At 32.7% G+C, this 72,089-nt stretch overlaps 5 protein-coding genes across 8 annotated transcripts; all 5 read right to left on the bottom strand.

The window, feature by feature from the left end:
• Positions 1-19,290: 19,290 nt before the first annotated feature.
• LOC105344338 (synaptotagmin-4) lies at positions 19,291-30,804 on the bottom strand. Its single transcript, XM_011452096.4, has 4 exons — positions 30,497-30,804; positions 28,323-29,119; positions 21,366-21,489; positions 19,291-20,211 (listed from the first exon to the last, which is right to left on the bottom strand). The coding sequence occupies exons 1-4, from the start codon at positions 30,540-30,542 to the stop codon at positions 19,904-19,906; spliced, it is 1,275 nt and encodes a 424-aa protein (XP_011450398.3). The 5' UTR covers positions 30,543-30,804; the 3' UTR covers positions 19,291-19,903.
• Positions 30,805-36,385: 5,581 nt separating this feature from the next.
• LOC117688915 (uncharacterized) lies at positions 36,386-39,548 on the bottom strand. The gene is made up of 8 exons (XM_034467877.2): positions 39,418-39,548; positions 38,624-38,731; positions 38,210-38,335; positions 37,707-38,108; positions 37,493-37,600; positions 37,212-37,379; positions 36,861-37,058; positions 36,386-36,547 (listed from the first exon to the last, which is right to left on the bottom strand). The coding sequence occupies exons 1-8, from the start codon at positions 39,520-39,522 to the stop codon at positions 36,386-36,388; spliced, it is 1,377 nt and encodes a 458-aa protein (XP_034323768.2). The 5' UTR covers positions 39,523-39,548.
• A 4,386-nt stretch (positions 39,549-43,934) lies between these two features.
• LOC105344339 (lysM and putative peptidoglycan-binding domain-containing protein 3) lies at positions 43,935-46,178 on the bottom strand. Its single transcript, XM_011452097.4, has 2 exons — positions 45,694-46,178; positions 43,935-45,549 (listed from the first exon to the last, which is right to left on the bottom strand). Exons 1-2 carry the CDS (start codon positions 45,970-45,972, stop codon positions 44,968-44,970), a joined length of 861 nt encoding a protein of 286 aa, XP_011450399.2. The 5' UTR covers positions 45,973-46,178; the 3' UTR covers positions 43,935-44,967.
• Positions 46,179-50,776: 4,598 nt separating this feature from the next.
• On the bottom strand, positions 50,777-53,498 carry LOC136276365 (NFX1-type zinc finger-containing protein 1 homolog). The gene is made up of 2 exons (XM_066088247.1): positions 51,386-53,498; positions 50,777-51,288 (listed from the first exon to the last, which is right to left on the bottom strand). Exons 1-2 carry the CDS (start codon positions 53,496-53,498, stop codon positions 50,777-50,779), a joined length of 2,625 nt encoding a protein of 874 aa, XP_065944319.1.
• A 111-nt stretch (positions 53,499-53,609) lies between these two features.
• On the bottom strand, positions 53,610-61,207 carry LOC109617512 (NFX1-type zinc finger-containing protein 1). Of its 4 annotated transcripts, none has more exons than XM_066088015.1 (4): positions 61,075-61,143; positions 60,790-60,859; positions 60,557-60,666; positions 53,610-57,818 (listed from the first exon to the last, which is right to left on the bottom strand). In XM_066088015.1, exon 4 carries the CDS (start codon positions 57,804-57,806, stop codon positions 53,610-53,612), a length of 4,197 nt encoding a protein of 1,398 aa, XP_065944087.1. In that variant the 5' UTR covers positions 57,807-57,818; positions 60,557-60,666; positions 60,790-60,859; positions 61,075-61,143. The 4 variants fall into 4 exon arrangements, with proteins under 4 accessions (XP_065944087.1, XP_065944086.1, XP_034323770.2 ...); XM_066088014.1 differs by having other exon boundaries at positions 61,052-61,141; XM_034467879.2 differs by lacking the exon at positions 60,790-60,859 and having other exon boundaries at positions 61,052-61,207.
• Between the last annotated feature and the right edge of the window lie 10,882 nt (positions 61,208-72,089).

The raw sequence follows: 72,089 nt of genomic DNA, 5'->3' as shown, positions 1-72,089 counted from the left end.
AAAGTAATATACGGTTAATTAATGAAGTATAATTTCAACATCTAAATCGAAGTGTATTAAGTCCAATCATCAGTGACGTATTGTGTGGCGCAAGCGGGATTTGCATTATTATACCAAATGAAAAAAAAATGTAAACATAAATAATAAGAAATCATTCTCTGAATATTACGAGGTAATCAAGTACGATCGGACGTGATCAAATCTATCATTTAGCCCTTCATGCTTTAATGGATTAGATTAACCCGACCGTATTTGAATGATCACCACGTAATACTCAAAGAATGATTCCCTATCACTAAAATAAGGTGTTCCAGAATGGAGTGTATAAAATCTGATTACAAAGTGCACTGGCAGAAAGCCGGTAAGTTCAAACATTTCTGTTTTTAATTCCTGATATATCATTTACAAATTTTAAAAAATGTAAATTATCAATGATTTAATTGAACAATTGGTAAAAATTATATAAACATGAATAATGGGAAATCATTCTCTGAATATTACATGTGTATATGATTAAAGAAATATTTAAATAAATCCAACACCTCAATCAGACGGACAATTTTCAATAATATTAGTAAATCTAATACCTCAATGACATTATCTAGTTTGTAATTTGGGTTTAATGACATTTCAATTTTATGTGGCTAGAAAAATTGTGGTGACTTTTTTTTTCAGTTTGATAAGAGCTGCCATGTAGTGCTTGGTCTATACTTGTAAAATTATCAAAGTAATGAGTTCCTTGAAGGAAAAGATGGAAAGAGTGAAAGAAAGGGTGAAAAGATAAAATCTTCATCAGAGGTAAAATGTCAAGGCCTTCTTTTCCTACTTTTATGAAGCCTCCAAGGAATAGCAATCCTTTGATGGAAGTGACTTTGGCTAAAAATATTGATGTTTGTATAATTAATCAACAACGGCCAAGGTTGGTCTTTACATTAGTGATACACCGAGAAATATCCTGTTCCGTGAGAAGATACATGATTAAAAGCCCCTCTCTCTCTCTCTCTCTCTCTCTCTCTCTCTCTCTCTCCCTCTCTCTCTCTCTCTCTCTCTCTCTCTCTCTCTCTCTCTCCTTTATTTTATAGTGATTTGCAAGCGATATATAGTTACTGAGAACACTTTAGACACACACACACAGAGAGAGAGAGAGAGAGAGAGAGTAAAGTATACTTAGGTTTGGTTTTGTGGTTATCACAATGTCAATCGTTAGAAAAGTATTTCATTTATGGAGAAACTCCAGAAAAAGACTGCAACACATCACATTTGATAAATGACGATATGTATCAAAATATACTGATGCATATATTGCATTGGTATTTTTTTTTTTTAAATTGTTGTAGAAGTTGTAGAATTGCATTAAACTGGTTGGATAGGGATTATATTTTGTCGAATAGTCGTTTTACACAATGGGATTTTAAAATTAAAATTGATACATTTGTATTTTTCTTACATAATACTGTTCGTGAATATCTATTTTCTGACTTTTATATACAGGTGCATAATTGTCATGAATGCTCGTAATTTGGTTGCCTACTGTGAAATATGTCAATTTAAAGTTTAGCATCGAAGGAGAAAGTTGTCCTTGTTTTTCAATCGATCAGGATTACATGAAAAGATATCTTAACTCTTTTTTTACGCTTTTTATATTTTGCTAACCAAAAATAGACATGATTGATACAGATAAAAAAATATTTAAACGCTACGATTATGTTTAATAAATCAAAACGATATTTATTTCTACATTTCTAGGTACATATATGTCGTATACCACGGTCCCAAGTCTTGGGGCCCTATAGAAATAAAGTATTATAGCAATAAAAACAGAAATAAAAACCAAATTGAAATATGCAGACTTCCTGGATAATATCGTTTAATTGGTAAATTAGTATTAGCTGGATGTTTTGAGGGAAAACAGTCAAATTACTTGTTTTTTCAATAATACTAATGTTAACACCTTGCTAATGTTTCATAACTATATTAGGTGTGTTTTATTTCATTTATATACATATATGTATTTTACAACTTGTATGCGAGGGGTTTTCATCTCTTACATCGATTAGACTTCATAAAAATATCTGCAAAATGGATTTGATCTTTTACGTAAATGATGCAGATACTTGACAGCTAACATTCTCTCTCTCTCTCTCTCTCTCTCTCTCTCTCTCTCTCTCTCTCTCTCTCTCTCTCTCTCTGCGCATGTGTGTGATATGATGAATGATGTTTATATCTTAATACAGATAAAAATGTTTATTTTTCTGAAACATACAAATTGTTTCATCTTTTACTTCCTGTTGCCACTCTCAGCCCGCATTTCTTACTAACTTTACATTTTTCAGCTGATGTAAGGAAATAAACCAAGACGCCAAATTTAGCAACCATCCATTAAAATCTTTATTTATGGTGAGCAGGAATGGGACCAGTGCGTTTCTGCACGCGAACGATCAGCGGACAAATGTTCTGTTCCGTTTCGGCTACGTCATTACTCTATTGCGTGACCACTGTGCAAATGGAATTGGATACTGAATGGTTTTCTTTGCTGCAACTTAATGTACAATACGTATTTTTCAGAGAATCTTCTAGAGATTACAACTAGACTTTTGTATGTACACTGCATGCAATTCCTAATTTAGATTTTGTAGGCTTGGAAAATATCACGAAACCCATTAAAATTCTTGAAGAAAAAGTCTACTATGCATTAGAAATTCAATATTTATATAAAAAAAAATTGCTATATGATTTTAAAAGCATATAAAAAAGTCCTGTTTTCAGCAATCAATTGTAGAGAGCTTTATAAAAAAACCTTCGTTGATCACGTTTCTTAAAAGGTAGCGAGTGAGCTATGTGTGTTTGAATATTATTCTAATGTACACTGCGCATGCGTTACAAAACATTCAATTTGGCTCGAGCGTTCACACTGAATTCACGATAGGCGGTAAATTAATAAATAATTTTCATGGTCAAAGTTAATTTGTTATTGAAAACATTGGCTGCAGACTAGAAAAATAAACCGCCAATTCATAGCAAGGAAGATCTATCGGAAAGTAACGCCATTTGAAGACATTCAGTCATGTTTTTTTCACATCAAAACAGCTTCTCTTTATAAAAATTCCAAATCACAATGGTTAAATGCCTCTGATTTAAAAACGATTCATGTCATATAGCAGTACAAAATCAAAGCCAGAATTTTGCACAAAATCCGAACATTTATGTAATGGTCACAATTGCCATCCGTATGGTGAATGCTTTCAGGGTTTAACTACTTCGGTTCCCATTTGTTGGATTTTCTTGAAATGTTTTGTGTGGTTGCTTCTTTTACTTTATGAATAACAAGTCGGTTTAATTGGTTGGATAAATATAGCACTGCCAGAGGTTTTGTTGTCTCTGATTTTGAATGACCGAGCGGGGGGTAGATATGACGTAACGAGACAATATAGGATAATTCTCCTCTGTACATGAAGGTCGTTAATGTCCTAAAGTGCATAAAATCACGATTCTTTGTGGATATGAAACTTATTAATAACAGAGAGAGAGAGAGAGAGCATGCATGCTGTATCTGTTATTGTAACTAATTTTGTACCCGTATTTTGACCTCTCCCCAGTGACTGTCTATGTATAGAGCACTATCCGTCATTGCTGCTGAGGTTATGATTTTTGCTTTTCCATCTTTTCCTTCCTTCTAGAATTTTTGATTTTATTAGTAGTAAATGGATCCAGTTAAAACTCGTCAAAACTAGTTGAATTCGATAAATCAATTGCATGACATGACCAAATATTATTAAGCATTTAACGTTTCAAGTACATGTTCTCGCTCCTCCAAACCTTTGCTATTTATCGCATCATTACTCTATTTACATGAATAAGTTTACCAACAAATTCACCATCAAGATTTACCTAATTCACCTTGAAAATTTAAATATGATATTTACAGTCATAAACTGTTATTTAAAAAAGAGATATTACTGATATTTAAACTTTAAAATTTGAATATTTCCAAAATATTTGTACAAATACTTCCGTAATTTATATATTCAGAAATGACCAAGACGATTCATTTTTATTCAATAAGACACAGAATACTGTGGTTTCATTAATATTCAAGGGCATCAATTTTCGTGGATAAAGTGAAATATACAGTTTCAAGGATACGTAAATTCGTGGCCAATGACCCTATCAATACAAAATGTTAATAAAAGTTGCACTTCAATGAACATTTAATTTCGTGGATCAACTTAACAACGAAATCCACGAAAATTGGTATTCAACCACAGTAGACTATATAATACGTCGTTACTATGTTTTAGAAATAAAACTGTGTTTACAATGCCTGCAACATTGAAACCTGTGTGTATATGTATAAATAAATATATATATATATATATATATATATATATATATATATATATATATATATATATATATATATATATATATATATATATATATATATATATATCACTTTATATATATATATATCACTTTAGAGCGATCGGCGACAGTAGCAACACCTTCTTTAAGAATGTGAACAATTGTTTATAATGTAGCTGTTCTTCTTTATAGTTTCTTAAGTAGTTTAGTAGTAGCTTTAGATTTTGTTTTCTTTGTTTTGTACTCATGTAATTTATTTTTTGGTCCTGAAGAAGGGACTGGTTGTCCCGAAAATTTGACAATTTCTATTGTTCGTGTCGTTAGCCATTTTTAGTGCTTTTTATATTCAGTTTACTGGCTTAGTATCTATATATTAGATCCGACACTTTAAAGATGCCTAGTGTTGTTGATTCTATTCAGTGCTTTTTATATATATATATATATATATATATATATATATATATATATATATATATATATATATATATATATATATATATATATATATATATATATATATTAAAAAATAAATATACGAATAAATAAATGATAAAAATAAAGCATGAATTTGTTCTTGACCATTTTAAATCTATATTAATCTCATTTTAAAAAATGTTTTGTATTTAAATATTATAAAATTATATAAATGTTTAGTCTAAAATATTTAGAACTTTTCTTAACTTCATACATGCAAAAGTTTATTGGTAAAAAATATCGATAAATGTAAGGTAAATCTAAGAGTATAAGGAAATATCAATCACATTACATTGACTTTTACACATACTAAGTTATATATGCTACATGGAAATGGTAATATTGTCATGTTGTAAATTCTGAATTTACTGGGTGGGTGTAAATACAAAATTTTTACGTCATGACATTACATGTATTTCTAGTTAAAAAATGTTTTGCTAGCGCTCTTCATGACTTACAGAGACCTTGGTCACTCAAAATAGCAATGCTTGTAACGTGATTTTTTAAATAAGATATCATCATCATGAATGATCCATCAGTAATTGTATATTTTGTTATTGCATATATTTTAAAGTATTATCTTAACGTTAAATATGTAGTTGAGGTAAGATTACATGTATTTCGTGGCCAAACTATTGCCTTTGAAACAGGTCATTATCTCCAAAAAAAAATGTTCTCAGAGATATGTTTTATTTCCAAGCTTATAATTATGAGAACAAAATTGCAGTCTCTGCTTTTATCATTTATACATAAATGCGTGGTTCAAGCAAATATCAATTATATTTACACATTAGAATGGCAGATTCCAGAAATTCTGCACCATTTATGCACTTCTGTCGTTAGTATAGACGGTATTATTTTAAAGTACTCAAAAGCGCATGTTGCAGATGATATGCACTATCAATTTTATAATTAAAGTATTCCAGTTTTTCTCTCATCTCACCTATGCCATAAAGCCCCACAATTACTACACATTAAGATTTTATGTTCTTTAGGAGTAGATCCTTCTAAAGATATCCATGCCTTTGATACAGTCAGGTGATGTAAAAAAAAAAATAATTAAATGAAAAGTCCAATACATTTTGAAAGAAAACAGTTAACTGATTATATCGTTTGTGCAAACTTTGTTGAATTTAGTTCGACATGTTTACCAATGCTATGTTATTCTTCATAGCCAATTAGCTATCACATACTGTATACTGGTGCATTTAAAACGAGAAAGGAAGTGACGCAGTGGACAGCGTGATTTGCGATCATTTTCATATCATCAAAAACATTTGATAGACATCTGAAGAAAATATCAGGCGAGACAATGAGACAGAGCTCGTCAGTTTATACCTCTGCAAATCATGAAAACCAAAATTTCCATTATCCCATGCTTAACGTAAAGTGCAACAAAGGAGAAGTGCATTCATCAAAGTCATATGGTTCTTCAAAATTTGTTTATGTATAGAAGCGAGGATAGACATTATGTAGAGGTGTTATATTTCCTGCGTACTGAATAAATCTTCCCCTGTCGCATTACTTCTTAAAATGGTTGGCATTATCGTCTTTCAATCGTCTGCAAAAGCGCTGACGTTTCGCTGCCACAGAATAGCAAAATGTTAGCAGAGCTTCAGATTATAATTATGTATAAATGTCAAGGAGACAATGAATTTTAAAATAAAACAACATATATTAGTTGTGAGCGGTTTATGACTTTAAAACTCAAGATTCTTACAAATCTAGAGCTGTTCCACAGCTTCTGTTGCCATAATTCCACATTTATTTAGTTAACTAAAGAAGCAGTAGCAATAGTAGTATTGATTCATTGAGTAGTATAAGTAAAGTGAAGTTGTAGTAGGTACTTTTGCTTTGTATTATAAAAAAAAAACGTAACTTCCAACCCATTGACCCTTTTTGAAAAATTAGTATTTGATTCAGGAATCAGTGTTGCAGGCATTGTAAGCACTAGCTTCGCTGTTGTTTTTTCTAATGGGGTCACATCTTTTATTGCCATTATTGACAATAATAACTACATAATAAGTATATTGATTAGGCTCTTTGAAATGTTGGACCATTTTAAAGATCTAATCTTTTTATCTTTATCGATACTAGTAACAAAATGATTGCTATGGAATTAATTTCTTTCAAGAATTATATTTAAATAGAAGAAGTAAAGCCATCAGACATCCATATTTTGGATTAGACAAATACATTAACATTTGGCATTTGAAGTTTATATCAAACACGTCTGTTTAACAGAATATCCAAATTTATTCACGAAAGTCAATTTTGAATGGAGATACATGTGCCTCGCACCCCAACAATTCTATCTTTTTATTGTATCTTATTTCGGGTGCTATAAAAGACTCCTTCTACGATGATACTGCCTACAAAGGTAAAAAAAAAATAAAACTTTGTTATGGAAAACATTCAACGATGCATTGACATATTATGCTCTGATTACTTTATCTTGTTAAATATTTATTTGTTAAGCACTAAGATATCAAGCATCTGCCTTTCCTTTAAGAAATGTAAATGTACACTATGAGTTTAACAATTTTATCATTGCTTGAACGTATATTTATAAAATGTTTCGTTCTAATATGATTTGGAATGAAAAGGGGAAACATGTCCCTTATTCCTAATTAAAGTATTTCTTCCATACAAAACATTTTGATAAGATATCTCAATATGTCCTTTTAGAGATTTTTAAAATAATTAAAAAGGCATTAACTTTAATTTATGGTACCCTAGAACGTTCACACATATTTTACAATCAACTTTCTGTATTGAAAAGAGTCTTTCATACAAATTTCGAATTATTTGTCGGAAGGATATATTATATCGAAATTCTAATTAAAATCATGTTGGTTTTTTTTTCTTCAAATAAACGTAAAATCTTAGGAATAGTTATTTAAAAATAGCCGAAATTTGGTACAACTGGTAAACTTAAGTGGTCATTATTGCGCAGATTCCAGACAAAAATGTTCCCAATAAGATATGTCAACGTCGATCTTAGCCAATGTATTTTGTAAGCCCATAAGCAATACATGCCTTATCACGAGTCTTGCTATGGATTTTCTTCAGAATGTCTAGCTATCGTTATTAAGCATAATTATCTTAAGGAGAAAAAATGTGAATCGATTAGACGTTAAAACAGGTCTGCCTTAAATTGTATACCCCTGTTTATGTCATCTTTGTATCAATTCCTCAAAGGGACGTAAAGCTTAGCTAACTGTCGCATTTTCTTAAAACTGGCTTCTGGAAGTACAAAAAAACAAGTGCGCAATGATTGCTTTGACATGAAAGATAAAAAAATGTCGCGTGTCAACGTATCAAAAAACCAGCACACTTATGGTGAAGCCATGCTTTCAGACCTAATATCCGTCATCTTGGCGACGTTTGAATTACACAATCATATTTATACACCCCCGTCCTATTATAAACCACTCATTTAATAAATCATATCATCATATTTTAAAGTATAGAAATTTCTTGAAGATATTTTTTTATCATGAAGATCCGTCTAATGGCTATCGTTTTCTTCTTATTTGAATAAAGTCAGTAAATGTTGAAGCATTTTAAATATTAGGGATCATAAAGCAAACTATACGATTTTGGTGTGTACTTTGCGAAGGACAGTTGTGCATCCTTAAACATTTGAATTTGATATATGGTAAAGATTTCCAGTTAACAAAAAGCCATTCGGCAACATCGCTAGCTTCTGTAGTAACTGTCCTCTTAAAAGTCATATTCCTGTTACAGTTTACACGTAATTACAGTTTAAAAGTTGTTATACACTGTGCAAATGAAGAGTAACATTTTAAGAAATGTTAATTCTTCATGAGAAACCTCATTTAGTCTGCTGAAAATAAAGATATCATAAAGAAACTGCAACATGATTAAGAATTTAAACCAAGTCTTGTTGTTTTCATCTTTCCTGTGTCACCCATACTGGACCATCAAGAAGAAAATGCATAGCTCTCGAGTTTTTCATCCTCACGTATTATGGACAAAGAGGATTGTGTGACTGCCTCAGTGCCTTGTCACCTACGGTATATGCCTGTATTATTCTTTTAAATTTCACACAAATCTACAATGCGCACTTACAAGTCATAGGTTTTAAATAATAATAATAATAAAATCGTATCATACCTGTTAGCACTTGTTTACTTATATCAAATAAATAACACTGTCAAACCAATGAGAAATAAACAATCAAGTCAAAACTCTATAGGAAGAAAGATTTATCGAGAAAAGGTTAGAAACACAATATAGTCTACAGTTTCCATAAAAGTAAATCATTACTTATTCACAAAATATTTCGTAAAACATTTTGTTTATCAAATCAACTGCTCCTTCGGAAATTCTAAACAGCAATGACAAAGAGAATTTGATTAATAAACGGTCCATATCATATAACAGTGCAAGATCAAAGCCCGAATCAACACCATTTATGCAATAACGCAATTGTCATCCACATGGCGAATACACTCAGGATTTAACTACCTCGATTCGCATTTGTTGGATTTTCTTTAATCGTTTTGTGTTATGTTTTTTGGGGTCTTTATGAATGACAAGTAAGTTTTATTGGTCGGATAAATATAACACTGCCAGAGGTTTAGTTGTTTCTGGTTTTGAATGACCGGGCGGGGGTAGATATGACGTAATTAGACAACATATGACAACTCCTTGCTATCTGTTATGTTTGTTAATATTCTTAAGTGTATGAAATCATTCTTTGATAATACATGCATGAAACTGGATCTTGATATCAAACTTGTCCTAACCTTTTAAAACCAAGAACAACTTCCATTGTTTAAAATATTATCAGCTATTCAGGCGAAGTTACTTTGGTTTCATAAATACAGCTTTGATTTTGCAACTCGATCCTACAACGATATCCATGAAAATTGGTATTTTACGAATATTGATGAAACCATAGTATGATATTTGCTCCTTTTACTTCTTCCTAAACAACGTGTGTTTTCAAACGACTGTACAAAAGTCATTAGCTGAAGACGGTTTTCTTAGATAGATCCTGGATCTTTGGATGCTAGTAGATATGTTACCTTATTTACCAAAACTGGCTTTAGATGAATAATAAAATAAATATATGAAAACATCTTCTTACAGAATGATATTCCGTTTGTTTTTAAAATCAAATGCAAAACTGTGTCTGCTTTGCCTGCAATGGACAATAAATCAAGTATCAAAGAACATTTTCTTTCTCAACTGACTTTTCGTATACATGGTGTTATGGTATAACAAAGACGGTACAACCTCCCAAAATATCCGTTTTGCTCAGCGTACGGATCATTCTGGCTTATATGTGCATGTTATCCAAACATTTTAGCTACTCAAAATAGCAATGCATGTCGTGTAAATTGTCTAAGTAAGACAACATTATGATGTTATGGAAAGTATGAACGTGTAAATCACAGCGATTCATCATTGATAATATTTGTACAGATAATCATGACAATTTGTGGAAGTCATGAAGTTTACAGTATCTCGTGAACACGAAATTACCTCAGAAACAAGTCATCATCTCATGGAACCAAAATCGTGTCATTTTAGTTTAACTTTAAATGTAAATATTAATGATTTAAGTTTACTCGGGCGGGTAGTGAAACCATGCAGTGGACTTTTTTAAAAATCTTTTTTTACACAAACGCGAGGTGAAATAATTAGATTAATACCACATTTGCATATAAAATGACAAAAATGCCAGTATTTCTACACATGTTGTGCACTTATATCATTGGCAACGTCCATATGTTTTAAAAGTACACCTAAAAGCTTGCTGCAAACAATGCACTGTCAATTTTATGTAGTATTCCTCGGTTATTGATGTTTAATGCTCTCTCATCTTTGCCATAAAGCCTCACAATGATTAGACATTACGATTTTATGTTCTTTGAAAAACTATCTTTCTTGCTAAAAAACAGTTGTCTAGAAACAGTTGTGTTCAATTCCCTGGAGAGGTTTGAATAATGAAGGCACGATAATACATAAGTGCATTCATTTTTGATTTGAAACTGAAATGTTAGTTCTTCAGGTGCAAGCTTAGTGAAGTTTAAGTCTTAGAAAGTCCTGTTGAGGCGGACTAACAGTATGATTGGCCTTCGAACAGAATTTGAGAACACTTTAATCAGTATGACATAGTCATTTGAAAAATCTAATTTTGTTGCATAGAAAGTGTGGGTTGCTGATATTTATTTGGTTTATTTATAAATATAAACGACTTTAAAATTGAAAGATATTCAAGAGGAAAACAATATCTATTACCTTAAAAACACAAACCACGAAACTATCTCGCCGTAATGGATAGGGATAAAAAGAAGCTGGTGTTTACTTTGTTTCTACAGAGGCGGCTACTATACCAACATTACACAGCGAGTTTGAATCCGCCGTTGGGTGTGGAAGATTGAAGGTCCACGGTTTATATGATAAATCATTGCTCTTTGGCTAGCAAAGGCCAATGTCTAAATTGTCCTTTCTTACAAAACACTGAAACAAAATTCCTTCATAAAGCAAATCACATACATGTATATTGGTTTTTTAACATGAAACTTGATATAAAACGACAATAATTTTATTCTAAGCCAAACAAATTATTAATCTCGTTTGTTACATGCTATTCGTTTATTTAATAAATGTTAAAATAAATGTATTCTATTTTCCTAAATTAAGTACCAATATACTGGTACATTTAACACGAAAAAGGAATTCAGTGACGCAATGAGTAATGCGATCTGCATAATAATATTTTTCTTTTCACATTTTGTCTCATCTTTTAAAACATACATATTACATACGCAACTGAAGAAAATACTATCAAGCACGATAATATGACAGCTCGTCAGCTTATTTCTTTTGTGATTTATGAAAACCAAAGTTTCCATTAGTCAATTTCACAAGCAAAGTACAACAAATGAAGGCAAGTACGTCCATCAAAGTCATTTAGTTCTAAAACAAGTATTCATGTAATGTATTTATAAAAGCGATCAGGGATAGACATAATATGGAGGTGTTATATTTCCTGCGAACTGAGGACGTTTTCCTCTGTTGCATTACTTCTTTAAATGGGTGGCATTATCGCCTCTCAATCGTCTATAAAACGTCGTCATTGAGCTGCCTCAGAATAACACACTGACCTTAATTGACCTTAATTGAACTGAAACCAAGTTAGTGGAGCACAGTTTATCGATTGTATATGATGTAAAAAAAATTATGATTTGAGAGAAAATTGGGTTATGAGAGAGTCTGGGCTAATCATACCCCAATTTTTCTTATAAATTTAGACTTCGTTAGAAGCACCTTTGTTTTCGGAATACTGAGAAGGAAAAAGTGAAGAATTAGTGGTGATAAAACACTGCCATGCGTTCATTTCATACCATTTACTGTGGTTTAATTAATTTTCAAGGGTATCAATTTTCGAGGATAAAGTGAAATTCACAGTTTCAAGGATACGTAAATTAGTGGCCAATGACCATACCAATACAAAATGTTAATAGAAATTGCACTTCAGTTATAGTCTGTCCCAAGATATTTTTGCCGCATATTTTCTTAAATTATTCAATATTTATAAATACCTCTTGGTTCAGACAATGTTCATTCAATAGTATGAAAAAATCCCAAGATTTCCCCTTTGAAACGCCCCCTCTAGCTTGTCGGGTATCAGTACACGGCTAAAAATAAAAAGTCTACGAGGTTTTTCCATTGCCAAGGAAATGAAGACGCCCGGATGATAACGTTGAAAAATTGCGCGAGGGGTCCCGAGTATTTCCGAATGGAGAAAAGATGTCAACATTCCCCATTATAAATCTCCGTAGGAAATCTGTTTTCGTTCCTGTGAATTTTTACGAGGGAAAAATGATAATGTGTGAATGAAGTTATCTTGGGAATTTTCCCTTTCATCGATTTTAATTGCACTTCAGTCACAGGTATGTGTATTTTTATTAAAAATCGTTCAAATATGCAGCATAAATATCTTGGGACAGACTATAACACTTAATTTCGTGGATCAACTGAATAGCGAAATCAACGAAAATTGGTATTCAACGAATATCGATGAAACCACAGTAGTGGTAGCAGTTGTAGAGAAATTAATAGTACAGCATATAATTATACCAACAGAATCAGTTGTACTCGATATTCTTGCCTTGTATTATCATTTGTCAGAGTAAATGTATAATATAAGGCTCACTTTTGACTTGCATTCAATATGTTGACCCCTCCCTCCCTCCAAAAAGAATTGAAAGTCCCCAAAAAGTATAATTAAAGATCAGTGTTGTGTATGTAAGAACACATGTACTTAATTGTACATAATGCTTCGGTGTTATTAATTTTAAAGTAGATCACATCCTAAGTCTTTATTTGCCATTATTGGCATTGATAATCACATAACGCGTATTGATTGGCCTCTTTGAAACGTTTGACTATCAAAAAGATTTAATCATTACTATCTTTATCGTATCGATTACATAATGTCTGCATTAGCATTGATTTTTTCAACAGAATTGTATTTAATGGAGAAATCAAAACAGACAGCGATCCATATTTTTAGATTATACAAATACGATAACATTAGCCATTTCGACTAAATGTCAGTTTCAAGTTCAGATTAAATCCGTCTGTCTTGTAGAATATTCAAATATTCACAAAGGTCATTTTTCGCATGCAAATAAATGTGACTGTATCTATAGCCTCATGTTGTATCTTCCAGTTCAAGCATTCAGATAGTGAAATTCTGACGCAGTGAAACTACTCTGTTTACGAGAATTTTACATACTGCTGATTATAAATCAATGTTATTAAAGGTATTTAACGATGTATCAACATATTATATAATACATTGATAACGTTATCAACATTATGTAAATGAATCTCTTTATTCCATTGTACATGTTTGGTACGGATTTACCTATAACCAGAATGTTTGAACTATAAAATGATGTATTCTAATAGCAAACAATATTGTCAATTTTCCGAGAATAAAGAAGAGAAAATGGACTGTACTTTCTATCAAAACAATTTTTTCACTTGAGATATGAAACAAAAAGATCTCAATTTTGGGTCACGAAGAAATTCTATAAATCAATAATTAAATATAGACGTCAAGTTTAAGACCCTATACAAGGCACTTTAATAAGAACTTTCTCATATATTTTACCCTCAACGATTTTGAATAAATGTAACGTAATTTTATTTATTATGTTTTATTTATAATCGAACTCAAATCAAATACTTTTAAAAGAGCTTAAATATAAATAAGAGTCGGTATCGATGATGTCAGCTCTAATATTTTCTGACGTTAACAAATATTAAGATATTCTTTTTACCAAGGTATGGTATAGCCGATGCATTTCATTAGCCAATCCTTGAAACCAACAAATGATTCATGCCTTCTCAGAAGTCTTGCTTCGGATCTCCTTCAGAATGTCTAGCTAGCTTTATAAAGCATATCTAAAGGAGAAACAATAATGTGAATCGATGGGACGTTAAAAGATTTTTTTTAAATTGTTGATGACATCTTTGTATCAATTCCTCAAAGAAACGTAGAGTCAGGCTAAATGTCGCATTTTCTTTCTTAAATATTGCTTCTGGAAGTAAAAACAAAAACAGAATGCAATGATTGCTTTGACATGAAAGATAAAATAATCTCGTGTCACGTACCAAGAAGCCAGAAAACATCTTCGATTTTCTTTTTTCGGTCCATGCATCTAGCCCCAATACCCGTCATCTTGGCGACGTTTGAAATTAAAAAATCATATTCATGCAAAAAAAAAAAAATAATAAAAAAATGAAAACCTCACTTTTTTTAATGTCATCATGGGTACAAGAGGCCCAAGGGCAACATAGCTACATAGCTATAAGTATATTTAATTCTAAAATGAAATTTTAGAATATCTGATTAATTTTCTTCTTCATATGGATGGGTTTAAAAAAAGAATCTACATGCACTATTCACATGTATAAAGTCATAACATGAACTGTAGCATTAAAGATCTTGAGAAGAAGATACGTTTAAAGGTTTCCTGATGTATTTCTATGTTGACTTTAGTTTATTATTTCTCTTAGGACCCCCATTTTTTGGTCCAGTCGGAGAAGGTGACACGTTTCGAACAATTCAAAATTTACACAATAAAAATAAGCTCTACTACAGTTGCTCGTAATATTTACTAAAAAATATACCCATCATATTTTCACATCTTTTTTTTATCATCGACTCGATATTTTTTTTCTTTACAGAGAAATTGGGCGCACAAGAATGTAGGAATCATCGAAACGAATTAAATTGGGATTTAAATGTATATAACCACGAAATACTATCTAAACATGTTTAAACAAAAATTGATAACTCAAACTATATTATGGTGAGAGTTTACGTACATGTCCATTCCGACTAAAAAAAATCTCACAAGCTATCTTAAAGGACAATAAGGGATAAACCGATAAATACTAGTAGTTATACTGGAAATGTTAGTGGATATATATTTTAATCCAGCTGTATTGTATATCATAAAAACTTAGTAATAAGGACAGAAAATAGTGTTCATACGACATAAATCAAAAACGACAAATTGAAATATACCAGTACTTTATGAGTCAACATAATGTAATATCAACAAACATTTAAACAATTTTTTCTTTTTATTTTTGGGAGTTGATTTTAATCAACTCTCCTATGCAGTTACTCTGACAAACCGAAAGTGAAACAATGTTTGGATCTAAGCACAAATCATCACCGCTGACAAAACTTAGTTCTTGAAAATAATCGATAAATTTCATGTAATGTGTGATGAAGCATTGTTTTTCAAGGAAACGTATTTTGGATACCTTGAAAATAGTCAGATTTTAAATGGTACGAGCAATTTAGAAATTTTTGTAGCCGTATGTATTCCTACGCAAGAGTTCAATATAGTCTTGGTCAACCAGACACTCGGCTGTCTCCGTAAATCTCCGACCAGCAGAGAGTCTCTCTTTTGATTGTCGGAGATTATCGGAGACAGCCGAGGCTCTGGTTAAACAAGACTAGAGTTCGATATTGCTTGGATCCATACAATAAAAAAATCAATCAATAAAATCAACTCCCGTCAGTACATCAGTACTTTGATTTAAAAAGGAATCACCAGGGGGATTTGAATACAAAACACTGCGTGATTGTATTCACTTAATAAATCCAGAACAAAGCCAGTGAGTCATGCGAAATAAATAATGATAATGATAAATGATAATGATAAATTATTTTGTTTAGCATCATACATGTATTTTTTAACGACAAAAACAAACAAGTAAAATATATATCTCTGAATCTTTTTTAAACGCTGTCAACTCTAAACTTTTCTGACGCATTTTTCTAATCTTATAGAATTTTTTTTACCTCGTTGTAAACTTTAATACAATGAAAATATATACTTGGAATTTTCATTTCAGAATTGTCTTCGACTACTTAGAACTGTCCATTTATGATTTGCTTTGTTTGGAACGAGAACCAGGAAAGCTTATAGGATTTTGTTTTAAATTTATTGAAATATCTTAAATTAGTTCTTGCAAAGCAACCTCTATGACGTTTTTGTTCAATGAAGCACAATTGAGAAGTTAAGATAGAGGTTTAATATTTTTCATCACAAATCAATGTCTTTGATTAATTGTAAACATGCCCAAGGATTGTCTGTTCTGTCCTGTTTTTAAGTTGCATCCTATTCATAATTTTCTACAGAGATTGGTTAGATAACAATATGATATTTGATGTGCATTGCATCATGCAAAATTAATTACCCTGGATCAAAGTGGAGGTGTGCTAATTTAAATGCCACAAGCGACGTTTATGGATGTGAATTTTTCTTTTAATTATCTCAGTTTGTTTGATCTTGAAGTTGAAGGATTGAAAGTTAACATTAAATTGACATTTTCTGCTTGTCAAAAAAAAATTGAAAAATAAAAATCTTGATGATGATATCTTCCGAGTGTTTTTCTAACCGAAATAACTTGTATAGTTAACTGTTAGTATGAATTACTTAATAGTTTTACTACTTTATTAAAATGAATTTTTTCTTTAGAATTTAAACATCTGCTTTCAGAATGTGTTTTTCATGTATTATCATATATAATTTATGTGTAAACTATAAAATACATGTACCTCTTTTTTCCCCATGTCTTTCTCAGTATTTCATTATCATTTAAGCATTGAATCATTATTTTTTGAAAGATGTGGTCTCATAACTGCAACGGTGTGTGCATACAAATTAAATAAAGCGCGCTAGCGCGTTATGAAAATTTGTTTCACACACCCTTGAGTTATGAGACCACATATTTCAACAAAAAAAAAATAATGATCCAATGTTTACATTTACGTTTTTCAACATTATTTTGTTCCTTTTCCGCAATTATGATATTTTTTTTAAATCTCTGCCTTATTTAAGGAGTAATGCGCAATTAACGGAAGAGCCATTGGGACAGCCAAATTATGCTGACAAAAATAGTGCATAGCGCTTTAAATTCTAATAGCATAATTTTATTTTTCATTCTGTAATATGACTTTTGGTATACACTGTACTATGATATTAATCAATTGAATTCATTAAACTGTTGAAAAAATATTTTCATCAATGAAATATTAACCAGCGTAAGTATAGTATAAGGTCGTAATCCGGTTTGAAGTCGCGAGGAGAGTATTTCGAGAAATACTGAAGGACATTTGAATGTATAAATACGCATCACATCACATATGGATGTGATGTGAGTGGGGCTTGTGAAAAATGATTTAAAGGGCATAAAACGCCTCCAAATAAATAGGTACTTTTTTCATTGTTTAACAAATACTGTTTGCGGCATATTGTTTTAGATTTTCGACTATCCCGTATTGATGGCATGTAGCGGAAGTATGCCTGTGCTGATTAATTAATTAAAAAAAACGTAATACACAATCAAAGTTGCCTATAATAAATATTATTGAGATATTTTAATTCTTTATTGTGAGGATTTTTTTTCGCTAACCAGAAGGGCAAAAGTGTCTTATTGAAACCAAAATAGTTCTAGTAAGCATTGAATACTCATCAATGTCAGATGCCAGGTAAAATTACAAAGTTTAATACGATTAACTTATTCCTGTTGCCAACTCTCATTAATAAGATTTTATTACAATAATCCGTTTAGTTCTGACTGTGTTAGTGCATTCCTGATTTAGACTGACTTTGACACATTCCGTTGAAGCATACAAGTCAGAGGATCTGTGCTAAAATTGTATAAAATGACCTAATATTGTACAATACATGCATACTCTAAGAGAGAGAGAGAGAGAGAGAGAGAGAGAGAGAGAGAGAGAGTACCCAACATCCATTCATGAATCAATGCTAAAAACTAAATTTTTTTTTCGGTTTACTAGTAACTATTGTATACTTCATCTGTACACATATTAGTGAACATGTCTTATGTAAGGATAATGCAAATACAACCATTATAATTAGAAGTACTGCTACTTCATTTTTAACTACTTCTTCAGCAAGAGCAGGAAATTCCCCCACTTATTGTTGTACTAACAAGCATGTATGCTGTTTTGGTATCTTAACTGGCTTTAGTATCTAGAGACTATATAATTTGTTTGAAATGTCGATCCAGATGAATTATAGAACATGCTTTGCAGTCAGACTTTTCTCTAGTGTTCTAGATTGCCTATAAAAATATGTCTGAATTCCTCATAGACACGCCGAGACTGTACTACGCATTAAATAGTCTCTGACGGTGGAATAGTTATCCAACAGAAATTATTTAATCTATAACAAGCAGAGCCTTAGAGGGTTCCCAAATGACCTCTCTCCTCTAATTTTATTCTATCTACAAAGAACAATCATAATGATAGACCTGTTTTTACGAAATACCAATAAGGTAACACCTTTAAACATGTTTTAATATATCTACATACAATGAATAAACATTAATGACAGCATTTTTCAAATTAATCTAATAATTTGCATGGTTCTCTTAATTCCTTTGTATCAAGATATTATCCCAATCAAAAAAAAAATGTCATATTAAAATAAAATGCCATATTAAAATCTTTAGAAATATTCAAGAAGGAAAATTCATATTAATTTCAATCATACTTCTCTGTAACTTACTTTTCTTTTTGACCATTTTATTATGTTTCAACTCAAATATAAAGATTGCTGTCGAATAATTGGTATTACCAAGAGATTATTTAAGTAAATCCTTCATAGTCAATGTTGTTAAAAAGCATGAATTTATATCTCTCAAAATAAAATCATGGTATTGGAAAAATACAAGTTAAAAGTTTATTTTACGTAACTTAAAAACTTGTTATGATTTAAATGGTTCGGTTTACCCTCCTCCAATACAATATTAAAAAACCAGTACTTATACAAATGTCTTAGATTATATAAAGTCCTTCAACAATTAACAGTTTGTGTGTTTTGAAGGGGAAAAAAAACAACAACACAGAAACAAAGCATCTCAAAGTTTTATTTTTATTTTTTACATTTACGAAAATACTGATAAACGATATACAAACATTAAATCTGATTGTTCTGCGTCGCTTTATCATATATTTTTTTTATGTAGATACTTCACGAACGAAAACGTTTTAACTTGTCCTATTATCTGCACTGAATTGTGGTGTTTGTATTTATGTTTACATATTGTGTTCATAAGTTTCATAAATAAAAAAACAAACAAGTTAATATGCCGCTCAATTTTTAAAATTCCATTGTAGAACATTGAATTTTTTGGGTGGATTTTTGCCTTCTAAGTTTGAATATATAGCTCTGTTTCAGTTATACATTAAATATCGACCATTTTATCTACATCTGCGAATTATAAGTTCTAGTTTAAAAGATACAATTTCCAAATCTTTGTTTTACAAAAATGGCATAATAATTATGTACATCATGTTAACTTACTCAGACATTATTTTAAATAATGGCAGTTTTAATATTGGCTATCATAACAAATAAAACAACGTTTATCTTTGGTCTTTTGAGTTTATTTAATTCAATTTTGAACCTTTCCCTAATTTCACTCTATTCTGTTTCAATTCCCTTTTACAGGCTATTCCGTTTTATTCCCTTAATTTATGCCACTCTGCAATTTGCTTCCTTGGACAGTTCATGACCTCGTTCCAATGATGTAATTCCTGACCGGAACTCTTTCCGCCGATCTCCAGTCGACCTATCACTTCGTTTTTGGTCATTCTGTCCCAGTCCATGACGAGGAATTCCATGCTGATGTTCTGTAAGCCCTCGTTATAGGGAATGTCAAAAAGAAACGACTCGTTGAACACTGGATTCAGAGTCCGTTTTTTGACGTGCGTCTTCTTTTTGGCAATTCTCTGATTATTGTACAGCAAATATATTTTTACAATAGGATCTGAAACACAAAACAAAGATAAACTATAGTAAAAACAAATAAGGACCCTCCTTATTAAAATGTCATTTATTAATTTAAAACACATTGGTAAATTGGTGAATTCTACAAGTTATTGTTTTATGCATCAAAAGTATAAGCAATTGTTAAGTTAACATTTATTTTGTTGTTTCATACAAACAAATAGAGAACCAAACCTATTCAGTGATTGATCGAAAACAGCAACACATAACCAAATGTTATAATTCTTCTAACATCAAGATCAATGAGAGTAAGAGATAGTTAGGTTTTCATCAGAGAGCTTTTCATGTGGAGTAATTTCCCAGGCCAGCTTAAGAGTTTTATCCTGTTTCCTTTGTGTTCTTTTATCAATTCAGTTGGGGTTACCTTTAACTGGGCAGAATTGACTGCGTTGGGTATGTTACACTTCTGACATTTAGGATTTTGATTTGTTTAATAGTAACATTTGCTTTTTATCATGTTTGATTAAATTCTAACAGAAAGCTCTTTTTCGTCAGAGGATCAGATGAATTTCTCAATTCCATACAGTTCGTTGATCCTGAACTCTTCCGGTTTCTGTGCATCGATTTTGTGAAAACGATGAAAAAAACCCAGCATCATCCATACAACATACAATTCTTTATAAGAATGGTTATGTTCCCCATAAGATCAGAGGTTGCTTTGTATCCTTGATGCAGCCCCTTCTAATGTGATCAAATATTTGTAAGATAATGTAGCAATGTATATATGATTGAACATACGTTTTTAGTTATTGTTCTCACTTGTTGGTTGATGACTTTTATTCTTTAAGAGCTTGGAAGAATGATTCATAGGATTATAACTGAACAGTTTCTGAGGGGTTGCAAAAACTATTTCCCGAAAGGTCGTAAATCGCTATATACGTTTTGCGTACCACGAGGAACAATTGCTTCTATACTCGTCTAATAAAATGTGTGAGTGCACTAGTATTCCTTAAAGAATAATTCGCTTCCTATTTTCAAAATTCTCAGATGGCTTAAAAACGACACAACCAAATCATACTACGTGTGCGGGGGCGGAAGCAGTGATGAGATACGTGTAGCTGTGAAAAACGAAAAGGCGTTCGTTAAGTCATCCCTTTCGAGACTATTATATTTCCTCCATTTATTAACACCCACCTGAAAGTCCTGTGATGTCCATTTTTGGCAGATTCCGGGCTTTGAGGACCACCACGGTCAGTCTGTTAGCGGCCGGCTGGTAACACAGAGAGACCAACAGCTCCCCACGACCTTGGGCTCTGAACTACAAGTATAAAGCAATAAAATCTACTTTGAAATATCGTCAGTGAGAAAAATTTCAGTTGACAGATTATATGCTGTTATCTGGGCTTATTTCTAACTGTTCTTCAAACAGCAAAATTGAAAGCCAAACATCCTAAACTCTACTCCAGTAAGGATAAAATTAAATAAAATTTCTCAATTACATGCACTTTTAATCAGTGTAATCTCTCGACATTTTGCAATACTGTGTTTCATTTGCTTTAGTCCCTTTGATTCAACAGAATGCATTTACATTGCTCTTTCCTAATTTCATTTTCATTTGGATACTAAAAGACTAGAGACACCCACGGATATTTGAAGTAGAATTAAATCCTTATATTCCAAGCTTATTATTAGGTTTCCCATCGTATGGAAACTGTTACAATTTACCCCGAAGGCTGACGGTTTTCCAGTTTGCTTCCGTAATACCAGTCACTAATTCAGATTACGGTACTCAATGTCAAAGATCCTTGAATAACATCTGGTGAATCATTCTTACCAGCAGACATTTTACTTATTTGACAAAGACACCGTAGGACATCGTTATAGTTTCCCGTTTTTATGAAGTTGATGCGACTTTAATCGTCTTTGACAGAATACGGTGCTTCCAATCATCTGGCAAACCAGCATCATCCTGTCAGAGTTAACCAATCTAACGAGATTTTTATTCAAATTAGCTTGCTCCTAGTCGCTTGACCGGGAGTCGTGTAGCTATTTGCATTTGTTTTTTGCATTACACGGCAAAATTTATTGCTTTGTATATTATCAAGAGAAATATGGTGGACGTACAACCCCACAAAGAAAATCAATAGACAACCCCCCCCCCCCATTATATATATATATATATATATATAAATATATATATATATATATATATATATATATATATATATATATATATATATATATATATATATTGTTTGAGGTTTGAGTAGTACAAAATCGGGAATCAAGCAAAAGCATTTCTGTATTAACAATAAAAAATAAAAGGATTTAGATGCAGCACTATGTCTGCTATCTTTAGTACTTTTAATTTCTAAAGAAAGCTTAATGGCGCCTCATAAAACGCCACATTCAGAGAGAAGAGCACTGGGATTAGACTTTTTATCGAGCTTTCATTCCTGAGCGCCATCATGGGATAAACTTGAGATTCACTTGAAACCGTGCGTTAAGTCGTTGAATGGAGTTTATCAGCTTTGCTTTTCCTCCTTATTTGTGGACAAACCTCTGTTGGTGCCACATACAACGATTAATCGGAACTCAGCGTTTCCGCTGCTCCGTTATAAATCACGAAAGCAGCGCCATTAATTACCATTACGGCTCGTGAACACTAGTCTTAACGTGTTCTAGACAATTAGAAAAAGGAAATTACAATTAGATCGTTGCACCCAGAACTTTTAATGAAACAAGATAGCAGAGTCCAAGTTTGCGCAATTGTCATTCATTCCATTAGAGGAGTTTTAAACCTTAGCTTATCTGATTAAATGATATAAAAAATCTCATTTAATTGAGGTCCATCCAAATTTAGTGTTGTTTACCTGAAATTGCAAAAGTCAGTCAGTGTTTGTTGGACTGAAGAAGAAATTAAAGGATAAAAAGTGTGTTTACCGTTTATTTATAAGTACTTTTATACTTTTTATGATTTTTTTCCTGAGCTTTAACTTATGTTGTTTTCTAAAAGAGTAAGGTCTTCACAGAGTCATTAGTAAGAATCACGTGATCACCTCAGTATTTTTTTATATAGTTGAGCCTTGAATTAATAATCATCTTTTTCCGTGCTACCAAGAATAAATCACAGTGTACTGAGTTCGTACCTATTAGCTTTTACCTTAATGAATGACAGGCATGACGCGGATGTTACATTAATAAATACACGAAGAGAAAGAGAGTCCACGCATAGACAGAAATGTCTCTCTAAACCGTCAGATACATTAGAATCCTGCATGAGTTTCACATTAGTAGCTTCGTTTAGGAAAAATAAAATCCAATTCCCTCAATTATTGATCAGTTAATAGCCCCAATGCCTGTTCGTATGCTTACAAATTCCCAAGTACAGCGCGACAACGTCGGGATTTTTCAAATAAAGTGTACTTTATTGGGGTTTCTTCGTAAATCTGGCCATTATAGCAACGACGCGACAGATTGGTTATAACCCGTCATGTTTACTGGATGGCTCTTCAGCAATGCGATGATTCCAGCAGCAGACACGATACGATAATTTCCCCAAATGTGTCACGTTACATTGCTATACTTGTGTAATTATAATCATACAGTCCTGCAACAAAATTCTTTTTTTATTTATTCATAATCATAATAAATTATTTTAAAAAGGTGTTGAAAAAATTAGGAAATTATTTATTATTGATATTGTGTCTTCCAATAGATTTCAAAATCCCATAACCTCTCAACAGACCAGTTATATACCTCTCCTCATGGTCCAAACAAAGCATTCCATATTGTAAATCAACATAATAATCTCTTGTGCGCCATGATGTCTAGTATTTTAGTGACTGAAAAGGGGTTTTGGCAGCCAACAATTCCTCTTGAGATTCCCAATTTAATAGAAGCGGTTCCACTTCCAACGAAGTCATGAATTAATTTTGGAAACTTACGTCGCATCTGTTTTCCAAAGAAACATAAAATGTCCATTAAGACAAGAATTTCCTCTTGCTAATATGTTCTTTACTTGCATGATAGCAGACTAAAAATATACATAAACGGCAGAAGCAACGAAGCCACCTACAGGAATGGCCTAAATAAAAAAAAAACGGCCTTCAAGATTTCAGCACACTAGAGATCAGACAGAGAAAAGAAAGTTCGGAATACTTGTCCAATCACATATCATTCTTCTTACTCAAACAAAAAAAAAAATTAAAAGTTATTCTTGAACTAATGTATACCAAAATAGCTTCCTATTTGGACTGAACTTAATACGAGTAACAGATTCAACAATATCTCTATTGATCGTGACTTTTGTTTGACACTGGATAGTTAGTCTCAATCAGCAAATGTTATCAAAATCATTCACCCGGTGTTTATTTTATTATAACAAGAAGTAAGAAAAAATCTTAAAGATATAGATATGTTTTTAAAAAATAATGGCAGGTTGAGTTGGTAATGATTGTTCACAATCATTTGTCTTGATGTTAGCTTTTTTTTTTTAGAAATCAAACACTTTCCTCAATTACCAGATGGTTTTATACACGCATTACTTATCTGCCATAAACATTGTTTATTACACCTTTTCATTACCTTTGAATTTACAAGTATTAATATATTACCAAAAATTCGATTTGATTTTTTTTTTTTAAAGAAATGTTTTGATTAACGGCTTTGTGTGCACAGTGAAAGTTTGCGTAGTTCAAGTTTATGTAAATGGAGAACAAAAGATTATTGTGGAAAATGATCGAGGATGTATTCCTTGTTCAATAAAATGTGTTTATCCTGATAAATCTAGACAATACTGATGCCCTGTTATTGTGTGCACTACAAACAAGAGGGTGCGTATGATGACGTCATGCTTCTATGGATATCTCGAATTTCTCTGGACTCTGGATGAAATAATAACAACCTGCAACTTGACGGAGGCATTGAACTGGGGTAGCGTGGAATACAGAAATGAAATTAATAATACATAATTAATTGCGGTTGTTATGACTATTTCATTGTAATCTATAATCATTAAAGACGCCTTTGCTATAATAGCAATAAAATTAATTCTAAAAAAATTAATAATGATAACGTTACATGTAGACAACAAAACATTTTTTTTTACATAAGAATTAATTACTATCAAGAATATCAATTATTTACATTTTTGTAAAAACCTTGTGTCGACATTTTTATTGTCAAAGTAAACGAAAAAAAAATCCATTTCCGTTATGCGTCTTGGGTTAAATTCAAAATAAACCGTTCCTAAATCGGAATTAACCAATGGACTAGGGAATCTTGTTTCAGCGTTCAAATCACGTTTTCAAACGGTTCTTGGATAACCAGGGAAAGTAATATCTTCAAACGACTCGTTAACACAATAAGAACTATTGAAAATACAGCATAGTATTATTAGAGATTTTTTTAAAAATTTCACAGTGAATTGTTATTGACATTGGCTTGTTCATTTTTACAACGTCTGCGTGTCAAAACGCATGATAAGCTCTTCATTGTGCCAACTTGCAAAATGTTAATGCTTTTATGGATACATTCTAAAAATTAATAGAATAAATTTACACAATTAGCTTGATATAAAGTACGCGATTTGATGTACAGATATCAACACTGTAGAATTTTATCTTGAGCCCTATACATTTATATAAAATGCCAAAAAATGTTTTGAATTCCTTTCGAACTATTTTTTTCTACATAAAAAAACTAGATGTAAATTAATATAAGAGCTTTCCATGATCTACAATCTTGCCACGCATATATATTACAATGACGTCAAAGAAACCATGTCCTATTCATCCAATATGGTAACTTCAAGGTATAATTTATAAATATTCTATCTAGCAATGGTTTACTCGTCAAACACATATCGGACATACATGAAACTTACGATGACCATTAGGACAGCCTCGTAAATTCATGTAAACTTGTCTGTTTAATTTTATATTTCGGTTATGCATCATTGTAATAATTTCGTTCACAACTTTGCAAGTTGATGTGGGTGTTTTTCTTATTTCGTATGGCTCGTCCTATGTATCTACATGTCTCGCATAACCATGTCGACGTTGTGACACCACGGAAATGCCAACAGAAAGACGTTCTTGAGAAACCGGCAAAGTTTTTCAATTTCTTTCCGTGCAATGGCCTTTTCTCCGCTCTAGTTACCTTGATCTGTAGCCGTTATATTGGGTATTAACTTCCGTTCAAGATTCTGCGGCGATGAATCTGTAGGCGAGAACGCCCATCAGACCCCGCCTACATCGCTCTTAGCCTACTAGACCTTCTGATAACTTTTCGAATGTTTCATTTATAGAGTAGCAAAGATTTTTTGGGCAGTTGTCATTTCCGAAGCATTTCTAAATATATCCCTATATTACCGTTAGGAATCCAGACGACAGCACTTCCAAGTTACATAAGAGAAATTGGGCGCATGAGATGTTAATTCGACAGGAATGTGGGCGCATAGGAAGAGTGAAAATTTCATCAATTATTCGTGCACATTTTTTAAAAACTATTATCGTTATTTGGTTATATCGACATTTAGTTTTAACAAAATATGGGTCTGAATATAGCAACTGTGAACACGAGGTAATGAATTCAAAATCCTACTTATTTACAGTTGTTTTTGAATAATTTCATTGTCTTCTTTTAAACGGATTTAGAACGAGTAAAGATTACAATATTCCAACATATAATATGCTGCTATTTAAAAAAATGTGGAGAGATGACTTAGATATGAATATAACTTAGTTCAGATTATTTACAAAATGTTTTAAATGCTTCTTTTGATCAACCATTTAGAAAATAACGGACGGCATACAGGATACGTCTTGGATTTTTAACACGCTTTAATAGTGTTCTGGGTTCGATTCTTCTAGTGTTTCCTTTCAAAATTCTTTACCTATTTATATCTATATTTTGAATTTGATTTTTGACAAAAAAATATTGGTATTGTCAGCTTCAGAGGTTTGGCACATGCATGAAATTTTCAAATGAGTGTTTTATTTCAGAATATAAAGGTGTTTAGCTTTTGCTTTCTGACACGTACGTATACAGCTGTACATGTAAATAATGGTTTCACAGGAAACGAATGGGTGTTGTGTTTGTAAACGACAACTTAAAGGCTAGGGAAAGCTTTCAGTTTTTTAATAGAAGGGAATATACTTCAACTTCCAAGAAAATAATCCCCGGTATATTAATCGCCCACTTTGAAATTTGATGCGAGTCCATGTCTAACTAAGCTCCCAGTTCTTTCTTTCCTTCTGTGCTTATTTCTTATTTCAAGGAAAACTGCCAGTTATTAATCTCAGTCTGCAGGTGCTGACTGTAATTAATTTTTCCTCTTTCCTTCTGTATTCTAACTCTGCATTAAGACCACAGAAGAAACTGTCAGTTGGTATTGCAATAACCGTAAGGTTGCATTGTGCGTCTGCATTATTTATCAATTTTTTTTTTCATTTATTTCGAAGAGAAAGAGATGATTTTTGTCCAACAACATCCTTATTGCTCCGAGTTCTTTATTATTATCTCCTAATCAATCCCTGGCGTTTAGTGGGAGTGTAGTCTAATAATTTGACATGAATCTGATGAATAAGCCAGATTTGTATAGAAAACGTCGATATCAGATCAATAGTGCTGTAATTGAGTCTGCCTGGGTCGATTCCTTCATCTGCTTCGAAAGATTTACCCTTAATTGTGATGTTTATATTAAGATTCTGTTATTTCAAGAAAACTTTCGGCAGCTAAGAACAGACTATAATAGCTCTCGGTAGCATTCTATAATTAAGAAAAGGCATAAAATTCCTAGCAACTGAAGCTAACTTCTGTCAGATGACATTTCCCGTGAGATCGCTGTGATAAAGTTACGCTTATTCAGGATGCATGAGAGAACCCTTGGTGTATAATTGGATTCCTTATCAAAATCACAATGTGGCAATATTTTCAACTGTTAGATAAGCAACACGAGATCATAATATTTGCAAAAAATCCGATGCAGAGATATTGCGGAATTTTCCATTTTATTGATCACAAAATTCTGCTTATCTTCAGCAGCTTAGAATAATTCCATTAAAAACGAGCATGAACTGGTTAATACTCAACAAGAAAATAGATTCATTTATAATGCATATTGATTTTGCAATTCCTATAACTCACCTTTAAGTGTCTTGGATTTATTTCTTTGAAAAGCAAAAGCTCTTTTTGGTCTGCGCTGACATCTGTCAGGGGATACACCACTTCTCCGATGATTTCATCGCGGGAAAATCGGTCAAAACTCAAGATAACAAAGTGAAGAGTGATTCCCGGAATTTGATTCTTGCTGATACCATAGAAAGTAAAAGTCTCGTCATAAGAAGGGTGTTGGGTTTTGCGCAGTACTCTAGTTTTGCATTTGTGTTTCTTGTCCGGCAGAAGTTGTAGCTTTATGTATGGGTCGCACCCTCCTAAGCTTGGATCTCGTGGTGGTAAGTCGCTCGCTCGGACAATTGTAACGAGAAGGGCTGTATTGTGTTCGTCATACTCCACAGAAAAGTATAACATTCCAAGTCTCTGTTTCTCGTCAATTTGCTTCTCACGTTGACTCACATCCTTCTCGCTCGGCGTAGTAACAGCCTCTTTTTCATTTTCACAAAAAGCTTGATCAGGGTATGATGATCTTTGGCCGTTCTCTGGAGGCATATTATACCCTTGGTCGGACGAACGATCCAGTATGCTATCTTGTGGTGGTAATATTGGACTAGTTGCTCTATGTTGTTTCAGTGGCGTGCTTTTGACTGACGAACTAGTCCTGCGTCCATTTGTTGATTCTTTGAGTCCCTTCTTTATAGCGTAAGACAGTCTTGTTTGTACGTTCCTTGCTCGTCTCCTTTGATAGCACCTGTACGCTATGATGCTTATTCCGATAAGAAACACGATGGACCCAATGCAGATCCCTGCCACAGCCCCTGCTGTAACTAAAACAAAAACGCCAAAATTCAAAGGTTTTTTTTTTTAACCTGTTCATGTAAACAGCAAGTAACATATTTTATTTATATATCATATAATTGTACTAAATATAGTGCATTGTAATTGCAGGTTTGGGGATTATTTTAATTTTCTTCTTTATCATGTATTAAACTTTATATAATTTTTTTACCTTTTTATTTTGTTTCTATGAGAAACTTGTAGGCAGATGAAAACGCGTTGATAAGTTAATGCAATTGAATTATGAATGTTATCCAAAATATATCGCGACATTATTTTAACAATTATTTTTAACACAAAAAACTAATTTATTAAATGTGTGATTCTGGGGATTTTTTTTATTCTGCAGTGGGTAGAAAACCGTTTACTATATTGTAAATATTGACATTCAAGTATACACTACTAAATTATAGATATGCTTTTAAGGACTTCGATCATATAATGTGCTTTTTAAAATTAAAAAACATTCTTCTTTCAAATTTTTGAATGTTTAATTAGTCTGAGTTTCGATACAATCGATCAGTGACTATTATTTATACTGAGTGCAAAGACAAGGTTCACTGAGATCGGGAAAAATATCCAGCAAAATAAATCTATGATGGATAAAAACATTGGAGTCTCCGCTGATGGATTTCAAAACATCATTATTTGGATCATTGTTATTGGTGAAATTCAAAAAGCAATATCATTTCTCATCAATATTCCAGGAAATGAAATGAACATTTTCATCTGTTTTTCCCATTTAACTGAGTAGTTTTCAGACGTTTCATGCTTTACAACTTTGATGTTGACACGGATTCATTCTCACGCCGCGCCATTGATAAAAAACGTGATTAAAGGATTGTCTCCTACGGTAAATTGCCGTGTTTTAGGATTGTCATGATGTTTTTGATAACGCTTTGCAACGAAAATACAAATAAATATTACATGAAGTGCAAAAAGCTTCTCAAAACCATAACCAATGGAAATCCATGCAGCATGTCAGCTTTTGAAATGGAGTTATTTTGGAAAATCAATTTTTATGAATTGATGCATGTCATTTCTCACTTGCAATTCCATTTTGAAAATTTTATCATTTAAATTTGCAATTAGATTGAGGGACATCAAATTTTAATTTCATTGTCAAAGTAGTAATTGTCAAAGTCATGGACTTATGATATTAAGATATGGGATTTTATTTCATGCTGTCTTCATTAACAAATGATAAATAATCTCACAATATGGACTTTTCAGTTAAATGTATTTACCTTAACAAAAAACACATTCTACGTATCACTTCTATCCCAAAATATATCATTGAATAAATACTTAATAAAAAAATGAAATTTTATTTTAAATTAATGCCAAATCAGTAAGTAAATACTTACTTGTATGATAGGTTGTATGCACTGGATGAATCTCCACAGTCTTCATTTCTAATTATTAATATTACTATTATTATAAACTAAGAAATCCGTAAAATTAAAAAAAAAATAAGAACTTTGTTGTGATTTTCAAAACAGTCAGTCTCTCACATGTTCACTAAAGTATCGCTAACAATCCCAGAGATCCGTGCGTAGAGTTGGCTGATGTTGGAGTTCTGAAAGATTCCACTGAGCTGGAAATTAATCAATACTCCAAGTCTCTGCCATAGTCACGGCAGACGACAGTGCCATTGTTAGCTTGTGTATTTACTTGTGACGTACACGGCAAGTTTCGAGAGGGAGAAAAATCGTCCACTTTTTGATGCCATCAAAACTGCGGAAATCAATATGGATATCTAATGCCCGTTTGCCATTGCAATGCCATTAGATGCCATATTGAGACCTTATTCGAATATGGACCTTTAGCTTGATATAATGGCATTTTTATTTTTATTTTGTAGTTAAATGATCTCATCTTTTGCGCAGGATTGAGATTTCTGCTGCAAAACCTCGTGATTTATGAAATCAAAACTTATTAATGAAATTTATTTCATTAGCGTGTTCAGTTTAATCGAGATTTTTAATTAAATAGCTTGAGGATCAGATTTCATAAATAATTATTGATTTCTGTTAGTTGAAATTGATTACATAACGTTGAATATTATGATGAAATCGTCTTGCTCCAATACCGACACACTAAAATGTCTTCGTTTGCTTTGGAACACCGCTGTTGTTACTGGAAATGAAGCCATACAAGCAACTGAACAAGCAATCATTTTACAACATAATAAAATTGATTGAACGTGGAGAGATTTTGGATAGCAAGCTAGTACAGTGTATATGTATGATCATTATTTTTAGATTCTATTATCATCATCATCTTATTATTTCAAATTCGATCGAAAATTCAAGAGGGCAATATCGTAGCAACCGGTCCTTAACCTTCAATCAAATTATACATTGTTTCCATTATAGTTGTATACCTACAATATAAAGTATATTAAATATTCATGTGTGTAGTGAAGAAGCTTGCACGGTGGATTTTCTTCAGTGTACGGAAGAATCTAAAAGGTTATGCTTGCACAGTTTATGGTTATTGAGTCTTGAACATACATGTGAATTTGTCTAGTCTCGCTATTTTTTTTTATTATCACTTACTTGTAGCTATTTTACATGCATATGATAAATAACTGGAATACTTGCCCTGCCTGTCGGCTGTTTAAAAACATACAGTCATGTATTTAGAATTAACTAGTAAAATTAACATTTCGTTCAAGTACTTTGTTTCATTTAGCAAAAGAATATGCACAATATGTACAATTCTAAGAATGATTAATTCAAAACAAAACGAAAGCAACTTTAAATTTATGTAATCGTAGATATTGAGTCTCTATATCAAATATATAATTGAGGCCAGGAATAAATGTGGTTATTCATTCATTATTTATTTTAACTATAATTGTGAAACTGTATTCTAAATTAACCACAACCTTTTATATCCTGGTTTCTCATATGGATATATAAGGCCATTACATGTATATTGACGGCATGTCAGAATTAGTTCTCACTGTATACCGTGGACAGGGGTGAAGAAAGCAATGAATGGTCATTCTCCTGTGCGTTGAAGGTCGGGGCGGTTTTCCCTGCTAACAACTAGTATGTGCTTGATTTGCTATCGACATTCAATTGCAAGTAGTTAGGAAATCAAGTATATCGAAGTAGCACGGTGGAATATTAAGAAGAGCAAATAATGAAAGACGAATAATCAACCAAATATTTTTTTAAAAGTATTTTCTATGATACATATATAAAATTATTAAAATTACCCTATTATAATAACATACTTTGTAATTAATTACTTGGCACTGTGTGTCCCAATAACTTATCATTCCGATACATAAGTTCCTCACCAAAACGAGGTTGATAATGCAGAAATACCTCTACAGTAATCAATTCAATATTATAAATGGGTTAAATATTTTAAAATTGAAATTCCAATTGTGCTGATTTTTGTTTAATTTTTTTTTTGGGGGGGGGGGGGGGATGGGGTGGGGGTGTATGTATGGCGTCGCAAGACTTAAAAGGTCTAGCACTAAGAAAGCAATCTAATCTTGTTTTTGCATCTTGATCTTAAGTTCACATGTAAAATCAAATTTAACTAAGCAAATATCAAAAAATTTTATGTTTTTTTTAAATATTTTAAAATGTCTAAGTATTCATATAATGTTAGAATAATGGGTTTTTTTCGGTCTTCATTCCAGTAATATCAGTAATGTCTAAACAAATATTGATATCAGCTAAGGATCGTTGCACTCTCTTGCAAATTCGAAATAAAATGTAAAAAAAAAATTAAAAAAAAATGCATTGTGTCCAAAGCTATAATAGACTTTTGGTGATCTGACATAGGCATAATGCCGTGCTGATGCACGTAAAAAATAAATCGCCTGCGAGAAACGCCAACTCAATTCCACGAACTCATGGCCAGAAATCAATGACGTCTTTCAACCTTTCATCCAATGATATTGTTCAGTCCATGCGTTGAGAAAACAAACACGTTTATCCGTTTCTTGCCCTTCCATATCGTTTCAATTTTAGCAGCATGGTTTTTTTTTTGTAAATCAATCCGACACTGTTTTCTATTTTCGGTGGACAGCACATTTCAATCATCTTTAGTACACAAAATTAAGATGCATATATAATACTTCTAATATGTACCTTTCTTTAGAAGGCTTTTTGATAAAAATTTTCGACATATCTGCTGCAGATGTTTTATTTCAAACTCGATATCAATATCTAATTGGATACAGCTTATGTCCTCTTTTGAGAAAATAGAAAATATGTTTAATAAACATGTATATGTTGTTTGTGATTTTTGATGAGAATAACTTGCTGAGAGAGAGAGAGAGAGAGAGAGAGAGAGAGAGGGGGGTTCCATCACTAGCTTTTCCAATTATATCGTTAATTAAGAAGCACAAACTATATATTTTTATTATTATTCCCCCGTTAAAGATTGTTTACTCAATCAGCCAGAGAACAAGTGTTTTTTTGTTATAATCTAATCGCTTTCAATGCATTGCTATCGACACCGATACAAACTCATTCAGACAATGCATTAATATGTGAATGGCTTTAATTTCCTATTTCGGAATCAGATTGCTGCTACTTAGTCGGTCAAAGCGTTCACAACCCTCTTCCTCGGATAACAAGCTGTTCATTTGCACTCGGAATAGGCTTTCTGACTGAAAATCATTGTTTTAAGATTTAAAGGATTGGCTGTCTGCAGTCTATAAAATGAAGTTGTGTCCTCAAGAAAAAGCCGATGCGTTCTGTTGGTAACTTATGAACGGTAAATTAGGTGCAGCTCGACTGTGTAACAGGTACATCAAAATCGTAAAAGAGATAGAATTACAAATCAAACTGAAAAATTTCTAATAAGTTTAAATTTGGAAATTTTGGCGCGAGCACCTTTCCAAGAATAATGATACATACACGCCATGTCATGTATCATACGTCATACGTGTATATTGCATCGGTTTTTAGTTTTCTTCGTCAAAACAGTGATGGATTAAAAAAAGATCTTGACCATTCCTTACTCATATAAAGATGGAATCAGACGAGGTCTTTCAAAGTATTTATGGGATATGACGAAACTTCAGTCCGTGGAGTCCGTGCAATACGTGTTGTGATTGTAGCTGATGTTTCATACGATCCCGAAATACAAGCGCGGTAATCAATGCTAAATTGCATAAGTAACACTTAGAAGTAAAAATTTAACTTCGATTCATTCGACATTTGTGAACATTTTCGTATGTGCAATGTACTTGAATAAGAGTTGTCACTTTATGACACGAACACTGGCTAAAATACGCGATTGAGGGCGGGTGTGACAAATGTAATGGAAAACATAATCTCGTAGAAATTCGCCGCGGCATGACATTTGGATTTACGCGTTCACCCAAAACCCACTGTGTTTGGTAAAGACTTGAAATAATAAAAATGTTTAAGAAAATTTAAGAATTTTTCGAAATTCTCGTAAACTGTGCTGTGCATTGAAACCTGACAAGCTAGAAGGGCGCCTCAGAGCAGAAAAACTGCACTTTTTTCATTCTAGTGAAGGAATGAAGTTTAGGCTAAAATGTATTTAATATGATTATCGAAATGACAAGCAAAAAGTGATGGAAGCAGAAAGTTGGGACCAACTACGCATTAAGACACATGAACTCTTTCTGCAATGTGACGTTACGTTATGCCACCCTGTAGCGTCCGCCCATTTCCATGTGCCTTCTCATAGTGTCTAATCATGTTTCCTAACCAAAAATAGATTGATAAAAAATCTCCATCTTTTAACTAAGGATATAATGATAAAAAAAAAGTAGGCTTCTTTTAAATAATCTGAAATGAGCATCGAGCATTGCAATAAAAAAACATTCCCTTTTCCATATTATACACTTATAACATGGTTGTGCGTATGGTATCTATTTTATCAAACCCGAGACTGTTACTTTAAATTCTGTCTCTGATATCCTACACAGAGCCATGAGATCACATAAATGTATACTAGAACTAGTATAGAAACTGGCAAAATTGAAATCTACACGAAGCCCCCCTCCACTTTTTTGTGCAGCATGAAAAAAATAGAAAGAACATGGAGTTGGCCCCCCACTTTTATGAGAACTTGTAAAAAATTGAATTGAAAATTAGAAATGAACAGTGAAATTGAAGTGTAAGGAATACTTGCTGACCACCCCCCCCCCCCCCACCCCACCCCCACGGATTAGGATTTTCAGAATTTTGGAAAGTAATGTTTCTTTCTTTTCTTTTCTTTTTATTATTTTTTTTTTTTCCTTGTCAAGATTTTTTTGGATGAGTCTGCCCCCCCCCCCCACTTTCAAAAACGATGCCACGTGCCTGATAAGGAACCCGTCGGATGAGGCGGAGGGCAAAAAGTGGCTGTTCATTTCAAGTGGCCGCTAAGAGATTTTTGACTGTATATACATTTCATTATCGCCTTTCTATGCATTGTTTAGCTAATGAGATATCAACTTGATCGAATTCAGCTTGCACTGCTAAATGATGATTGGTTTCTATGTCTTAGACACCCCCCCCCCCCCCCCAAAGAAAAAAACCCCTGCATTGTTTTTCATTAATGGTATGTTGGTAAATGTCTATACATTAATAATGCATATAATTGCAATTAATGGTAGCAGAATATCTTAAAATGTATTACATATATTGTTTTCCCCCATTTTTTATTTACTTTTCAACTGTTAACATGACGTTATATTGTGAGGATAGAACTGCTTTGAACTCACATTGTTTAGTGCTTATCAAACTGTAGGGAAATATTTTGAGGAAATTATGATACATGTATAAAAGTCATAAAAAACAACAAACTATAATATAAGCATGCATGCACATTTTATTTGCTTATATCAATTGTAAAATCAATATCAGATATATCAGGCGCAAGTAATTTTCGAATAGGTAAAAAATGAGTTATTAACATGAATATAATTAACCACAAAAATGGATATACCTTGAAAGATAATGTAATCAGGAATAAGCCCCCCCCCCCATCCCCACACCCACCCAAACCCCCCCCCCCCAAAAAAAAGACGACAAATTAAATAAAACAAAATTAAGAAACAAAACCCCTTGCCTGATATATCTGATTCATTTGGCACATGATTTAAAAAGTGAGTAAAAAATAAAGATTCATCAGATGAAAGTCTGACAAAAATGATCACAGATATTAAAAATGTCTTGATGAAAGACTGTGAGGTATCTTTTGATGTTTCTACACTCAAATCAAAAACTGGCCATCCCTGCCCTGACCAAGATTCAACCGTGAGATTACAGGAAGGGGGAGGGGCCCTCAAAGCACTGGTCACCGGAAATGACAAACATTTCCGGTCCAAAGAAATTGTCGGTGTTTAGCAGAGCGTCACAAGACAAGTCTTTCACGAACTTTTTATTGTCCGCGGTTCGTGATGTGATCGCTTCTGGTTTGATTTCCTGGAATTTGAAAAAAGAATTTGAGAAAAGGGTAAACTAATATAATCTGACATTTACGAAAACATTAACCCATGTCAAGACACCATTATCGAGACTGAGCAAATAAGTAACTACATTAACAACTTGCAAGTAGAATAATTTTTAGAAGATTATTTCATATCGGTATAACTTAGAAATTAAAGGCTTTTACAATCCCCTATTCACAATATTATCTTTAAAAGTAAACCAGTTTTACGTGTATATACGTCAGTAAAAAACGTTCAAAGACACTCTGATAATAGAGAAAACTTCCTTGAAAATGCAAAAGACGAACCTTTGAGACAGATTCTGCCCTGAGTTCAGCAGATCCCTTTTGGGTCAGTTTTTCGTTGGTGTGTTCGTTATCATCAAAGTTATCAGATTGTGTTTGCTTTCCCCTGGCCAGGATCCTCATGATTCTGGACACGTAAGGCGGGGGACTCACAGGGGTTTTTCTGGTTTTCGGTGGAATTACGATACGTTTGACTGTCTTCTGTTTCAAGTGAAAAAAAATACAACACAATATTTTTATAATAATATCGATTTAAAAGCACAGAGAGAGAGAGAGAGAGAGAGAGAGAGAGAGAGAGAGAGAGAGAGAGAGAGAGTACATGTTTTAGTAGTAGTAGTACATGTTGTATAATACCTTGCCACCAGTCTGTTCTGTGGATAGTTGTTCACTTGTATGACCATGGTTCTGACCCCTCATCTTTTTCTTTGTTCTGCCACCACTGTCGCTTTGCTCTGGATCAAGCTTTCTTTTTGCAACAACGTTTTTGTAGCCATTGTGTCCAAAGTGACCAACTCCACCAACCTGAGAAAACGTGGTAAATACTAGTATTTTATGCATTTTGAACTTTTTAAACTATAAGAGAAAATTATTATTGGACTTCAACAAAGTTTTTATAGAAACTTTAATCAACATACCCTTTCTGCTGCTCTGAGAGCCATCAGTCTGGAAAGGGTTTGGTTTGTCTGGGCCTCCATTGGCTTTACATGCATAAGCACGGGTTGGGGGACCAGACTCCATGGCTCCTAAAACACAAATTCAGTGTTACTTTTCTAAAGAAATAGCCTCAATATAAATATATTCATTTAAATTTAAATATAGGAAAGGCTTGTCTTGATTTTCTGTACTTACGAGCTGATTTGTTGGCGAATTCTGGGAGTGGTGGCCAGTTGCCACGTGGTTTGTGGTGGCTATGCCGATTGGTGGCTGTTGGTTGTCGACAAAAGGAGATGTTGAAGATCCTTGTGGGGCTTCCTTGGCCTTTGATTTGTAGTTTTTCCGTCGTCTTTCGGTATTTTTCTTGTTCTTCGGACAGATTCGGTCGGAGGCAATGACTGCATATGGTCTGAATTGTCCGTTTTGAACACTGTTGTATGATTCTGTGTTGACAATTGACTGAGTGTGTCCATAGAACATGTCTCTTTGAGCATAATGCTTGGGTTGTTCGCGAGGGACCTGAGGATTGACTGTCTGTAGAGACATAGAGTCCTGATTCTGTGGAACAATGATACTCTGTTTAGAAGTTTTGAAATTCTGAAATAAATGATTGTCAATCAGTTTAATTCTTGTTTTCTTCAAATGTAAAATACAATAAGGATAAACAAATGTTTGAATACGTTAATATTATGATGTACCTGTAGTGTTGGTCTGCTTTCTGATTGGCAGCAGACATTGCTAGGCTTTGTAATTGTTCGATGGCGGGCAAGGGCCGTAGAACTGATAAACTGCTGAATCTGTTCAACACTCAACACTTGGTTAGCCTAAATATTAAAATCAGCAAATTAACTTAAAGCCAATTTCTTCAAAAGATTAGAAATTGTGAATATATACATGTATGCATATAGCTTTGAAAATAATTTATGGTAACTTCGGCAGAAAAAAAATTTATCATAGATATGAAGAAGAATTGAAGTACATACAGTACAGAAGAACGACGTATGTCGGACAGATAGGAGAGTGAGAAGAAGAGAAGATAGTTAGGTTTGATTTTATTCTTACTTACTTCCTACACCAATATTTTTTTTTTTACATTAGAATGAATCTGAGACCTCCATAGGAGTCCCGGAAGTTGGGGGAGTAGTCAGGAAGCCCATATCTGGCCTCTCGTAAATAATGGAGGCAGCTTCCGGGGCCAAACACTGCTCATCCATTCTCTTCTGGAATAAAAAGGGCCATGCGTTAATTTATAGAACGGAAAACGTGGTGGGTTTTTTTTGCGATGTTATTTTTGAATTAGTACTTTGTTGTTTTTTTTTTAATATAAAACGTTGATTCCCATATAATTGTATTTTATTTGTATTGGTGTATTCAATTTTCAAATACAATGGGATGTAAAGTTTCGCTTTGTTTATCGTAAAGTATATTTATTTTTGTAAATACATAACGTTAGGCCTATATATTGTTTGTGAAAATTCAACTGTTTTGTGTATATATTGATTATTTATTATGAATTGTCATAAATTATATCGCATTCATTAAACGATTAAATAAGTGACTTTTGTGCATTTTTTTTTAAGTCTTTATGTTGTAAGTGCATGTATTTTTGGCACTAGAAATGGTTGCTATGCAACCATTTTGAATGAGTTAAGCGACTAAAAATGATTATTTAATCTTAAAGCTCGTGTACCTTACACAAAATTTTGTTAAAATGCTATTAAATTTTCAATGAAGTGTTTTATATACTTTGCTTTTAATGAATTATGTATGAATGATAAGTTACATTCATAAGATAAACCTCCATCTTGTTACTCTGCCAAATCGAATGAGGCTATTCTAAAATTTGATGCCTTGACGACAAAATATACGATATTTTGCCGTAAAAATGAATAAACATGAATTTTACCCTCTTTGATGAATAGCTGTTCATTTCTGTCGCTTTCTGAATTCTTTCGATAAGGAAATTCTCAGAAAAAGTTCGCTCTGCGAAAAACACGTCTTGCCTCAACATCTGATGCTGAAACACTGGTGATGTAACCAAAACACAACGCAAGCCGCCAATCATGACGTCATCAGTCTAATGATATCCAATGAACGTTAATATGCTAAAAATACGATTCTATATTTGGAGAACGGAATCTCCCTTTTGGAAAAAAAAAGAAAAAATATTAAATATTTTTGAGAAATTTTCTTACTCTGATTACACTTGTACAGGATTCGAAAAATCAATCGGAGAAAATAAATCTATTTAATTTACCATATAATCTATACAAATAATCTATAGAATAAAGATTAAAGATATCATACATTATTTTATAAGATAGGAATTCAATATTTATCAGTTTTATAAAAGGTTTGGGTGCGACCCTTCGCGCATGGTATAAAATGATCATATGACCAAGGCCGTGTCCAGGATTTTTTATCTTAGGAAATGGCTTTCATCTCCATTTATATCTTACATGTAATCATCTCCGTTTGCCAAGTGTTCCTAACTCGGCCGCACCGCTCATCAATTTTTCCAATGACAAAATCAACTTAGGTTTGAGCAATGGGGTCGAAGTAATGACTATGATTTATAAAATGCGTGTATCTGAGGTGCTATGTATACAAGCATTTTCAAGTTTTCCATTATTCCGACGGGGGCTCTTCTTTTTGAAATTCACCTCGCTCTCAAGCAAGCGATTTACCGTAGACCCCCACCCCCCCCCCCCCCCCCCAAAAAAAATACTTGTTTTCTTATCTGCATTAAATATTCATTTTGTAGTGAAAGTTTAAAGTGGTATGTGCAATTAACATGATCGAAATGATATAAAGTTGTGGCTCTCGACTTCCATCAACTATGATTTTGAAACCACAGACAAGGAAGAAATAGTCCCCAGAAAAATCGTATGAATTCAACTGACAGGCCCATGAGAAAAGACAATTTTAGCGAAATGAAAAAGCCAAAATCGTCTCTAATGGGAATTTTAATCTGACATCAGCATGAATTTTTCGTGCAGTCCGTGATTTTTCTCATTAAGTCGGTTTATGTTTTGACCAATCGATAAACGGGGCGTGTAGATTTGAATGTTAATGAATTACATGAATTACAATAAGTTTCCGTAAGAAATGGAGGGTATTACACTCGGTGGATGTAAATATATGTCTATGAATTTTCCAGTAAACTGGGGGTGATCTATCACAAGAAGTGCAATGTATTAATGTTGTGGGTAAAGGTTCTTTTGAATTTTGTTTCTTTATTTCATAACAAAAAGCATCATTATCCAAAGCGGTAGTAAGACCATTTATGCTGCATGTGAATGATAAGTGAAGGGTTTAATTTTCACCCATAACTACATAATTATGACGATAAATTATGCGCTTTCCATGGACCCTCTATCCAAAGAGTGTATAAGGAGGCCAGCAGTACAGGAGCACCCCCACCGATCATCTGTAAAACCCCTCTGTATACGAGGGTCAACCAAAAAATACGAAGACTTTTGGCATAGTTAGGTAATTTAACGTTATATTATTACTTTGAGTAGATATGATTAAGCAATAGTTTCAAACAATATAAAATCAAAAAAAAAAGTTAAAATATTTCCTTATTTCTAAGAATTATTTAGAGCCTAATCCTGCAAAAATGAGATCAAGGCGCACGGTAAAAATGAATGTAATGGCAACAATAAAGCACATAATGTTGAAAGTAATATTTTTGTAAATTAAACTTAAAACCAAATATATAACATTAAAACCTCAAATTAAGCGTCGTGATATTCGCTGTACTAAATACTGACAGGATATAACGTTTTGTTGAACAGATATCAGGAACTAAGATAGATCGACGTCACCAAAGTCACGGCGCAACGAAAAAAAATATAAACAGTAAAATCATACATTAAATTAAATGCTCAGTTGTAAAAATAAAATAAGTCAAAAATTGTTTGCATGTTTGTGTTTAACTGTAAATAAATACATTTTGTGTGGGTAGTGGTAATTATATTTAGAACATCGAACAGTCCAAAAGAGACTACGCGTAGAATATCTGTAAATATTTGGTCAAAAGAATTTATAACGTCTTCTGACGTTCAGGGTTTTTTTCTTACTGATCATAATAATACAATGAAACATGCAGTAAAAAATGATTTACTACCTTATAAGATGTCAAGTGATATTGTGCCGATTTAAATTGTATCTTGAAAAGCACAGAAGGCTCATGGTGATATTAAGATTGGGTATTTCAACGTTACCGTGCGCAGTGGTGACAAAACATGTCGTTTAATTTTTAAAAAATCGGATAACGAAAAATACCTTTTCATTAAATGGAATGAAATTACGTATATCAATAAATGTTGGTGCATAAATTCATTTGCTATTCGTGACTTTTATGAAAAATATTTGATAGACAGCATAATTATCTTCGTATTTTTTTATTGACCCTCACTGAAAAAATGAAAAGTAAAACGTTTTAAAATCTCTTAGAAACTTAACTGAGTTAGCTCATACTTCTTATATTATCATACGCGTTGAGTCAACAAATACTTCTTATATTAACATACGCGTACGTAATGAACAGAAAGTAATTTTTTCCCTTCAATTTACTCGAAGGCCAGTAATGTCATGATCTGATTTTATTTGCTTGGTAGAGTATTTTTCGCAAAAGAAGATAAAAATGTTAAACAATGACAGGCGATGGACAAATAAAGATCTCAAGCCTCTGGCTCAGTTAAAGTAAAAACAAGACAACTGACTATAAACTCTTTTGCATTTTTTATTCATGGCTGACTTTACACCATCTTACACCCAATATCATTGTACATGTAAATATGTTACGATATGTCCTAAAGGAAATCATTTATGTAGTGAAATGTAGTGAAAAAATATCAAATGTTGTTCTGCTAATACATTGGATATTATACAACCTGAACTCTGCACGTAAAAGTGATTGTTTCAACAAATAAGGGGAGAATAAAATGGAACGTTAAGAGAGCACATTTGAGGTACAACCACAAACTGCCTCCAGATATCTACACAAATTCATAAAAATATAAGTCAGGAGTGACAACTCTTACATTTATTAGAAATCTTAATCTCAAAAATTTGTCGAACAAATGTCATTCCAAAATGAAGTTACAAGATAACAAATACGAACAGAAAATGATTCATTAATGATTATGAAACAAACCATAATTCAATAAAATATGACTAGCTTACTCCATTAATTTCCAATAGTATATCCCTAATATAGATAAAATAAAGTAAACATGAATTTGAATGCCAAGTGAGAAATTTTGGTTGTGTTCTTTCATTACATTGATGTATCAAGAGAGATTTTGAAGAGAAAAAAAATCATAAGTCAATATATCTTATTTCATAAAAAGTCCAAGAAATATCTTGATATATAACAATGGAAACATATGGCAAAACACTGTTCTTAATTTAATTACACAATCAAAAAATATTAAATGATGACAAAGCATACGTACATGTACTGTATGATACAATTAAAGCATGCAACTTAAAAAATGGCAGAAGAATCCAATGTACACATGTACATGTAATTTACTTGAAATGTGTGAACTTCAGATTCAAATGTTATTTATGTATCTCAGTTCTCTTATGATTTCACAATCTTAAAGGAAGCAATGATCAAAGTAATATAGCATATGAAATAAAATATAATAAAGGGGATTCAAGATGATAAGTCAACATATCTTAATTAATACATAATACATTTTTTTTTTCTCTGAAACAAAGCTGGTTCACTGCTATGTTCTAATTTATGATCACAAGTGACAAAAAATGCAAAATGGTATTATACAAAATGGAATCAATGGTACTTAAACAGATAGTACAATCAGTGAGTAATCTAACATTACCTCTTTGATACCTGTGTTTGGGAAGATCTACATGTTTTAACTCAACTTTATCACTGAACATGCACAAAATAACATGTAATGACATGAACAAGCTCTTGTAAATAAAAACAAAATAAATATCCTTTCCAGTGATAGTAAATGTCTTTGAATACATGTGACTTTTACAGATACACAGTATCAAACCACAACCAGTTATATAAGCGAAACAATGAAATCCAAAGGCCGGCTTATTTATGAAACCTTGTAAGATGCTATAATTGGAATTCTACAGGCTTTTAATGTTTTCTACAGAATTTTAGGCATTTTAGTTGCATTGACTTTAAATGCAAGTTACTGTGATTCAACACATACATGTACAATGTACTTGTTCATGTTTAAACAAAGGTACCTGTACACAGATGAGAAAAAATGACAGGGATTAAACACATCTCATATCTGAGTACTTGATACAAAAAGGGCAAGCAAACATGAAAAAGCACTGTTGAAAGGTTATATAAAGGTAACAGGTAGCTGTGTATAGATAATTAGAGGACACATGTTAAAGATAAAGCTTATTTTTATAAAAAAAAAAAAAGGTCTAAATTGAATATTTTTTTAAATCAATTATTTTAGGTGTTTGGTTACCTGACAATCTATTATGACAAAAGGTGTGACAGATAAAGATACTATAGGTATTTTATTGAGTGTTTAGTAAACAGCTAAGCTGAACATCTATCACAAAAATTAAAGCAGCCTTGTTCATAACTATTGCCTTTAGTGAAAAAAAAGCTACAACACATTTGGGGAGGATTTGATTTGGCTATCGAATCACTACAGGTGGTAAACCAACTGATAAGGCAGAAATACTGCAAATAATCTTACAAGTTTATGTCTAAGTATCAGATTTAATTAGCAGCATTTATTATAATACCTGTTCGTCACATTGTTATTTGCAATGGCCTAGTGATTGATTAAAATGATTTTTTTTTTAACTTCCAGAATCCAATCTCCATAATCAAAGGTCTCTGCAACTCTTGGAAGTAACTTATGGAAGGAAAATTTTGACTGTGTTAGATCACATCTGGCACTTTTAGTTTCATTCTGTTCATGATACTCAATGCGGGTAGAAATTACAAATACTAATTAGAAAAATTGTCTATTTCTAGATCTGCACTTTACAATGATCATATTCTAAACAAAAACTTATCAACCTATCGTGTATTGGGCACCAGAACTATATTTCAAATAAGAAATTGATTTTCAATTTTGACTTAATAATCCTAACTGCACATCTTTTACTGTCACACATCTACATATTCAAATCGAAAAAAAAAAGTTGAAAAATAACAGCTTATTAGAATGGGAAAAGTTCAACTTTCATTCACCCCAACATCTTAAAAAAAAACAATCAACAGAAGAGGACAGTATTGTTGAGAAATATTTTTTTGTTCTGAACTTCCACATGAGACAAATCATCAAAATCATACACTGTTAAGTTTCCACAATTGATTAAAAACTAACAGAATGAGCACTGTTTAGAGTGATGATTGTTTGATATATTATATGCAACAAATTTTCAATTCAAATCTTATAATTTCTAAACGTTACAAATACATGTATCATCCATTATTCTGACCTGCAGAACTGTGGGTAGAAAAATGACCAGTGAACCATAAATAACTTAAAATTCCTAATGGAATCAAAATTGCAAGAACCACTATGAAACCAATCATCGAACACCAGGTTAATCCACAGTCGTGGCCAAAGAACTTCCTTCTCGGAGGTGGAATAGGTTGTATTGACCTGTTGGTCAACAGAGACACAACCTCGTCCAGAGACTCATGTCTCGTTTTGGCAGATTTACAAAATTTCACCAAGTCTTTATCCATGCTGCGCAGAAATCTTCTGGCTTCTTTGGACTGGAGACCTGTCTGACTTCTAATGCTTAGAGATTTTTTAATCATGAGCCGCTGTGTGTCTGGGTCACTCATATTACACACAGACTCAGAGTCTGTTTCTGTGTTCTCTGTGTCAGTTTCGTCCACCACTGTAATGCCATTAAATTGGGGTTTGTCGGATTTTGTTTCCGTTTTGAGAGTTTCAGTTAGGAAAGAATACTTTTTGATTGGCACTTTAATCTTCTTATAAGCATAAAAATCTTGGTCCTGGATCATATTGTTAATTCTCTTGATCTCAGCCACCTAAAAAGAATAGAATAAACAAAAGTTTCATATAAACATGTTTCATCATCTTTGATATTAGAAATGGTTTCCAATAATTCTCTACTGTATTGTTACTTTTTTTTCAAAATCTATATTGTGTCGACCAAAAAAAAGTTAATTTACCGGACATCCATACTGTAATGAAAGACTGCGTAATGTGTCACCCTCTGTAAGTTCTCTCTCATAGTACAGTTGCTCATCTTCATCTTTCTGTGTAGGTTTTGGTCCCCCTTTACGGGATCGCACATCAGACATTTCAAATTCAACAACTTCATCTTCTTGAACATCAGCATTACCAAACACATACACTCTGGACTTCTTGGAGTTTTGAACCTCTGCACCTAGTTGCTGGTAGCTGTAAGGTTTGTTGTTAGCATCCTGTCTGGACTTTCTTGAACTCATGCCACACAATCTAAAGCTTTACCATACAACACATTGAAAATATATTCATTTTCTATATTTAGGGGGGTCAACAATAACAGAGGATGCTGCGTTTGCTATATATATACATTTCCGTTCTACATTTTTACATAGGTCTGTCAACCCTGTGATTATCACTGTGATGTGTCGAAAGTAAAACCGGAAGCTGTAACGCGTCAAGGCAGTGAAATTGTGAACAACGATCCCGACTAATTTAATCATTTCCGGTGTACTGTCAACAACCAGAACAAAGATTTAGACATACATCAAAATGGTTTGTGTTCCGTGTATTGTTATTCCTGTCCTTCTTTGGGTGTTCCACAAGTTTATTCAGCCTCTTATTTCAAAGTTTTGGCCATGGAGTAAAACAACAACTATCAAAGACGCCAAGGGCTGTTCACAAACTGAAGACACTAAGGTACTTTATTTGATTTCATAAGTTTGATTCCTGTAGTTTATCTCGGAGTAATTTGTGACAGGGTGGAGAATTGACTATGAGACCCCTGTTTTTATCAGTACATGTTCTACATGTACCACTACATGTACAATTCATTTATCTCAAATTAAAGGGGCGTGGTCACGATTTTGGTCAAATCTCATTTTTCTTTTTTTATTATTTGCAATGCTTTAGGAATGCATTTCTAATGATCAAATGAAATTTTTGTGCCAGTCGATGAGTTTTAAGCAAGATACAGGGCTCACAATTCTTCGTCATGTAAACAAGGCTCGTGCCCTGTTTTTGTTTACATAGGTTCAATATACTTGTCAAAATCTTTTACAAGCTGATTTGTCTATCTTCTTATTCATTTTAAGCAAAAATAAACAGTTCCTAGTGTTTACCACATTCATTTTACGTCTAGCACTGGAATTTTCCCTTCAACATTCAAAATGTAAACAATAGCTTTGTTTACATAGCGAAGAATTGTAAGCTCTGCAACTCGCTTTTAACTCAACAAATGACACTCAAGATTCGGTTGCCTATTAAAATGTCTTACTGAAGCATTATAAACATTAAAATTGAAAAAAAAAATTTTTCGATCAAAATCGTGACCATGCCCCTTTAAAGCATCCCCTCCCCTTTAAAAATGCCATAAACCTCATTTAAGTAAGCCTTTTAGCTATAGCCGGGATATGTACCCCTGACACGTTTTCTAATTCAAAATGTGGACTGTGAATGAAATCAGGGATCCTTGTATTCATTTTTGTTTAGTGCATTACTGCTGAGCTATAATCAAGTTAGTATCCGAACAGATATTCAGTGATATCTACCGTCCGTTTATCCCAAATTAGCTCTTCAGGGGTATTAGAAACAGGTATTAGATTTGTTCGCCCCATCTAACTATTCACCTGAGTTTATTCACTTAAAGTCTGTTCGCTCTAATTACTGGTATCGTTTTCAATAATCCTTGCTTGCCCTCCACCTAAACCTCCTTCATACACCCCATCATTTTAAGATAAAAATCTTTGTTTCATTTACTCTGAACTATTATATTTAATTTTACTTATATATTTTTTTGTTTTACTTCCAAAAACTTTTTCTGACATTTTATGATTTAATTTCATCAAGAAGACTTAATTTGGTCTAACTGTTGGACTTCAATGCGGTAAATTATAAAAGAAACTGTCTTTTGTTCTTTGTAATGATTTGCTTGATGTTTTTAAACAATAAAAGAAATTGAAACATTAATTGGCCCAAAGAGAAGATAAGCAATGGAAGAGCAGTATTCTATCTTTGAAGAACCCGAGCACCGCACAACCCTTTGATCTCTAAATGAGATATATACGTAGATGGAACATGAAACTGTATCAAACTACTGTCAACCATAATTAAATAATGAATTCACAATATTGAAGTCATCTTATCGTTATCAAGCCATCATTATGTAAAGGTTCTATAATAGTGGTGTTTTTTATAATCATATATCTCTTCAATCATAATATTTAAAATGATCAGAATATAAGAATATACAACTACATTAATCCTGTATTAAAATCAGGCGAACCAGAATCTTAGGCAAAGGAATCAAAGGCGAACAGACCTTGGGTGAACAGAAACTAGGGCAAACACATTTTATGGCGAACGAACATACATTCTGAAAAAACATATAAATTGTTTTCATTGAACATCATATAACAATTTCAATTTTTTTTTAAATAGGTAATCCCAACAGAAAATGGAGTCCATCAAAATGGAACAACAGCCAAGTCAGAAGTTATAGCAGGAGGAGGTGGGAGCAAGAAAGAGAACTGATATTGTGGTTGTACACATGTATCATCATAGTGCATCATCTGTTGTGAATATCATAAATTACAATGTAAACAGGTTGAACAAGTTCCACAACATGCATGTACATGTATACACATGTAAGTGTGATGTTCCTCATTGTGATTGATACTTGTATTTTGTGTACTCTAATTTTTGTGCAGATTACCATACCCAAGAAACTTTGATTGATCTTTAAAGAAATGTTCTTGATTGCATAAACAGTTATAATTTCCTAACAAGTTTCTTCTTGGATAACGTATTTTTCCAAAAATTAAACGTTTTCAATTTTAAGTGATGCAGCTTTATTTGAGATGCTGTATGTCAAATTAATTAAGGCACGCAATTAAGTCTGTCAACTAGATTAATTTATCAGAATATTGCATGTACATAATTATATCCATTTGTTTTGTTTTTAATAAATGAACAAAAGAGGATATTGTTATTTTATTTCATTTGCTATATAATTAATTAAGCTATCCTAGTAAAATACCGTAGATTCTTTATATTATTTGTCCGAGTTACTCAGTACGGAATTAAAAAAATTCTGTTGTTTAGTATAAACAATAATGTATAATTGCATGAACAAAACTTTTGTTAAAGAAGTCTGAAACATGAAAAGCCTAGACTGCAAAATATGCAAGGATGTCAACGTGATCTTGCGCAAATATTAATTCCTCTTGACTAGGAATCTATAGTAGTTTACGAAAACATGCATATATATCTTATTTTACTACAAGTATAAATGTGATAATGATAGAAGCCATTAGGCAATTGTTGTATTGAGTAAAACATGTAATTAATTTTATTCAGTCATAGAGAAGAAAAATATTGGGAACTGATTTGAATACTATTCCACATCACATCTTTATACATGTACAGTGTATACAATCAGTTATATGAGTTAAAAATGTTCACATTTATTAAGGATGCTCAACACTCTGTGATTTCTACTTTTTATAGCAGTACATCACAGCATGACGATTTTAACCAAGTATAAAACATCGTCAAATTTTGATGTTTATCTCTTTAGCGCATCGGGTGTTGCTTTGATCTACTGGTCCGCAAGTCCCGAGTTCAAATACTGCAAAGAATTTTGTTCTCTTGCAAAGAATTTTGTTCTCTTCAATGGCTGTAAGATTTTAAAAGTTGATTCCCTCTACACCCCCCCCCCCCCCATTATTTTTTTTGGTCATTTTCAAATCGAACATAATTATGCTAGAAATCCATATATATCTTTAAGTAATATAAAAGTTTGGGCTTATAAGCAGAACTTCTCCCCCAGGTGTGAAGGTCACTGGAAGACCCTTATGTTTAAACAGGATAGTCGGGAAATCAAATTAAATTGACCAAATAATTAATATAATAATTTTTTAAGAAGTAATTTATATGCAATTTTAAATTAAATTTATCTATACATGTCTAAGAAATAATACCTTTTGTTTTTGAATTTATTTAGAAAGAAGATGTGCAATTTAATTTGAAGTCAGAAAATTATTATAAAATATAATCTGTTAATATAATAATAATACACGTATTGATTATTTTTAAGTTTGTTTATTAACAAAACTCAAAATCGATATAAATTACTAGTAAATAAAAATTCCAAACAACGAAGTTACACAATGTGATATGCCTTCAACAAGTACACATTTAATATTATACATGAAATTTTAAAAAAAAACCACAAGATATTATAGTTTTCCCTCTTTGGTACCATGACTGTTTGGAAATAGCGCGGAAGATAGTTTCACCATATATTATTAATGTGAACAACCGATTATTATTCATTTAAGTTTAATTCAACAGACATTTGTCTTCTGAATATAACTTAAATAAGGGTTCGGAAATTTTGATGAGCATACTAATTCATATAACATGTAGCTATGAATTCTGCATTTGATAAATCATGGTCTACCCTATTTTGCATTTTAACAATTGATGCCTACTTTCGTTGCAATTTACTTGTATTTAAATTTGTCACAATGATGCCAAAATTAGTCTCGTAATATCATACATGTACGCTTATAAATTGTTTTTTTTAAACTTCAAAATAATCCGTGAAAGTAATGCATTAGGAAAAAATGGAACTCAATGTTATTTTTGAAATGTGAAAAAAGGGTTTTTTTTTCACAACATTGCAATCACATGGAAAATAATGATCTACTGGTAATAGAAATATTACCTGATATGACGGTAAACAAAATGAAACGATGAAACGTTTAAAAAAGTTCTATATACATGTATAGTCAAGATATTTCCAAAGTGTTAAGAAAATCATAGTTTTTAAAGATAAATTGTTACATTTCTGTGAGAGGAAAAAAATCAGCAAGAAGTCATAATGTGTACTATACTTATGGCTTCATAAAATAGTTCAATTCCTCTATTTTTTATCCTTTTTACACTTCTTTTTACTCGAATTCCATTTTCCTATTCCGAACGACAAGTGAAGTTTAGAGTCTTTATCCACAGGTTCGTTTTCGATTAGCATTTTGCTTACAGGATTACTACAGTTCCTTTGTTCTAATCTGGAAAGTCGTCAACTGGTCTTGGTATCATCCCTTCTCTTCCATGATTGTTACCAGGACTGGATTCCCTGTTAAACCCGTGACGGGTAGACAGCCCTTGTCTCGATTGTTGTGTGCTTTCTTTGATCGAGATTTTGAAGCCAAGTTCTATGGATACCTCTTGTTTCTGAACATTTCGATTCTTTTTGTTTTTCTTTTTAGATCTGGGGCTATCTTCCCTTGTCAGTGTTTTGGAGCCAATTTGTTTATACTCTGGTGTAAGTTTTCCTGAATAGTCTTCTTTTCTGTGTAGATTACTAGTAACTGAGGTTTCATTTCCAGGATATATTCCTGTCGTTGGCTGGTTTGTTCTCGGTTGTTTTGGTCTTGCTCCCTGTTCGCCATAATCCTCCGTCTTCTGCTGAGCTGGCTCTTTAGCGTATACTTGAAAGGATTGCAAAGATATTTTGTCGACCCCATAACACTCCAGACACCTTTCTCTCTTTGACACAGAAACATAAATGTGACCTATTAAACAGAAAAAAATTATATTTATGCGCATGTTTAGGCTTATTTAGTTTAAAACTACATGAGATGAAAAAATACAATTATAGTTTACTCTTACCAAATGTGCATGTTTTCCAGGTCCTTAAATGTATATCTACGATGCCAACCACGCGAGGGTATGTGTCCACCCTCTCTATCCATGCTTTTCCAGTACTTGTTAGAAACGGTGTGACATCATGAAACTTTTTCGAGAAATCTTCATCCAATTTGTTTTGTTCAGCGTTTAAAAGAGTCTCTTGAATTGTGAATAACGTATGCCAATACTCTTCACTGCAGACATATCTATCCCTTAATTCATGGACAAGCTGTGTGTCGGTGTCGGAATCTTCCGATGTTTCTTCACCAGAACTTTCTTTTCTCCGTGTCAAGGATTTCAGAGTAGACTTCTCAGAAAATACACTGTATCGAAATGCAATAAATAACTTCCACAAACCCCGTAAAATGTTCAATTTTTCAAAGATGCTTTGGAATGTCTGATTGTGTGCTTGACTTTTTCCCATTAGGGTTTTCAAAGAATGCAGGAAATTGTTAGCAAAGGAATATAAGTAAGCATTTGATTGTACTAAAGATTGTTTATTTGCAGCCAAGAAAGTACCAAATGTTCTTACATATGAGAAAGAGTCTACAGTATTACTTACAAGAACTGGGAACGTAAAAGCATTCAGATTCTTTGATAACGACTGTATTGCAGTTTTAATCCCATTAAGGCGCATTCTTTGGTTCTTCAGTTCGACACTGTAACGCGGATGCCAAAGAATAAGTTTTGAACATTTTGGGCATCGTTTTAGTACATTAAGATTTTCAACACTTTCCATGTACTTATCGAGGGTATTGAAATCAAACACATGTCCACACTCCTGAAGTTCAACTTTGGGAATTGGTTTTGCATTGGATGTTTTACGAAATTCCCATACATTGCACTTTCTGCATAGATTTGGACACGGGTCACCACATAATCCTAGACAGTTATGACCACATTTCAACCGTTTCGTACACAATTCATCACACTTTGGCCGGTTGCACGCTTGAAAACATTGATTTGAACATTTGTAATGTACGCAAGTCCAGTCACAGGGTTTTGTGCACGGGGAGCACACCTCGGAACAGGGATGGGTGCAATCAGAATGAGAACATTTTAGCCTACATACAAGGAAACAAGGACTACATTTACCACATGTACTATCTTTGCATTTATGACCACAAACACGTACTTTGCTGCAAATCTCTTCGCATTCTTTATGTTGAAAGGCACTTGAACATTCTGAACATGATCCTGCACACTTGTGACCACATACTAGCAAAAAGTTGCATGGTTCGGTACAAAATATTGAAAGTATGTTTTTATCACAACATAGGACTTGTGTGGCATGACCACAGGGCAAGAGCGTTGTTACACTGACATGACATGGTGGTAATTTGAAAATGTCTTGCATTCCTATTTCTTTTAAGCAACAAAATATGTCTAATTCATGTCCACAATCGGGTCTAATTATCTTAACCACTTTTTCACATTTCACACCAGAGGGGCTTCTTGAACATTCTGTTGCTGCACTATGACCACAATCAGGTAGAATTTTGTCTATTTTCTTCAAACATATTTCTTTGTCAGGATCTTTAAAGCAAGGCAAACTTTGAAAGTGACCACATTTCAATTCTTTTTCAACCTCAAATTCACACTTTACATAATTCACCCCCTGTCTGCAAAGTAAAACTTTAGAATGTCCACAATTAAGTTGTTTTAATACAGGTTTTTCACAAGATACCATTGAAACGTCTTCACAACACTTAACATCTAAAAGATGACCACACTCTTTTTCCTTTTGAACCTGAAATGTACAAACACAAGGCTCAGGGTGGTGACATTCTTTAATACATTCATGTCCTGATTGACACATTTTACCACATACTGACAGACATTGCGTCTGATTTTTCTGGTTGCAATATACAGAGACGTTTTCATGATTACAATCAAATTTTGTCTGTACTAATGTCTTGCATTGATATTCTTCATCCTGAAGATGACATTCTACTACAATTGTATGGCCACATTTCAGGATTTTTTCTACAAGTTCTTTACAAGGATTTGCAATTTGAAATCTTCTTGCTGATTGATAACATTTTCTCGTATACAAGTGATTACATATTTTATCCCTATTTGAAAAACCGAACATTCTGTGAGAGCCAACAGTTACTGATCTTTTTTCCGTAACGTCTTCCTTACAAATGTATCTGCAAATTTCAAACGAGCATGGGATTTGAGCTTCGTGCTTACAAACGAGTTTTTATGTAACTATTTTCTGACAATCGAATTGTTCAATATCAAGAGAGCATTTGAGCAAACACTCGTGTTTACAACTCAAAGTCTTTTTGACAAGGTATGTACACTTGTATCCCAGGGGGTCTTGATAACAAGGCATTTCTGCATTGTGTTGACATGGTAGCGTCTTCTGTACCCGTTCTTTACAGTTATAAAAGTTTATATTAAGGTTACATGGTAATATCTTTTGGTGTTTACAAGGGAGTATTTTTAGTACTTCTTCATCACATTTATATTTTTCTATGTCGACATAGCAAGGTAACATTTTTTGGTGCTTACAAGGAAGCTTTTTCATTACCTCCTTCTGACAAATATGTTTTTTTACGTCAACAAAGCAGTGCAACATTTGAAAGTGATCACATTTTAAATGTCTCTGAACTAAAACACTACAATTCACCTGCGATGGATCTTGGAAGCAACGCATTCGGCGATCATGGTCACACGGCAGTTTTTTAGTGACTATAGCTTGACACTCAATTTTCTCAGAATTAGTTTCACAAGGCAAAGTCGTTATATGTCCACAAGACAATGTTTTTTCAACCTGTTCCGTACAGTTGCAATCATTCGGGAAATGACATCGTTTACTACATATGTGACCATTTTCACAAGAATTTAAACAAAATTTTTTACAAATTATTTCAATGTGACGAGGATCCAATGGATGGCAGAATAAGTCACAAACATGTCCACATTTTAATCGAAAATCACACTTTTGAGAGCACCCTCCCTCTGGCACCTTATTAAAATCTTTCGGCTCGATGGCTTGGGTTCGAACATTACTGTGATTTCTACAAATTAACGGTAGACCACATCCCACTGATTCGTCTGTCATCATTAGTTTGTTTACTTTTTTCCATAACTGGCATTTGCGAGAATGCTTTTGTATAAAATCAAAATTGCCAATGAGAAACAAACCTTTTTTAGCCCTGGATAGTGCCACACACACCCGGTTATCTTTGTCAAGGAATCCAATTTTCCCCTCTTTGTTGCTTCTAACAAGAGACAACAGGATTATATCATTCTCCTCTCCCTGGTAGTTATCGAGAATTGAAATTCTTATCCCTTCATAGTCCTTCTTTGGCATTTGATTCCGAATCAATATCATTTGTGCCGAGTAAGGAGTAATTATTGTAATTTGCCGGGTCGAATAACCTTGTTTCAATAAATAATATGTAAGGCGTTCAACATACAACGCCTCAAATTCATTGGCATAGGATTGTATGTCTTCCTTAGCTTGTTCCTCCTCTGTGTGTGACACGAAATACACATTTTTCTCGATACCCATGACATCTTCGTATTCTAAAACATTTTCATTGTCAAAGAGTTTTTCATAAACAGGGCGGACTAATTTTGAAATTTCGGGTCGCATACGATGTTGCCTTTCAAGGCAAACGTAAGGCAAACCCAAATTTATCATTCTTTCAAACAAAGAGACGTCCAAATGATATTTCTTTGCCAACTCAAAAACCGCCGGCTTTGGTTCTAATTGCTTATGATCACCAATCAAAATCAGATGCTCACAGAACGAGTTCAAAGTTGTAATAACATGTGCCTCTAACACTTCTGCAGCCTCCTCTACGATAATAACTTTGGGACCAATTTCTTTCAAAACATTTTGATACCGTGCTGCCCCTGAGCTTGTCATTGCAATTACTTCTGAGTGGGCTAGAATTTCGCGGTCAAGCGTTTGCTTTTCGCGTTCATATTTCTTTCTTATGTTTGCATAATTTAATTCTTCTTCAAGCAACAATAATTTTGCTTTTTCCCGTAAACGATGGAGAAAGTATCGATACATGTTCCATCTTTCGTGCACCGTTATTTTCCAAGGTTGTCGTATGCAGTTTTCAACGTTTCTTTGAGTCATGATTTCTTTACGTAGTATTTTTGATTGTGCATTTCTAAAGTACTTATTCAATATTTGTTTAAACTGTTCATCAAAATCGCCATGTTTTAGAATTGCATTTACCATTGAATCAAAATTTGCACCAATTTCTTTAAATTCAAAACTCGTTTCAAAATCGTCATCTTCTATGTATCTTTCCCTATTAATAAGATCAACTTCTGTATCTATTTCAATTTTATCATCGTTGACATCTACATTGAACTTGCACTTTCCTTTGGAGTTTTTTATTTCTAATTTCTCATAATCCCCATATGCAGATTGACATAGGGAATTTTCATCAATTTTCAACCACTTTAACATATTAAACCGTTTTCTGTTCTCTAACATCGTTTTCACCTCTGGTACCCATGGCATTAGAATTTCCTCTCCAAATATATTTTCAAACGATTTTTTCAACATCCATCTGATTTTATAAATTCTTTCGTGACTCTTTCTAAGCTGCACCCAAACGTCTCTTGCGTCCGTTTTCAACTGGTCCCATTGCACTCTCTTGTGTATAAGACTAAATTTATTGATATTCTCATTTGAGCATCTTGAACCGACTCGAACAAGCTTTGATTCCCATTGCTTTACATTTTTTGGGTCTAAAAGATTTACCACTCCTTCAATAAATTGATCTAATGCATGGTTTGTGTAGCAAACAATCAGCATTGCTGATGATGGTTCGTTTATTTTTTCCTCTTTTTCACAGATTTTGTCTTGAAGATTGTATTCATTTATTTTTCGTTCATTCATCCATAAGTGTTTGTTATGCAACAATGTTTTTGCAATCATCAATCCAACATGCGTTTTTCCTGTTCCGGGTGGACCTTGAATTAAAACAAATTCCTTGGTCAATGCAAATTGCAGTGCTCTGTATTGAGATTCATCAAGATGAAGCTCCTGAGCTGATGGCCAATTATCTGAGACGATTTGACACATTCGAGCCCTCTCAACGCCAGCCTCCTTACCCTTATCATCCTGGTATATAACATCTGTCGTCAATAAAGGTCCTAAGTCATATTCTATTTGAGTGTTGTCTTGTACATAAAGTGGAGGATGAACTATCGTAAGACCATCAACTAGATATCTCCTAAACGGCAGGTCATCATCGTATATGTTTTGTAAGGAAGATAAAACATGTCTGTATGCCTCAAAATAAGCTGTACTTTCTACCATAGTCATAGTCATACCAACAAACAGTTCTGGTGAGCCACTTTCTTTGTCCACTTTTATTCTTAAAATGCCTTCATTTTTCATCTTTTCATGATTTGCATTTTCGATTACAGCAAAATACAATGTTTCAAAATCATCTTGAGATAGACATAACAATGATCCATTAAGTAATCGCTTGCTGTTATTCCACTTGATGCGACTAACATGGGATTTATCTAATTTAATGTCATAAAAACGACAATCCATTGTAGTGCTTTTAGACTCTACGGACACATTTTGGTAAATTTTCACATCTTGCAACTTTTTTATCTCTTCGGTAGCATCCGATTCCTTTCTGGTAATGTATTCAAATATGCCATTTCTTAATTGCGCTATACAGTCTTCCCTTAAAAGTCTAAACTGTACATCTAAGTAATGATCCAAATTGTCAAATGACGCATGTGTCAAATTTGCTCTCAAAAAGGGCTTGCAAAATATGTCATCTCTCGTTGGAACTATTGATAGATCTCGGAAATTGTTCGGGGGCTTCCGATTATCTTTTGTCTTGTTTCTTTTCGATTTCTCTGTATGCGAGTTTACTATTCTGTCGGATATATTCTTCTGAATCTCTTCAGTATCACTTTTAATGTTTGATAGATGTTCTATAACGGTGTCATCGTTACTTGAGAGTATCAGCGTAGTAACGACTGATGATAAACATGAACACAGTCCTAGAGCGTCCAAGGACAGCGAAGGTGTTTTTCTACATATTTCTTGTAAAACTTGTAAAACACATTCCAAAATGGTCATATAATCATTTCTGACATCAGTTGAAATATCTTTCAATTCATTCAGAAGTGCGCAGATTTGCGAGGAAAATGTTTGGTTAACAGACTTAGTAAAAATAAAGTTGATTTGTTCTTGGCATGCTTTGTCGTCACTAGTTGCAATTTTGACGAATAATTTCAAAATTAATAAAGATTTTTGGATGTTACGACAGTCTATGGCGGTTTCTATGAAGCGTCTTTCGGACCAAGATTGACTATTGAGGACATCATGAATTGGAACACTGGTCAAAACCTCTAGTTCAGAATAAGAAAATCCCTCTCCATCTAAAGACGCCATCTAAGCGAAGTTCTAGAAAACAAAACAAAAATCTAGAAATTAAAAAAGTTTTAATTAAAATGATTCGAAACTAACGAATCAAACTGAATTATATTCGATGATGCAGTCTCAGAGGCGAATAGCTGTTTTGCAAAAAAGTGGGTTTTTTTTCTCTTTCAAACTGTTTTATGTTTTATATACAGCAGTTACATGTATATGGCACTATCAATCGGTAGAAAATATCTGTGCTATACAGATCATGTGTACATAAAAATCGTAAAACAACCAATAAGATTCGAATTCCTTTCCTTTTTAGCTCACCTGAGTGAAAGCTCAAGTGAGCTTTTCTGATCACTTTTTGTCCGGCGTCCGTCTGTCTGTCTGTAAACTTTCTACATTTTCGACTTCTTCTCCTGAACCACTTGGCCAAATTTTAACCAAACTTGGCACAAAGCATCATTGGGTAAAGGGTATTCAAGTTTGTTCACATCCTATTTCATATTTAATAAGGATTTAATTTCAAGTTCAAACTTGGCACAAAGTTTTGCAAAAAAGTGGGTTTTTTTTCTCTTTCAAACTGTTTTATGTTTTATATACAGCAGTTACATGTATATGGCACTATCAATCGGTAGAAAATATCTGTGCTATACAGATCATGTGTACATAAAAATCGTAAAACAACCAATAAGATTCGAATTCCTTTCCTTTTTAGCTCACCTGAGTGAAAGCTCAAGTGAGCTTTTCTGATCACTTTTTGTCCGGCGTCCGTCTGTCTGTCTGTAAACTTTCTACATTTTCGACTTCTTCTCCTGAACCACTTGGCCAAATTTTAACCAAACTTGGCACAAAGCATCATTGGGTAAAGGGTATTCAAGTTTGTTGAAAGAAAGGGACACATCCTATTTCATATTTAATAAGGATTTATTAAAATGTGGTGATTCTTTTTCAAAAATCTTCTTTAAAAAACCATGTGACCAGAAAAGCAGAAACTTGTGTGGAAGCATCCTCAGATAGTGTAGATTCAAGTTTGTTCAAATCATGGTCCTTGGGGGTTAGGTGGGGCCACAAAAAAAGTTTTACATAGGAGTATATAGAGTTAATCTTTAAAAATCTTCTTCTCAAAAACCATTTGGCCGAAAAAGCTGAAACATCCTCAGACAGTGTAGATTCAAGCTTGTTCAAATCATAAGGTGGGGCCACACGAGGGGGGGAGGTCAAATTTTTACATAGGAATATAAAGAGAATTTTTATTTTTAAAACTTCTACTCAGAACACTACTGGCCAGTAAAGCTGTACATAATTTGTGTGAAGTATCATCAGATAGGGTAGATTCAAGTTTAGTCAAATTATGATCACCGGGGGGGGGGGGGGGGGATGGTGGATAGGAGAGAGGCACAATGGGGACCGGTTAAATCTTCACAAAGGAATATATTGAGAAAAATCTTTTTCTTTAAAAATAACATGTTCTTGGAAAAGTTGCAACATTAATGAAAGTAACCTTAGATAGTGTAGATTCAAATTTGTCAAAATCATATTTTTCAGGAGTAGGATGGAGCCACATGGGGTGGAGGGTCCAATTTTACAAAAGAAAACAGTTAAAATTCAACAAAATTCAAATGTTATAATACATGGTTTAACTTATATGCAAGCATTTTGACAAAGAAGAAGGTACAGTTTCTTTCAATATTTGCCCTTAAAATTAAAAAGTTGTTTAAATCTAATACAAATACAATTGTACCATCTTGAACATATGTGTATATAAAGTAGCAAGTTATACACTTTTATCTTGTTTCAACAAATAGTTTTAACCGAAACATTTTGGCAAATTCCTAAGATTTGGTAAAAAATGATGAAAAATGGCATATTTTCTCACAGTTTTTTTTTTTAAGAAAAAAAAAATGTGTCTGCAGCCGTACAACGAAATTAATATATTTTATGTGATATCACATGATAAAGTTATAATGTGAGTTTTATCGTGGGAGACAGCTGCGGATATATTTTTCTATTCAAAAAACCACTAGGGAATTGGTGTCTTTTGCTCAGTTTTATAAAAATTACGGGAAAATGCACTGTTTGTGACGTCACAATTAAACTTGTGGAAGTCTAATTGGTAACTATATATAGATTCTTAATTTATGGGTATTCTTGTGTAAATAAACGTTGCATTTAATCTCTTGTGATATCTTTAAAAATCACTCTAAAACAGGGCAAAATATGATAGAAACTGTACCTAGTTCTTTTTGATTCTTTAAAATTGTATAGACTTTGGCCTCTGGACAATTCTTGGGCTTCACAGTTTGATGTACGTTTATATCCCATTTAATTTTGATCTTCTTGAGAACTGCAATGCTCAATATGTGAAATGACTATACTTTGACAAAAAGGGATCAATGATAAACAGAATACTAGTATCCAGGGGAATATTTGAATTTTTATTATACAGGATCTGTTAGACTACATTGTCCATATTTTTTTTGTTGGTATATTTCTCCGTAAAGCTGGTTTTATAATGTCTTTGTTACTCAGGTAAGCAATGTGGCTCATGGCCCTCTTGTTTAAATATTTACCGGTATCTAAAACTAAAATTTGAAATGACCCTCAAATGGGATATGAGTTGCTATTTACATCATACATTCTGTTAGTCCCTGAACCTACAAGTTTGGATGTGTTGATCAACTCAGATCTTGACATCAAAACTAGAAATAATTTGATTTATGAATGCATTTCAGGATTTTTTTTAGATTAAATCAAACCAAAATTCGAAGACATACCAGAGATTTTGCTTGTCCTCACGTTCTCAGCAATGTTTGTTCCTAGTAACAGCTTTCGTTTTGAACTCTATTCAAATTGCACCGTTACCTCGTACAACGCAACATATCTTCTGTAGATATGAAAGAAAAAAGATAAATATCACTATATTATTGCTAGAATCAGAAATGTTCAGTCATCCTTTTTTTTTTTAAATCGTTACACGTATATCATAAAGTAATTATTGATTACCAACCATTCACAACGTTATGCATGAGCTATGCCTCTTGTGCCTTGCCAAGTCAACAGACAGAAATCAATAAGTGCTGTTATTGATTAACAAAATCAATATAATTAAATTTTTGTACTGTCATGATTCCTACTAATTTTCAGTTAAATCGCTTCTTGTAAGTCTTCATGTAGCAATTTAATAGTAGATCGCGGCATATACCCCACCCCCTTATAATAATATAATATCAATACATGATTTCTAAAATTGGAAAATAAATTATAACTACCTAATTGTCACCATAATGTATACCTTCTTGTCTTCCAACTATCAAACACTTGTTGAAACGCTGCCTTTTCATCTTTTCATTTAAAAGCTTTTAACCGTCTCCCTTTTATAAAATTTAAAGTTTATATGATTTTAGTTTTGACACGTTTCAGTACGTACTTCCCATACGCATACGCTTCTGATTGAGAGGATAAATAGACTATTGTGGCTTTCAATAAAGACTCGATTTTTAAAAAAGGTCGTAGTTGTACTGACATTTTGCCAAGCTGTGCAACATGAATTACGTCATATCCTCAAACAAAGAATTAACAACGTTTATTCATTACTTTCAAGAAGGAAAAGATGTATCAATAGCTAGAGACAAAAGTAAATTAGTTATTCTAAACTTAACCTCCACTTATTTCTAAACTTTTGACACAAATTAAAATCCATTTATTCGATCGATATATAAATTTAATTGATCCATCTATAAATATCTACCATAACAATATAAGTTTTTTGGTTATAACATTTGAAGAATGTTCGTATTAAGTTCATACTGGTATTTGACGTGCTAGTAATTAGTTAATCATAGATGCATGTATATTAAACTCAATGCTACATTGGAAAACCCTTTTTTACTTCTATACATGCCACCACAAATAAATTTTTATGTATTTTATAACTTAGAATGGTAAAGGGAATTGGAAAATTAGGTGGGTAAAAGGCCTACGATTGACTACAATGATCTAGGCGATCTGTCAAAATTGAAAAACATTTTAATCAGAATGAACAAGTCCAATACGATTTGCCTGTCTGATAAGAGTACCAAAGATGACGGCATAGCAGAATCGTCTACGCCAAGTACACTAAAAGTCACCCCTGCGAATGTGTTCGGAATGTTTTCTTTATCGTTGCTAAGTATGTAATAAATCCAGAGGTGCTCGAATGAAAGTTCACGAGACTTCACCGAGATTTCTTCAGTTCCTGTGAAATTTCGAGCGGAAGTATAAAAGTTCGGATAAAATTCTCGAAATACGTAAGTACTGATCGATTTTCATATCATATTTTACTTTGATTTATGTTAAAACATCAACATCTTTTAAGATGTGTGACTTATTTCACCATCTAGCGGTTTTTTAATATTAAACGATAATATTAAGAATAGAGTTATCGTTCGTGTTCGTGTAGAGTGGTTGATAATATAAACATTGGGTTGCTTAATAAAATCATAGCCATGTTTGATGCTTGTGGTGTGCAATACCATGTTTTTAAAAAAAATAATGAATGTTCATTGCATAAAAACTTAGTATATCGAGCCATTTTCAAAGAACATTCTGCATAAAATAGTACAGTCTGTTTCACTATTGATGTCATTACTAGGTCAGGCGCGGATCGAAAATTATTCTTAGGGGGGGGGGATCTCTACTACGAATGTTAGTTGTCGCAACAGCAGAAAAATAACTATTTTTTGTATTGTCAAATTTATTTCTAGAACACATTTTATTCATCAATTAATGAAGATAAAGTTTAAAATCAATAAACCTCTAGAATTTATATTTGACTACAAGTACCTAGATTCTCTAAAATAGACTATAAACACGAGGCGCGATTTTTACTGCGAAACTGAAAGGGTCAAATAAAACCACGTGGTCTAAAATTTAAATGACAAAAACATTCGCAGGGGTGAAAGTGCCAAGGAATCATTGTTTAAGGGAATCTCCTGTCCGTGCATCAACTGCATTCTGTAGTAAGAGAAGTTGCTGCTGGAGTATTAAACACCGGATATCTGCAAGATTTATTCTAAATCTACGCTTAAAGCATTCTATGGATGCCGGATAGTCAATGATTTACCAAATAGTTCTACCTTGAATATTGAATTTCATTTTTAGCCATAACCTATTATTTAGTTACCAAACAGTTAGATACCTTAAATGTTAAATTTGATTAAATTCCAAATATCAACTTGAGAATTATCATGCTTCTTCATGTATCATCTGTTTAGTCAATCAGAAGTCTCCTTAATCAGTAATTAACATTTGCCTCATAGAAAATACATGTAGTATGATCTGGCCAATCAGGTAGAACCTTGGTAGTATATATACAGCCGCCCTTTCATTTTTCGTCAGTCTACACTTGTTGTATATGCAATTAGCCTTTATTGCGGATATTTTATTTTACATCCTATAGAGATTTCTAAATTGACCCTTTGTACATTTTTATGAAGTTAAACATGTTCAGTGTACATCATCTACCATTGACCCGAAATCAATTTAAGGTATTACAGTTTTGGCTTAAGGTAATGGTCCATACCATCCTTTGAAAATATGCAGCCTACAGATTTCTTCCAAACTTCACATAACTATAACTGAGTTTATGTCCTTTCAATATAAGTGTAAATTTTTAGGTGGTATGGATCATTACCTTAAGTTTTGCTTTGAAAGATTATACTAGTATCTCACATAAATTATAATACCCCGGTATCTCAGCCGCCCAATCCTTTTTATTCACTGGAATAAAATTTATTCAATTAAATCTAATATTTAGGATAATAAATCATTTCTGTTCTTTTATACAAAAATTTTTAAAAAAATTATATGACATTGACCGTAATTCTAACATGTAATTAAAAATTATCAATGCATACATGCAATTAAAATTGCTAACTTTCACACACTCAAGACGTATCCGTGATACCCATACAATGTATGTTTATAATGCAATATATTTACAATATGCATGTTCATACTTCCCAAAATAAATCCTTACAAAATTATTTTTGCATGGTTGATTCTTAAAGCTGTGCATCAATCCTTAATTACGTGTCCTGTCCTAGTTGGCATTCAATTCCATATTTAAGACCAACAGGTTTTTCCCCATAAATTTTGATAAGAACACTTATAGAAGTAATATAGGTACGATAAATATATAAGATAAAAAAAACTTACAGTAATGCAGATACAAAACAAAAATGCTTGCGTACACTTACCATACTTATTATACATTCTGGTCAATTCATTTTAATGTGTTTCATTCCTAAGACAATAAACAATATAAAATATAAATGATATTATTATGTTAGTATATGTATATATGTACTTTATTATACATACTGATTGCAACAAATTGATAAAAACTTTATTGCTATTTAAACTAAATAATTATACATACTGATTGCAACAAATTGATAAAAATCTTATTGCTTTTTACAATAAATAAATACAGAAGTTGTGTATAATCCATATATAAATAGATTTAGGGTCACTATACATGTATAATATATAAAAATCTACAAATAATATCTGTTTTATGGTTTACAAAACTGCCATGGTAAAGTTCACTAATCTATTCTCCGCAACGTGTTTGGGACTTTCATTCACCCAACTTTTGATGAGTTATGTAGTTAACCTACATGCATACTAACATTTCATCAGTAGGACATGAAAGTAAATTTTCAAAAAAATAGTTAAAATTCTTTTGTACATTTTGTACATTTGTACTTATGAAGACTCTGGCAACAACGCATTTCTGCTTTATGTTGACATGGGAGTGTCTTCGTCACAAGCTCTTCACAGTCATATAATTCCATGGTAAGATAACAAGGTAATACCTTTTGGTGTTTGGAGGGAAACTTTTAAGTACAAGCTCATTACATTGATATAAATCTTTGTCAATATTACAAGGCAACATTTTTTGGTGCTTACAAGGGAGGGTTTTCATTACCTGTTTTTGGCAAATATAAGATTTTAAATCAACAAAACAAAGTACCATTTTTCGGTGTTGACATTTTAATCGTCTCCACACCAAAATCCTGCATTTAAACTGCAAGGGGTCTTCGAAGCAACGCATTTGACGATGATGGCCACATGGCAGTATTTTGGTAATCACTGTTTGACACTGATTTCTCTTTGCATTAAGGTGACAAACTTGAGTAAGACGGTGTCCACAAGGTAACTTTTTTTCTACCGCTATACTACATTTGCAAGCTCTTGGGAAATGACATGGTTTGATGCATTTGTGGCCATTTTTACAAGATTTTGCACACAGTTTTTGGCATGTTATTTTCAAGTGATGAGGATCTAATGGATGACAAAACAGGCCACACGAATGTCCACAGTTTAATCGAAAATCACATGTTTTAGAACACCCTCCCTCTGGTACTTTATCAAAATCCTTCGGATCCACAACTTGGGTTATTATATCTTTGTGATTTCTACAAATCAACGGGAGTCCATTTCCAATTGATTTGTTAACCTTCATCTGTTTTATGATTTCTTTCCATATATGGCATTTATGAGAATGTTTCTGTATAAAATCGAAATTGCCTATAACATACAGACCAATTTTAGCCCTGGACAAGGCCACACACATTCGATTGTCATCGTCAAGAAACCCAAGTCTCCCCTCCTTGATGCTTCTAACGAGAGACAACAGAATAATATCATTTTCCTTCCCGCGATATTGATCAAGATTTGAAATTCGTATTCCTTCATATTCAGCTTTTTGCATTTGATTTCGAATCATAATCTTTTGTCCCAAGTAAGGAGTAAGGACTGTTATTTGCCTGGTCGAATAACCTTGTTTCAAAAGATAATGTGTCAAACGTTCAATGTAGAACGCCTCGAATTCATTCGCATATGAATCCTTATCTTCAATAGCCTGATCCTCTTTTTGGTGAGACACAAAGTACACATTTTTTTCTAAACCCATTACATCCTCATATTCTAAAACATTTTCATTGTCGTCAAGCTTTTCATATAACGAATGTAGTAACTGCGCAACTTCGGACCGCATACGGTGTTGCTTTTCAAGACGGACATATGGCAATCCCATATTTATCATTCTATCGAACAAAGATACATCCAAATGATATTTCCTGGCCAATTCAAACCCTGTTGGCGTTCGATCTAATTGTTTATGATCGCCAATCAAAATCAGATGTTCACAGTACGCGTTCAAAGTTGCAATAACATGTGTCTCTGAAATCTCAGACGCCTCCTCTACTATGATTATCTTGGGACAAATTTCTTTTAAGACATTTTGATAGCGTGCTGCCCATGAGCTTGTCATTGCGATGACTTCCGAGTGTGCTAGAATGTCATTGTCGACCACAGTTTGTCTTTCTTTTTCTTTTCTGCGTAAGTCTTCATGTTGAATTTCTTCTTCATCTAACAGTGTTTTGGCTTTTTTTCGTAACTGGTGGAGAAAATATCTATACATGTTCCATCTTTCGTTGATAGTTATTCCCCATGGTTGATGTACATGGATTTCAACGTCTGTTTGAGACATGATTTCGTTACTACAAATATTGGATTGCAACTTTTTAATGTAATCTTTCAAAAAATATTCAATATGTTCGTCAAAATTGTTTCTTTTTAAAATATCGTGAACTATTAAATCTAAACGAACTCCAATTTCCCCATATTTAGAACATACATCCGTATCGTTGTCAGTAATGTATTTTTCTCCATTTATAGCATCAGAATCGGTGTTGATATCCTTATCGATATCGGTGTTGTTGTTGTTTTCCTTTGAGCTTTTTATTTCCATTTCAAAATACCCCTCGAGTGCAGACTGACATAGTGAATATTCATCAATGTTCAACCATTCTAACATATTGAATCGTTTGCCGTTTTCTACCAACAAATTCACCTCTGGTACCCATGACTTTAGAATTTCTTCTCCAAAAATATTTTCATAGGATTTTCTTAACATCCACTTTATTTTACAGATTCTCTCGTGACTTTCACTAAGTGGATTCGATAAATTCTTCCCATGTATATTCAATTCGTTCCACTGGTCTCTCTTATGCTTCAAAGAAAATCTATCGAGATTTAAACTTCTTGATCCGACGTGAACAAGCTTCGATTCCCATTTATTTATATTTTTTGCATCTAAAGACGTTACCACTCCTTTAAAGAATTGCTCTAATGCATGGCTTGTGTGGCAAACAATCAGCATAGCTGATGATGGTTCACAATTTTGTTTAATTTTTCCATAATGATCTCGTTGTAAAACACATTCATTTATTTTTCGTTCATTCATCCACAAATGTTTGTTATGTATTAGTGTCTTTGCTATCATCATTCCAACACGAGTTTTTCCAGAGCCTGGTGGGCCCTGAATTATTACAAACTCTCTTGTTAATGCGAGCTGCAGTGCTTTGTGTTGAGAGTCATCAAGATGAAGCTCCGTAGCAGTAGGCCAATCATTACATGAGACCACTTTGCACATACGTGACTGTTTTTCTTTTCCATCAGTAGCTTTCTGATAAATAACTTCACTCATCATCATGGGTCTCAAATCGTACTCTATATCAGTATTATCTTGTATATACAGTGGTTGATGCACTTTTTTAAGTCCTTCAACTAAGTATCTTCTAAATGGCAAGTCATTTTCATGAATATTTTGCAAAGAACTTGAAACATGCATGTAAGTCTCCAAATTACGTATGTTTTCTATCATTGTCACCGCCATTCCAACGAATAATCCTGGTGTAGTACGTTCTTTGTTCATTTTTATTTTCAATGTGTAATCATCTCTTATCTGATCTTCATTTTCAATGATGGCAAAGTACAATGTTTCGAAATCGTCCGGAGACAAGCATATCAGTGTTCTATACAGAAAATGGTTGGTTCTATTCATCTTGACACGATTAACATGGGATTCATCTAGTTTGATGTCATAAAAACGGCAATCGTTTGAACAGTTTTCACATTCTACGGTCACATTTTGGTGCATTCTCAAATCTAGCCTTGTTATCTCCGAAGGGGCATTTGATGCCTTTCTAGCTTTGTATTCAAATATGTCATTTCTTAATTGTGCCATAAAATTTTCTCTTAGAAGTCTGAATTGTACGTCTAAGTAATGATCCAAATTGTGAAATGACCCATATGTCAGATTTTCACCCCAAAACGGTTTACAAAATATATCATCACTCGTAGGTATTATTGGTAAATCTCTAAAATAGTTATAAATGTCTTCAACGTTGCTTTTCATATCTGACAATTGATTTATAGCAGCATCGTCGTTGCCTGAGAGTATCAATTTTGTAATTGTTGAAGCCAATCCTGAACAGAATCCAAAAGCGACCATTGACTTAGATGGCGTTTTCCTACATATCTCGTGTAAACTTTGTATAACACAATTCAATGGTTCTAGCCATTCTGCCTTGAAATCTAGCGAAATGTCTTCTGACCCATCCAAAAGTTTGCAAAGTTGAGAGAAAAAATTTTGTTCAGAGAATGTAGATAGTATGTCGCTAATTTGTACTTGACACGATTTGTCGTCACAAGTTGCGATTTTGACAACAACTTTCAAAAATAATAAAGATTTTTGTTTGTCACAGCAGTCTTTGGTGGTTTCTTGAAAGCGTTTTTTAGACCAGGTATGGCTTTTGAAGATTTCAAGTACTGGAATACTGTAAAACTGTTTGAGATCTGAATTGGAATAACCATCTTCTTTCAAAGCCGCCATTTATGCAAAGGTCTATAATCATAAATACAATATTGATTAGATCATGGAAAAAATAATGGATCTGAAAACTATATTTGATTATTTCATACATATTACGGATATTATAATTATACGTTTATATGGTATCGTATCATTACGGACTTAAGATCAATTCTATGTAAGAATCAATGATTTATAAAAGGGTCTGGCCACGCATAGTCACCAATTTCCCTTATATTTCATACATGGACACACCTAGGTGTAAAACGCAAAAAACCACTATAAGTTGGTTGCTAGGGGTAACCGTTGCCATGGTAATCGAGGCTAAAGATGGGAAAATAGCAAAACTTACCTACTTTGAAGCCATATTAGAAGGTTTTGCCCACTAATATAAACTATCAAGGACATAAAACAGCCTTTGTCCTATTTTCAATTATATAATTATGTAAAAAAATTGATGGAGAAACCAATACTTTTAAAATATTACCATGGAAACCGTTACAAATTTTTGAAATTAGTTTTCTGCGGTTTTTTGATAAGCCCAAATGGGAAACTGTTAAATTTTTACATCCATATCAATGTCCATGCAATATATATTTTATCATGAAAATTGACATCCGTTGCTATGGCAACAAGGCCAAAAATGAAGAAAAACTGAGAAATTGAAGATTTTTTTGATATGCTTTCATTCCTGATTTTAGAATTTATTTGCAATTGTTTAAGTTGGAACTTGTAAAAATATATCTAAATTTTCATTATACACCACAAAAACCTTTGTTATGCAACAGAGAAGTGTTGTTGCTATGGAAAATTTAGTTGCGTAAAAAATCACACTGAAATTCTTACTTTTTGAAAAGTCCATAGCAACGGCAGTTATTTTTAGAAAATTTCAGATTTTTTTCAAGTGTCATTAAAGTTAAGGACATACTTTATTTTTTCTCACCATTTGATTTTATATATTTATTCATTATAAGTGAATAATATCCATTTAAAAATGTCTAAAAATATTATGATTTTCCTTATCTTTAAGCTTGTTACCATAGCAACGGTTCTCAATTTTCATATTTAAATTTTTAATTGCACAATCATAAAAGTGTTTACCAAAAAATCCAAGATTTGCACTTTCTATTCAAATTAGATGAAGAAAACAGATTTTAAAATTTCTGTTTAGTAACCATGGAAACGCTCTAAAAGTATGCGTTTCTCCATGATTATTTTTCTTTCTTTTGAAAAATGACAACTATTTTTAATAATATATTCTACCCTGGAAACTCCAAGTTCTGCACATTTCTCACAATATGTTCTCAAATAAGCATTAAAATGCCATTTTTACATTTTTACCCTCGGTTACCATGGCAACGGGACCACATAGGAACAAACAAATGATGTTAGGCTTTTTTGCTCACCAAAGTCTATCAAATTGTCAAGTATGAAGAAAATCCGTGACTATGCGTGGCCACCGAATTTTGATTCTTACATAGAATTGATCTTAAGTGACTTCAAAAGAACGGTTTTTTTACTTGTTGGTAAATTACTAGCGATCAAATCAATTGCATAGGAGAGGCACAGATAACAGAACAAACTTTCTATCCTACCAGACGAAAAAGTTTTTAAATTTTTTTTTTTACATCATGATTAGGATAATGCAAATGAATATTCCATTCACACCCAACTTTATAAAAAATTTTGATTCAGTGCCAAAGTGCGAGTATTCAAATCGAATTGCTTTACTTGTATTTAAAAGAATGATTAAAATCCTTCGTCTCCTTAAAACTTAATTTTTCACAATTAATCGTGATAAACCACACATTCCAAGTAAACTTTAAAATCAAATTCATATATCGTGATGATTTTTACCATACGTTGCATATTTTGGATTTTATTTCGAAACTGGAGCATTTTAAAGGGGCATGGTCACAATTTTGGTCAAAATTATTTCTCCAATCTTAATGTTTACAATCCTTCAGTAAGGCATTTTTAATATGCAACCAAAATTTGAGTGTCATTTGTTGAGTTATAAGCGAGTTACAGAGCTTGAAATTCTTCGTTATGTAAACAAAGCCGTTGCTGAAGTGAAAATTGCGGTTTTAGACCAAAAATAATGTGTTAAACGTTAGAAACTGTTTATCTATGCTTAAAATGAATAAGAAGATAGACAAATCAGTTTGAAAAAGATTTTTACTGATATATTTAACATATGTAAACAAAAACAGGGCACGAGCCTTGTTTACATGACAAAGAGTTGTGAGCCCTGTATTTTGCTTATAACTCTACGATTGACTCTCAAAATTCATTTGATCATTAGAAATGCATTCCTAAAGCATTGTAAATAATAAAAACAGAAACATAAAATTTGACCAAAATCGTGACCATTAAACCTTTAAAGTTTTTGGCATTTTTTTTTATGAAAGGAAAAGTATAATGCGCAGAAAATAAGTTCAACTTTCCCATAAGCATAGTTTTGGATGTTATTGCTTTCTACTTACATGTAACATCAGTTTAAAAAGCAAAATATGTGTATCATTTAACTTTTAAAACTAATGTGATTTTATCTAAACTTCCCGATTCACATTTCTAGTGTTTTGTCTGTGATAACACTATATACGAATCAACTTCCGATTACACTTTATCAATTACGCAAATTACGTATTGTGTGGCGCAAGCGGGGTTTGTATATAATTATATTATAAAATGAAATAAAAATAACGTTAAAAAATATCAATAATTTGATATTTAATTGAACAATTGGTGAAAATAATAATAAATAGGTCATTTTTGGAATATTCGAGATAATCAAATACGGTAAGGCGTAATCAAATCTATCAAAAAACCCTTCGGATTTGGATTTGACCGTATTTGTTCACCTCATAATACCTAATTCGTTAAATCAATCGCAATAAAAAAGGAAGGCTTTCTTTACGATTAATTCTTTCAGCGTAGAATCACTCCATTTAATCATAAAGAAGATAGAATCCAGAGTCTGCAGTTACATTAAGCAAGAAATTAAGTTTAATAATAATAAATACAAAGTCCTTTAGACTTACTGAAGTCCTGTGTATCTTATTTCAGACTCTGGCACAATGCCTATTTCATTCCTAGTATAGTTCTACTTTCGTTTCGCATACCGAGAACTACGGTATCCACTTGTAACGTCATCCAACATTGAATCAAACAGATTGCTTCATTTCACCTTTTGTTTGAAAAATTATCAAATATAATAACGTATCACGTGAATGAGATAGATACTGTAAGTCGTTTTAATTCCACGGTGTTAAAACTTCACGATTTCTCATAAAGTACCAATTGCGAAGATTTTAATTTCACGCTGCATAAAAATTAATTGACCAGAATTATAAGCATTGAAACGTTTTTGAAAACTAATGATTATATTCGCCATGGGTTTGATTTCGCGGGAAAATGATGAATCGCTAACATAGTGAAATAAAAACCATCGTGATTATTTGCCAATCTACATATCTTGAATAAGGTATTCTGAGCTGTAATCAAGTTGTCGTAATGACCAATAGTAAAAGTTTGATTCGTTACATTGGATAAAAAAAGCGACTTTGATTTTTTTTCCACGATCGAATGAGATGAGGATACAT

This window comes from Magallana gigas, chromosome 6 (assembly GCF_963853765.1).
Source record: "Magallana gigas chromosome 6, xbMagGiga1.1, whole genome shotgun sequence".
Classification (NCBI taxonomy): Eukaryota; Metazoa; Mollusca; class Bivalvia; order Ostreida; family Ostreidae; genus Magallana; species Magallana gigas.
The sequence above is the reverse complement of the archived record's forward strand: the minus strand, read 5'-3'. Positions and strand labels throughout refer to the sequence as shown.

Bases quoted from the DNA above. Each gene is read 5' to 3' on its own strand.
- LOC105344338 (XM_011452096.4), bottom strand. From the start codon at position 30,542: ATGAAGACTGTGGAGATTCATCCAGTGCATACAACCTATCATACAA. The intron at 21,490-28,322 runs GTGAGTTATAGG...TTATACTTGTAG, and splicing joins TAAATCCAAGACACTTAAAG to TTCAGAGCCCAAGGTCGTGG. The intron at 20,212-21,365 runs GTGGGTGTTAAT...TTTGTGTTTCAG, and splicing joins GGACATCACAGGACTTTCAG to ATCCTATTGTAAAAATATAT.
- LOC117688915 (XM_034467877.2), bottom strand. From the start codon at position 39,522: ATGTTGAGGCAAGACGTGTTTTTCGCAGAGCGAACTTTTTCTGAGAAT. The intron at 37,601-37,706 runs GTAAGTACAGAA...TTTGTGTTTTAG, and splicing joins ATTCGCCAACAAATCAGCTC to GAGCCATGGAGTCTGGTCCC. The intron at 37,380-37,492 runs GTATGTTGATTA...ACGTTTTCTCAG, and splicing joins CTCTCAGAGCAGCAGAAAGG to GTTGGTGGAGTTGGTCACTT.
- LOC105344339 (XM_011452097.4), bottom strand. From the start codon at position 45,972: ATGAGTTCAAGAAAGTCCAGACAGGATGCTAACAACAAACCTTACAGC. The intron at 45,550-45,693 runs GTAAATTAACTT...TATTCTTTTTAG, and splicing joins CATTACAGTATGGATGTCCG to GTGGCTGAGATCAAGAGAAT.
- LOC136276365 (XM_066088247.1), bottom strand. From the start codon at position 53,498: ATGTTCGGTTTTTCAAATAGGGATAAAATATGTAATCACTTGTATACG. The intron at 51,289-51,385 runs GTAAGAGTAAAC...TCTGTTTAATAG, and splicing joins CTGGAAAACATGCACATTTG to GTCACATTTATGTTTCTGTG.
- LOC109617512 (XM_034467879.2), bottom strand. From the start codon at position 57,806: ATGGCGTCTTTAGATGGAGAGGGATTTTCTTATTCTGAACTAGAGGTT.